The 72,089-nt window shown below is 37.1% G+C and overlaps 3 protein-coding genes and 1 long non-coding RNA gene across 4 annotated transcripts; 2 read left to right on the top strand and 2 right to left on the bottom strand.

The window, feature by feature from the left end:
* Window positions 1-31,777: 31,777 nt before the first annotated feature.
* Window positions 31,778-34,530, bottom strand: LOC104646293 (uncharacterized). The gene is made up of 3 exons (XR_740440.4): window positions 33,835-34,530; window positions 33,348-33,428; window positions 31,778-31,965 (listed from the first exon to the last, which is right to left on the bottom strand). It is a non-coding gene; the product is annotated as an uncharacterized lncRNA (long non-coding RNA).
* Window positions 34,531-40,398: 5,868 nt separating this feature from the next.
* Window positions 40,399-43,059, top strand: LOC101263383 (photosynthetic NDH subunit of subcomplex B 2, chloroplastic). The gene is made up of 3 exons (XM_004234758.5): window positions 40,399-41,843; window positions 42,011-42,451; window positions 42,636-43,059. Exons 1-3 carry the CDS (start codon window positions 41,424-41,426, stop codon window positions 42,828-42,830), a joined length of 1,056 nt encoding a protein of 351 aa, XP_004234806.2. The 5' UTR covers window positions 40,399-41,423; the 3' UTR covers window positions 42,831-43,059.
* Window positions 43,060-43,265: 206 nt separating this feature from the next.
* Window positions 43,266-45,017, top strand: LOC101263088 (protein NDH-DEPENDENT CYCLIC ELECTRON FLOW 5). The gene is made up of 3 exons (XM_004234757.5): window positions 43,266-43,940; window positions 44,034-44,480; window positions 44,574-45,017. Exons 1-3 carry the CDS (start codon window positions 43,425-43,427, stop codon window positions 44,766-44,768), a joined length of 1,158 nt encoding a protein of 385 aa, XP_004234805.1. The 5' UTR covers window positions 43,266-43,424; the 3' UTR covers window positions 44,769-45,017.
* Window positions 45,018-45,061: 44 nt separating this feature from the next.
* On the bottom strand, window positions 45,062-48,666 carry LOC101262788 (protein SINE1). The gene is made up of 3 exons (XM_004234756.5): window positions 48,382-48,666; window positions 46,311-47,640; window positions 45,062-45,796 (listed from the first exon to the last, which is right to left on the bottom strand). Exons 2-3 carry the CDS (start codon window positions 47,625-47,627, stop codon window positions 45,314-45,316), a joined length of 1,800 nt encoding a protein of 599 aa, XP_004234804.1. The 5' UTR covers window positions 47,628-47,640; window positions 48,382-48,666; the 3' UTR covers window positions 45,062-45,313.
* Between the last annotated feature and the right edge of the window lie 23,423 nt (window positions 48,667-72,089).

Genomic DNA, 72,089 nt, shown 5'->3' with positions numbered 1-72,089 from the left:
ACTTCGTTATAGAAAATGCAATAACAAACTCAACTTCCTTATATTATAAAGTAATATAATTTCTGTGGGAGATTTACTAACTGAAAACCACCACTATGAGCCTAAGTGGTGATACAACGTCTACTCCACACTAGCAAAATTGTACTGTACTTTGTCGTCATATAGAATGCTTAACTTAGTGGATCCACTAGCTTAACTTAAGTGATCATCTAAAAAGTATTATCCTTTAATACCCATGATGGCAACATTGTTTATGCAGATTTAAGTTAATATGAAGTCGCATCCCCATATCAGTGCTCAATACTACTTCCAAAAATATACTTAGATCATATGTTTTAGAAACAACTTCTTTCTTTGGTTTGAGATAATTACTCAAAACTTAGCTTAAAAGCTCTATTAGAAATCATAGTTTCCTGTTTACTGAAAAACTAGCTGAAAGGCTCTTTTGAAAATCTCATCTTCCTTTCTTATTTAAATGTGAAAACATTTACTCTTTCGAATGCATAGTCCCGATCTACTCTTTTTGAAGAAATAAAGTGAACGCTTTACTTTTTACTTGTCACTAAACTCGAAACTAAAGTCTTAAAATAAAGTTAAAGCATTTGTAAAAGACCTCTTAGAATAAGGTTCATGCCAAATTATGGACGTGAACACTCAATGCAAGGTTTTCAATGACCATACATAGGACTTAATGCTTGGAACTCAAGGACTTCAATAATACTACTCCTTTCAACAGAACTCAAAGGGTTCATGCAGAATTATAATCATGAAAAACTCAACTCAAAGACTTCATGGATATCATTTCATAATCTCCTGGTTATAAATATAATATCAAATGGGTTAGAAATTCAACATTCATGATTTAGAACTTGAAGATACTACTTCTTTCAAAGGAAATCAACCGACGGAGTTCATGTGGCAGTTATGGGCATGAATGACTCGACTCAATGGTCAAAATATCAATAAGGAACTCCTGTAAACAAATCTTCTCATTCTCTTACCTACTTTCTCAAATCTTAGTTCGGATCAATAGTGATTATGTCAAAGGATTTACGATTTAACTCAAAGGCTTTTCTGAAATCTACTCTTAACTCTCTCTTGAATGTGAATTATGAATTGAAGAGTTATGGTACATGATATGAAAATAAAGGTGATATTTTAGACTCATAAATACATATTCTTTACTCTTATACTCACTTATTCGAGTCTTGAAACAAGTTACTAGAAGTTGTAGAAGACTTCTCAAAAGGACTCGAAAGAACTTTCTTAGAACGCTCGAAAGAATTCTCAAAACTTAATCTTAACTCTACCTTGAATTTGAATTATGAAATCAAGGTTATAATCATGTTAGGAATTATTTCATGTCTTTAGAAGCAGCTCAAATTAGTTAGAATCAAAAAGGTTTGAAGGTACACTTTAAATGAACTCAAAACGGAGCATTAAAGACAAACCCCATTCGGCAGGCCACCCTGGCGCTATGGGTGGCGCAGGGTGACAACCCCTAAATTTCATAGAAGGGTTTGGGGCGCTCTAGCTGGCACATCGTGCCAAGCCCCAACCCTGAAAACTTGACGAAATTCTTTGCTCATTTTCTCACCCTAATTCACCTAGAATCAAACGGTTTCTTCCCCTATCACTTGGAGTCGATTAATGAAATTAATTACACTCTAATCACTGAAAATAACACTCAAATTACTCAATTTCATCTCAAGAAATCATCAAAACTCTAACACAACAAGATTTAGAATGAACTTCAAGAACACCTATCAAGAACTTATCAAAACTCTTTTTTTCAACTTCAAGAATGAAATTCTACTGAAAATAACATGATTGGCGTGTGGGTGAACTATACCAATACTATGGAAGCTAACATAACACTTATGTATAAAACCCATGCGAAAATCCTTGACATCACGCAAGAATCTCGACGATATTTTCTTTTCTTGAACTCTCAACTAAAACCCTAGGCATATATCAGGATTACAAAACTGAACCCAAGAGGATTAGACCCTAAAAACTTTACTAAAAATCAATTAAATCTGATTTGATAAGAAAAATACCAAAATACCCCTTACTATATTCGGCTAACTTTCCTTAACAGGACAGCCTAACTTCAAAAGGTCATATCTCACTCATCCCAAATCGAAACTTAGCAAACTCAGTGGCATGAAAACATAATTTAAATGTATTTCCTAATGTATCTTGTAGAACACCTAATTCATTCTGCGGAAAATGACCTAAAATATCTTCGAAGTATTAGAAATGGTAAAAAAAATACCCTCCATCCACCTATTGGCTCCAAAATGCCCTTCTCATCCATCTATTGACTCCAAAATACCCTTGTCATCCACCTTTGGGTTCAAAATTAACCACTTATTTAACAATTTTAAATTTAAACTATTTAATATTTTTTAAATATTTGGCGCTCAACTATTGGTTATAATTTAATTTGTTAATATCGTTTATAAACAAACTCACTACCCACCCAATTAAAACACCATTTCTAATATAAAATTGCTCTAAACACTACTAAAATACGACGAATTACAGATTCCTGAAAATGACATCAAAAATTTTTGAGTTCAAATTTTAAGCCCCATTTAAATTTAGGTTGAGCAGCTTAATTAGGCGATCACTTTAATTGGGATCCTCTTTCAAGTTTGAATTTGAATTTATGATTAAATGTAAAGAAGTAGTACATCACAAATAATTCATGCACTTTTTTAAATGTAATTTTATAAATATTCATGATTTGTTTTAAATATTAAAAATTTAATATATTATTTTTTAAAAAAAATTGTATGTTAAGTAACATCACATAATTGTGACGAAGAAATAATTAAGATAAACATAATCAGACTTTTAAGATTATCGGTAATATTTATTTAGACACTTCAATTATAATATGTTTTGAATGAGAACTTGAATGTATATATGATAATGTACTTCTATGGACATTTTCGCCTCAAATTTTATAGAAAAACTGATTGCCAGTAACATTCTTGTTGTTGCATTAGTTATGGGGTGGGTTTATTCATTGGTCGGTTTAATTCGTTTCTAAATAATAATAAGTGAAATTATAAAAAAATAGTTGAACGCCGCGTATTTTTAAAAATATTTAAATATTTTAAATTAAAAATCGTTAAATAACTGGTCAATTTTAAACCCAAAGGTGGATGACAAGGGTATTTGGAGCCAAAGGATGGTTAAGAAGGGTATTTTGGAGCCAATATGTGGATGTAGGGTAGTTTTGTACCATTTTTAATACTTCAAGGGTAGTTTAGGCCCTTTTCCGTTCATTTTTCTATGAGAGTTATGATCGTTTAAAGTTGACCTAAAACTCATACTTAAGCATAACTTGTAAAATTTCAGATTCTGCTCTTTCCAAATTATTTATTTTTAGAACTTAAGGAGCTAAATCTAGTCATCTAAATTTAATGCTAAAGAAAATTTTAAAATCCTCGGCAAAAACTTACTCACTGAAGGATAGTTCAAGTCTTGGCTCAAAAAAATTTCGGGTTGTAATAGTTATTAACTGGGGAATAATATTAGGGTGTAGTAAGTCTCAAAAGAAACTCTTTAAGTTACAGATCAACTTAAAAAAAATATTGAGACTATAAATTATGAAAATATTAAATATATTTATATTTTTACAATCAAAGTTTGTTATAAATATTTATGTAAAAGAGTAACATTGTTCCTCTTATTTGTTGCACACAAACATAGGCTTGATGATGGAATTACATGCAAAAGTAAACTATAAGTCTACTGTAAAGATCAATTTCCATGATCGGTTGGTCATTCTGACTAAAATATGATGCAAATATAATTGTGAATTCATGTGGATTATACGATGAAGAAATAAAAGATTCTTCAAGAATTCTCTTGGGTTGCTTGTTCTCTTGATAAAATTATCATGTACCAGCTAAGATTGAGATTGTATTTCCTAAAATTATTTGGAACTTATAAAAAGGTAAATATGGCTCCATTCACCTTCATATGGGTCATTTGCAACTATATGATACATGTATTTATGCGATGGTCACATGTATTTTATTGTCAACTTACAAAATGGCAGTTTGTAAGGTTGTTTGCTCGAATTGTTAAATTAAGAGAACAATTCCAAACTATGAAATTATACTCATACTACTGTTTGTTTTAACAAAAATTGTATGCCTCAAATTATAACTAAACCATTAATTATGAGAAGATATGTCCCAAAAAGAAATTTGATATGAGATAAATTTATTTAACATGTAGCAACGCTTGTACACGTCAAGCCAACAAAGGTCCCCTATCATAATTGGTTCAAGGTTAGGAACCAAATAATTTTCATCTAAAATATTGAATGTGCGATATAATTTTTAATTGCTTCACCACGCACAAAGATGAATTCTTAAATAAGGTTGAGATAAATGTTAGGTTTTCTAACAGTAATGGAGAGATGATTGACAGTTGGAAATTATGTGTGAGGTTAATTATTAATTATCTAGATCAACGTTAAAAGAAAATGTGAACTTAAAGTTCAAGTGATAATTCATTTGCATAATGTTGCAAATCAATTGCCAGATGAATTTACTGACTCTATGATATAATTCGGCTACAAATGCTCCATTAAGAAGTCCTCGAATGAAAGAGTCTATGATATGTCTGAAGTGTAATAGACCAATCGGTTTCAAATGTAAAATTCCTTGAAGAAAGAGAGGAACAAAGGATTAATATGGTCATTGATAATAGGGCAAGTTCTATAAAAGAGCACCACGACATAACATTTTGTAAAATCTCGGAAAGTTATGTCATATTAAAAAATGATGAAAAATAAATAGATCTCGATAAGTTATGTCATATTAAAATTGATATCGAATAATCGTCGGCGGTATCTTTGATATGAAGTAGATTTTCATGATATATATCAAGACGAGGATATTTAATTTAAATTTGTCATATTATATGGACAGATAAATGATTGGCCCAGTAAAATACATAAATCAAGTATATTTTTGTCTCACTTAGAAAAGTGATGTTTTGGAATGTTAGTCCATAAATCAAGGTATAATATCAAGGGTACAAATAAATTATTGTGTGATGATATAGCCATATAATATCAAATACGACTTGTACCTTGGCGCATAAACATTTATCTCAAAAATCTTGATATATTATCAGAGATATTTTCTTCTATGGTGAATGCAATGAGATTTATTTTGATTTAAAAATATATGAAAACTTGAATGCATATAATAAGTAATTATCATGTCTAGCCAGACAATACTAAAAGTTATACGAAAATCCTTGAAGCAATCAAGGTTTCTGAAGCACATAAATGTTTGAAAGAAAATTTTTCACTAACTCTTCAAGAAACCTTATATAGATGAAATAATCAAGGAAGAAAAGAGTACAAAAAGACTGACCCTAATTGTTCTTGCATTTTTTATGATAAAAGGCCAAGATCTAATTTTGTTATCACAACTGTACATGTTGATGACTTGAACATTACTAACACTCTTAAAGAGCTTTCAAAAGATATTAAATAGTTTTGATGCAATTTTATATGAATAAATCACATTCATTGAGTACCTCAATGATTATGAGATCGTTTGACATACATAGAGATTCATTTTGATCTCAAAAGAAGGATGAAGAGTTTCTTGGTGATGAAACTCTAAATCTTAGTGCAATCAGGGTACTAATGCATCTTCCTAACAATATTCAATTATATATTTGTTTTGCAAGATTCAGTTTCTCCCAAATAAAGGACATTAAAATGGTGTTAAGCGCCTACTTGAATATCTTCGAAGGACCATATACATGGGTTTATTCTATTATGAAGAATCCAAGTCATAAATGATTAGCTATGAAGATTGCAGAATATTTATTTGAGCCCCATAAAGCTCGGTATCAAACACACTATTTGTTACATATTGAGGCACAATTATATTTTGGTGATCAATGAAGCAAACGTTTGTAGCCCCCATATTGAAATAATATCCCTCCATGAAAAAAGTTGAGAATGAATCTATTGAGATCAATGACACACCATATTTAGGAAATGCGTGATTTTTCTTTGAAAAAAATATACCAATCACAATGTACGAGTGTTCACAACGAATTATCGATCTTTGAGACGTCGGAAAGCACTTCGTCGTTGAAAGTCGATCTTTGTAAAGAACTCCGTTGATCACTCCTTCGAAGAGTGATGTTGATGTTTTATCTTTCTGCAATTTGCTGAATACATGTTGAAGAGTTTTCTGGATCCCCCTTGAATGTCATGCCTATCCCCTATTCATAGTTGTAGGGAGTGGACAAAGTTGCTTGTGATTGGACAAAGGATGTCATTTTGATACTTGGCGTATTTTGATTTGTTCTTACATTTGACGGGGACTACCACCTCATTTGGACACATGGCATCACTTTGTTGGTCTTGGATGCCTAGTCACTATGACACGTGGCATGGTTTGGGCTTCAAGGTGTAACTGACCTTGAATTTGAATTTAATAAGATGAACTTATTTATTTGTAAAATCTAAATTAATTATTTAACCCAAATAAACATGTATTTAATTTAAAGTTTGTATGAATTTGATTCAATACAATTTATGTGTGTACAAATGCCCCTTACTTCGAGACTTGTCGACATAGAAGCTTGCCGAAGTATGGAGACAAGATTTGAAGTTGTCATGAATGTATTTTCCTTTTTTTTTAGACTTGTCAACATGTAGGCTTGCCAAATTTTGACAATGAAGGTTGAGGTCTTTAAGAGAAATGACCACATAGATATGTTGAAGTCAACCTTTACTAGAGTTTTCATGACAATATTCTCTAATTTGTAAGAGATCATTTGACTTTTGGTTGTTCATCAACTCATTTTCGACTTGAAGTGTTTCAAGCTCTTGAAGACTTATCGCATGACATTTCTTCATATTGTGGTAATTTATTAGGCTCATCAACTACGAAATGGCCACCAATTCAACAAACAAGGATTCCATCCACAAGCTTGACTTGGTGATAGATACATTGTGGTTTCAACGCAAATTCTATGTTTTCACTTGAATAGAAACCAAGGAATCAAATTCTCATCACGCGAGTCTATTCTCCTTCTGGCATACTTTTTCATGTAGTTTTCGAGAAAACTTAACCATAATTTGAATTCTATGGATTTTCCATAATTTGATTCCATGAAAAATTTCCATAATTTAGTTTACATGGAATTTCCATCATTTGATTCTCATGGAGAATTACCATATTTTAATTCTTAAGAAAACTTACCATTATTTGTTTTCTATGGAATTTCCATAATTTGATTCCCATGGAAAATTTCATGATTTAATTCTTAAGAAAACTTACCATAATTTGTTTATAATGGAATTTTCATAATTTGATTCCCATGGAAAATTTCCATAATTTAATTCCTATGAAAACTTACCATAATTTTCATACTTTGTAGGAAATAAACTTTCCATCATTATAATTTTCCATAATTTGTATGAATCAAATTGGTGTCTCCTTGTTTTGATAGCTATATATAACCGTATTCGCGTTGCCGTATCATCAAGATCAACTGAGTCCTCTCAAATTCTTTTCCAACTCTGATTTTCGTCATCCCTTTTTAGCTCAGCGCGACTTTGGTAGAAAATTCATATCTAATTGTAGAAATACTAAAATCACAAGAGGTTTGTGGTGTTTAAAGAAATTCATACCTCGGTGTAGGAACAACGAAATCACAAGAGGTTTGTGGTGTTTGAAAGAAATTTCATAGGACTACATCATATACGAAAACCACGATTAGATCACCTCTGTGCTGATTCTGTTTTCTATTTGAAATCATCCTTTCACCAGTCGCATAAATTTGAGGTTAACCCCTTTACTTTGTACTTGTTCTTAATCTAAATTTTTCCCTTTTGTTTAATGTTATCGCAGATATTTGATAGAGAAATACAACTTCAATCCCGCAACATGATGTACTTCCATGACCGAGATTCGCTGCATCCTCTTCTTGAAATAGTGGGCAACGACCAACAAAATTCAAATGTCAAAGTTCTACTTCTGGAAGTTCAGCCTCCTGCTATCATCGTCTTGTCTCTTGTTAGTGGGGCATATGACAAATCTCTTCTCCTTAAAGAATGGTCAAAAATGGATACTAACGACATTATGAGAAACTTCTCGAGCAAGGCTACTAGCATGAAAGTTCCTTTACTGAAATCAACGATTCATCATGACGCATCATCTTCTAAATCTTCTCATTCTGATGGAAATTTCAACAATTGGCATGTTCCCTCTCATAACTTTGGCAATGTTTGCTGCACACTTCGCTACTGGGAATGGGTAGAGGATTTTCTGCCCCGCCACAAGGATATTTGGATCTCATCAAAGCCTATGACTCTGCATATACTTCTTTGTTAACGTACGACTATGACGACAATGTACTCCATGCCCAAGAATTTCTTTCTTGATTTTCAGAAGAAAAAATTGGGATAGGGATCGAGGAAGGGAAAAACCGAAGATTTCTGTGAACTTTGGCGCCCGTGTAGGAATACGCTTTCTACTTTTATTAGAGAGATGTACGTATCACATTGGGATTTACAAGCCATTGCAGGTCTCCCCGTACAAGGATACTTTTATGACGAAGTCTTTCCCTCGGCGAAAGAATTGACACAAACGGATACTAAAAAAGAATTGCTTGTACACAAAAGTTGTGGATATTTGTTTTTGGCCTTCTACAAATTAGCGAAAGATGATCTCCAAGAGGTGTCCGTCCATGATTGGATGAAGTTTTGGTTTAGAATACCTTATAGATATGTCGGGCCTCGGACAAAGGTTTCAAATTTAGGATTCACAAAGCCAAGATCAAACCACAATCCTTCTGGAAACATTGATTCAAACTTCCTACCGTGAACTAACGAGGAGAATTCCCCCTTTGTCGAGTTAGATGTGGAAGAATCACTTAGAGATGAGACAAACTTGGCACCCTTCTTTGCTTGTTGGCTTTGCAAATTTGTGCTTCCTAATAAGAAAGTCAATAATATGCGCTATTGTTTTTAAGATGGCTCATGAAAAGAAGTTCTCCTTGGCAGTCCTAGTTATGTCTGGCAGCGGTACCGGAACCGGGTGAACCGTTCCGGTAAGTTCCGAAACTGGGACGGAACCGGTACTGTGCGAACCGGTACCGTTCAGGATTCGGGACCGGACCGAACCGGTAAAATTTGTCCTGTTCCATCTCGGTCCGGAAGGAAACCGGTGGTATAACGGACAGGACCGGACAGGTCCAACCAGGACGGATCGATAGTAAAAAAGAATATTTAAAACTTAAAGATTTAATTTTTTTTATTTGAATATAATTTTTATTATAACAATTAAAAAATTAATAATTTGAATTTCAAATTTTAAAAGTTCAAAAAATTTCAAAATTTAAAGTTATAAAATTTAAATTTCAAACTCTTAAAGTTTGAAATTTTTAAATTCAAACTTTAAAGTTTAAATTTAAAATTTTCATACTTTTAAAGTTTCATAAATTTTATAAACTTTAATGTTTGGAAATTTTAAATTCAAACTTTAAAGTTTGAAATTTTAAAATTCAAACTTTTTAAGTTTGAAAAATTAAATTCAAATTTTAAAATTATAAAATTCGAATTTCAAACTCTTAGTTTGAAAATTTTAATTTCAAACTTTTAAAGTTTGAAATTTTTAAATTCAAACTTTTAAAGTTTGAAAATTTTAAATTCAAATTTTAAAGTTATAAAATTTAAATTTCAAACTCTTAAAGTTTGAAATTTTTAAATTCAAAGTTTAAAGTTATAAAATTAAAAATTGACAATATTAAAAATTAAATTTAATTCAACAATATTAAAAAACAATTTAAGGCGAATAGTCTATATTTTTATTAATATTTATCTGATATTACAATTACATTTACAAAAATATTAGTAGAGTATTAAAAGATTTAATCTACAAAGCCGCCTTCTAGGAAGGGTTCTGTTTGAATTAAATCTCGAATTTTTTATACTTTTACTAATAGTTGGTGCCACCATATAAATCCCTTTGTAAATCATTCAACATTTCTTTAGTAACATGTTCGGGAATTGGTTGAATAGAAAGATCTTCCATATCTTCAATCCCGTCGTCACTATAATCCTGCATTATTTCATCAACGTCATCTTGAAATTTGGTCGGAGTGGTTCACGACCCAAATTTCTTCCCTCGACATTAATTCAATCTCGAAATAATACCGATAACTCCAAGCTGTCGGCTGCTAGTGTAACGACCTGTTTAGTCATTTTGAGTAGTAGAGTTTATTTATGGTAATAACTATTTGGGTCGACGGATCCCACGACGGACCGTCATGGGCACGACAGACCGTCGAGGGGGTCTCGTTTCAAAACACTTAGACTCTGGAAATTTGGGTACTGAGATCGACTCTCTGAACTTCGCGACGACATGGCAGGACGGACCGTCACAGAGTCTTTAATGAATTCGACTCTCTGAACTTTGTGACGGCAACAGCAGGACGGACCGTCGCAGGCACGACGGGCCGTCACGGGCTGCGTAACCCTGACTAGGTCGGACTTCTGTTAAAAGTTTTAAGGGGTGTTTTGGACTATTCCTGCTTATGATTTTAAAGTTAGTGGTTTAATGTTAATAATTCAATTACTTGGGGGGTAAAAGAGATAACCTTGAAATTAATAGTGGGTTACTTTCGTCATCTTTTATACTTAATTATATGGTAATTAGGGTAAAAGAAAAAGAGTTGGAATAAGAAAAAGAAGAAGGAGACAGAAAGAGAAAGGGAGAACAAACGAACGAGAGAAGAGAGAACGAAGAGAAAGCAAAAAGCATTGGAGAAATAGATTGCTTGATTCATGATTCTTCGATGGAGGTAGGTTATGGTTTATGCTATTCCGTAGTAAACTCTAAATAGAGATTGATATGTATTGGGTAATTTTGTAAAGTTTTCTATATGCTTAATTGTATGCTTGCATGATGTGATTATGTAATTGTGATGAATTAGCATGATGAGGTTGTTGAATCTTAAACCTTAAAACCTCTTTGTTAATGATGATGCCTTGGTATAAAAGAAGGCTTGATGAACTGAAAGAATGAGATTAGGGGATCGGGTGTCATGAACCGACACGTAGAATTAGGGGATCGGAATGTCACGTTCCGACACCAGGATAGTTGAGGATCGGGTGTCACGTTTCGACACTAGGATAGTAGAGGATCGGGTGTCACGAACCGACACGTAGTAGTAGGGGATCGGAGTGTCACGTTCCGACACCAGGATAGTAGGGAATCGGAGTGTCACGTTTCGACACCAGGATAGTAAGATGAATTAATATTGAGGGGATCGGAGTGTCACGTTCCGACACCAGGATAGTAAAGAGAATGAATCTTGAATTATGCTAATATACTCAGATTTAAAGAACCTATTTCCCAAATGAGTATGGTGTGGAGGCTTGAGTCCTTATAGGTGTGCTTGGTGTTGTTGCCAATGGTTCTTGTACTTGTTGTTGCCACCTGTTGAGTATTGTAGTTGATTTTATGTTATTATCTGATATATATTGCTTTCTATTTTGAGTTGGCTGACGATACCTACTCAGTACTTGTGCCTTGTACTGACCCCTACTTGTAATTTTCTTCTTTGTTATTTGTGGAGTGCAGCAAACGTGCCATCGACTTTGACTCGTCCGCAATTCTAGCCAGTCTTCAGCATATCAGACTTCAGGGTGAGCTATTGTTCCTAGCTCGGACTGGATTCTCTCTCATTCATGTCTTAATGTCCTTGAAGTTCAGACATGGACCATTTGTTTATTTATTTTAGCTTCCTATATACTCTTAGATTAGTAATTTGAGGATAGAATGTTCTTGTGGTGATGACTTCCAGATTTTAGGAATGATAAGTATGGAGTTTTAGAAGTTATTTAATTGATTTTCGTTAATGAGTTTTAAGTCTTCCGCATTATATTTTGTTTATTATGGTTGAAATGTTGGGGTTTAGATTGGTTGGTTCGCTCACATAGTAGGATAAGTGTGGGTGCCACTCGCGGCTCGTTTTGGGTCGTGACAAACTTGGTATCAGAGCATTAGGTTCGTTGGTCTCATCACACAAGAACGAGTCTAGTAGAGTCTTGAGGAACGGTAGGGGGACGCCCTTACTTTTCTTTGAGAGGCTATAGGACTTTAGGAAAATCCCATTCTTTCTTTCTTTCGTGCTAGTACTTGGATCCAATTGGTATCTAGGTGATACAAATTGGTATCTGACCATCTTCACTCTATTTTGCAGATGGTTAGAACTAGAGCAACAACTGCGCCAACACCAACATCGGCAAGACAAGATGCGTCTAAACTAGCCACTGAGGCTGTAGCTCGAAGAGGAGCAGTGGAAAGAGGCCGTGGTAGAGGTCGCGGGAGGACGTCCTCTAGAGGAAGAGGACAAGCATTTGGCCCAGCTAGTACTAGGGTGGTGACTCCTCCACCGACTGAGGAAGTATTAAGAGAGGGTGAGGAAGGAGAGAATGAACAAGTGCAGAGTGAGGAATTACCCCCCCAACCTACCCCGGAGATGATTAATTAGGTTCTTGCTTATCTTAGCGGGTTATCTGATCAAGGCCAGACACCTCCGGTGTTTTCTGCACCAGCACCTGAGGTTCCGGGAGTACAACATGCAGCTGCTGTGGCTCCCCGCATGGATGTCTCATTGGAAATAGGCACATTTCCTCGATTGACTACAGGGCCTATAATGACAAGTGATCAACACGAACTTTTCAGTAAGTTCTTGAAAATGAAGCCTCCAGTCTTAAAGGGTGCTGAATCTGAGGAAGCCTATGATTTTCTGGTTGATTTTCATGAGTTTCTACATAAGATGGGCATAGTGGAACGATTCGGTGTTGAGTTTGTAACCTATCAGTTTCAAGGAAATGTCAAAATGTGGTGGCGATCGTATGTTGAGTGTCAACCAGCACAGGCACCACCTATGACTTGGGCATCATTCTCTAGCTTATTTATGGAGAAGTATATACCCCGGACTTTGAGGGATACGAGGAGAGATGAGTTCCTGAGCCTAGAGCAAGGCAGGATGTCGGTTACTGCGTATGAGGCTAAGTTTCGTGCATTATCCAGGTATGCCACCCAGCTTTGCTTCAGTCCACAAGAGCGGATTCGTCGTTTTGTGAAGGGATTGAGGTCAGATTTGCAGAGTCCAGCCTTACAAGTAGCTACTGCAGCAAAATCCTTTCAGGAGGTGGTAGATTTTGTGATAGAAGTGGAGGGAGTGAAGCCAGACGACTTCACCATAGCATCGAAACCTAATAAGTTTCGTAAGGGAGGTGAATTTGGTGGGTCTTACTCCAGAGGGCAGAGTTCAGGAGGTTACCCAACCCGACCTATTCAGTCTTCACTGCAGGCTGTAGCTGGGGGTCCACCACAGACCGGTCAACACTTCCCTGAGTTTGGGGACTATCCCCAGACTTCGTCGTTCTCACAGAGACCTACGCTTGAATCCAGAGAGTGTTATGGATGTGGAGAGACTGGACATATTAGGAGGTTTTGTCCAAAACAGAGTTACAGACCCCCAATAGTCAGAGGTAGAGGTGGTCATGGAAGAGGCCGCTATTCTGGAGGACGGGGTGGCCAAGGTAATGGAGGTCACCAAATCAACCAGGGTGGCGGGCAAACTGGAACTTCTGCAGCGTAATGGTAAGGGCAACGGGCAGACAGGTGATAGGGCCCATTTTTATGCTTTCCCTGGGAGATTTGAAGCGGATACATCGGATGCTGTCATCACAGGTAATCTTTTGGTTTGTGATTGCATGGCTTCTGTATTGTTTGATCCTGGATCCACATTTTCATATGTATCTTCCTCATTTGCTACTGGTCTTAATTTACATTGTGAATTGCTTGACATAACTATTCGTGTCTCTACTTCGGTGTCGTGAGTCTGTGATAGTTGAAAAGGTGTATAGGTCTTGTCTTGTGACTTTTGTGGGGAGCAATACTCATGTAGACTTGGTTATCCTAGAAATGGTTGACTTCGATGTAATTCTGGGTACGACTCGGTTGTATCCAAATTTTCCGATCTTAGATTGTAATGCTAAAACTGTAACGTTGGCCAAGCCTGGGACAGATCCGTTAGTGTGGGACGGTGACTACACTTCCACTCCAGTTCGTATCATCTCCTTTCTTCGTGCTAAGAGAATGGTTAGTAAAGGTTGTTTAGCTTTCTTGGCACACCTAGGGACGATACTACCCAAGTACCTTCAATTGAGTCGGTTTCGATAGTCCGTGAGTTTTTGGATGTGTTTCCTGCAGACCTTCATGGTATGCCACCAGATAGGGATATTGACTTTTGCATTGATCTGGAGTCGGGTACTCGCCCCATTTCCATACCCCCTTATAGGATGGCTCCCGCTGAGTTAAGAGAGTTAAAGGCCCAACTTCAAGAGTTGTTAAGCAAGGGCTTTATTAGACCAAGCGCTTCCCCTTGGGGTGCTCCTGTTTTGTTTGTGAAGAAGAAGGATGGAAGTTTTCGGATGTGCATAGACTACAAACAACTGAATAAGGTAACTATTAAGAACAAGTACCCTCTTCCTCGCATCGATGATTTGTTCGATCAGTTACAAGGTGCTTGTACCTTCTCAAAAATCGATTTGAGATCTGGTTATCATCAATTGAAAATACGGGCAATGGATGTGCCAAAGACTGTTTTTGGGACCAGGTATGGACATTATGAGTTCTTAGTAATGTCTTTTGAACTTACGAATGCCCCTGCTGCTTTCATGAGCTTAATGAACGGGATATTTAAGCCATATCTGGATCTCTTTGTCATTGTATTCATCGATGATATACTGGTATACTCAAAGAGCAGGAAAGAACATGAGGAGCACTTGAGAATTGTATTGGCAATGTTGAGGGAGAAAAAGCTTTATGCCAAATTCTCTAAGTGTGAGTTTTGGCTAGATTCAGTGTCCTTCTTGGGGCATGTGGTTTCTTAGGATGGAGTGATGGTGGATCCTTCCAAGATTGAAGCAGTGAGGAGTTGGGTAAGACCTACTAATGTTACAGGGGTAAGGAGCTTTGTTGGTTTAGCTAGCTACTACCGTCGATTTGTCAAGGGATTTTCTTCTGTTGGTTCCCAATTGACAAACTTGACTAAGCTGCGTGTTCCATTTGTATGGTCGGACGAGTGTGAAGAAAGTTTTCAGAAACTCAAGACCTTCTTGACTACTGCACCAATTCTTACCCTGCCAGTGGAAGGTAAGAATTTCATTGTTTATTGTGATGCATCTTATTCCGGTTTGGGTGCAGTGCTAATGCAAGAGAAGAATGTAATTGCTTATTCTTCGAGGCAATTAAAGGTGCATGAACGTAATTATCCGACCCACGATTTGGAGTTGGCTGCGGTAGTGTTTTCATTAAAGCAATGGAGACATTATCTATATGGGGTTAAGTGTGAAGTCTTTACAGATCATCGCAGTTTACAGTATGTCTTTACTCAGAAAGATTTGAATTTGAGACAGAGGAGGTGGATGGAACTACTAAAAGACTATGATATCACTATCTTGTATCATCCGGGAAAAGCTAATGTTGTGGCAGATGCTTTAAGTAGAAAGGCAGGAAGCATGGGAAGTCTAACTCACTTGCAGGTTTCTAGACGCCCATTGGCTAGAGAGGTTCATACTCTGGCTAATGACTTTATTAGGCTGGAAGTACTAGAGAAGGGAGGATTTTTGGCCTGTGTGGAGGCAAAGTCTTCTTTTCTTGACAAGATTAAGGGAAAGCAGCTCACTGATGAGAAACTGATCCGGATTCGAGATAAGGTATTGCGAGGAGAGGCTAAAGAAGCAAAGATTGATGAGAAAGGTGTTTTGAGGATTAAGGGAAGGGTATGTGTACCCCGCGTCGATGACTTGATTCACACTATTCTTACAGAGGCTCATAGTTCAAGGTATTCTATACATCCTGGTGCAACCAAGATGTACCGTGACCTAAAGCAATATTTTTGGTGGAGTAGGATGAAGCGTGACATTATTGATTTTGTTGCTCAATGCCCGAATTGTCAGCAGGTAAAGTATGAACACCAGAGGCCTGGAGGGACACTTCAGAGAATGCCCATTCCTGAATGGAAGTGGGAGAGAATTGAAATGGACTTCGTGGTTGGTGTTCCAAAGACAATGGGTAAGTATGACTCTATTTGGGTAATTGTTGATAGGTTAACTAAGTCTGCTCACTTCATTCCAGTTAAGGTGACTTACAATGCAGAGAAGTTAGCCAAGCTTTATATCTCAGAAATTGTCCGATTGCACGAAGTTCCACTTTCCATCATATCAGATAGAGGTACGCAATTTATTTCTAAGTTTTGGAAAACATTACATTCTGAATTAGGTACTAGGTTGGATCTTAGTACTGCATTTCACACTCTGACCGATGTTCAGTCTGAGCAAACGATTCAGGTTTTGGAGGATATGCTTCGTGCATGTGTGATAGAGTTTGGTGGTCATTGGGATAACTTCTTACCCTTAGCAGAGTTCTCATACAACAATAGCTATCACTCAAGTATTGATATGGACCCTTTTGAGGCACTGTATGGGAGAAGATGTAGGTCTCCCATTGGGTGGTTTGATGCATTTGAGGTTAGACCTTGGGGTACTGACCTTCTGAGGGAGTCGTCAGATAAAGTGAAATGCATTCAGGAAAAGCTTCTAGCAGCTCAAAGTAGGCATAAAGAATATGCAGATCGAAAGGTTAGAGACTTGGAGTTCATGAAGGGTGAGAAAGTCTTGCTGAAGGTGTCGCCCATGAAAGGAGTGATGCGGTTTGGTAAGCGAGGTAAGCTTAGTCCGAGATATATTGGTCAATTTCAAGTTCTGAAGCGCGTGGGGGAGGTAGCTTATGAATTAGCCTTGCCCCCAGGACTGTCAGGAGTGCACCCGGTATTTCATGTGTCTATGTTGAAAAGATACCATGGGGATGGAAACTACATCATTCGTTGGGATTCAGTTCTTCTTGATGAAAATTTGTCTTATGAGGAGGATTCTGTTTCCATTTTAGATAGAGAAGGCCGCAAGTTGAGATCAAGGGAGATTGCATCCATCAAGGTTCAATGGAAGAATCGGCCAGTTGAAGAGTCCACTTGGGAGAAGGAGGCTGATATGTAAGAAAGATATCCACACCTTTTCACAGATTCAGGTACTCTTTCTCGCCCTTGTTTTCTTCTGGTGATCGTTCAAGGACGAACGATGGGTAAATTGGTATCTATTGTAACGACTTGTTTAGTCATTTTGAGCAGTAGAGTTTATTTCTGGTAATAATTGTCTGGGTCGACGGATCCCACGATGGACCGTCATGGGCACGATGGACCGTCGAGGGGGTCTCGTTCCAAAAAACTTAGACTCTAGAAATTTGGGTACTGATATCGACTCTCTGAACTTCGCGACGACATGGTAGAACGGACCGTCATAGGCACGACGGACCGTCACAGATTCTTTAATGAATTCGACTCTCTGAACTTTGTGACGGAAACAGCAGGACGGACCGTCGCAGGCAAGAAAAAGAGTTGGAATAAGAAAAAGAAGAAGGAGACAGAAAGAGAAAGGGAGAACAAACGAATGAGAGAAGAGAGAACGAAGAGAAAGCAAAAAGCATTGGAGAAGTAGATTGCTTGATTCACGATTCTTCGGTGGAGGTAGGTTATGGTTTATGCTATTCCGTAGTAAACTCTAAATAGAGATTGATATGTATTGGGTAATTTTGTAAAGTCTTCTATATGCTTAATTGTGTGCTTGCATGATGTGATTATGTAATTGTGATGAATTAGCATGATGAGGCTGTTGAATCTTAAACCTTAAAACCTCTTTGTTAATGATGATGCTTTGGTATAAAAAAAAGGCTTGATAAACTGAAACAATGAGATTAGGGGATCGGGTGTCACGCACCGACACGTAGAATTAGGGGATCGGAGTGTCACGTTCCGACACCAGGATAGTAGAGGATCGAGTGTCACGTTCCGATACCAGGATAGTAGAAAATCGGGTGTCACGAACCGACACGTAGTAGTAGGGGATCAGAGTGTCACGTTCCGACACCAGGATAGTAGGGGATCGGAGTGTCACGTTCCAACACCAGGATAGTAAGATGAATGAATATTGAGGGGATAGGAGTGCCACGTTCCGACACCAGGATAGTAAAGAGAATGAATCTTGAATTATGCTAATATACTAAGATTTAAAGAACCTATTTCCTAAATGAATATGGTGTGGAGGCTTGAGTCCTCATAGGTGTGCTTGGTGTTGTTGCCAATGGTTCTTGTACTTGTTGTTGCCACCTGTTGAGTATTGCAGTTGATTTTATGTTATTATCTGATATATATTGCTTTCTATTTTGAGTTAGCCGACGATACCTACTCGGTACTTGTGCCTTGTACTGACCCCTACTTGTAATTTTCTTCTTTGTTATTTGTGGAGTGCAGCAAACGTTGCATCGAGTTCGACTCGTCCGCAACTCTAGCCAGTCTTCAGCATATCAGATTTCAGGGTGATCTATTGTTCCTAGCTCGGACTGGATTCTCTCTCATTCATGTCTTGATGTCCTTGAAGTTCGGACATGGACCATTTGTTTACTTATTTTAGCTTCCTAGATACTCTTAGATTAGTAATTTGAGGATAGAATGTTCTTGTTGTGATGACTTTCAGATTTTGGAAATGATAAGTATGGAGTTTTAGAATTTATTTAATCGATTTTCGTTAATGAGTTTTAAGTCTTCCGCATTATATTCTGTTTATTATGGTTGAAATGTTGGGGTTTAGATTGGTTGGTTCGCTCACATAGTAGGATAAGTGTGGGTGCCACTCGCGGCTCGTTTTGGATTGTGACAGCTAGTGAATGCTATGTTCTCCAAGTTGAAACCTTGCTGCACTAAAGACGTCTTCCGAAGCTACCGACGATGCTTGCATTGCTAATATATCTCGAGCCATCGGTTGTAGTTTTGGAAATCCTTTGCCATGATTTCTCCACCATGCTAGAATATCTTCAGTAGGTTCTGTATTTTGATTAACATAGGCATCAAAATTAAATCTATTATCGTGAGAAAGTTCAAGATAATCCTGTAAATAATCATCAATATTATTTTCATCAAATCTACTCCTAGAGTTTTGTGGTTCATTTTCACTTAATAAATTTATATTAGCATTATATGAATCATACAATTTTCTAGATTCAATTTTTATGATATCTTTAACTTGATGACACCTAGGAATTTCTTCTAATAGATCATTAATATCTAAGTTAAAATACATTTTTCAACCATTTTTGATGCACCTACATCTTTATACTTAGGGTTTAACAAACATGCAGTTAAATAAATTTGAGGAATAGGAATATAATATTTTTTAAATTTTAGAATCTTTTTTTCAATGGTTTATTGAAATCTTGGTTTATTTTTAAATTTATATAATCTAGAAGAAATATATAAATATCAGGCAAAACAGTACAAATTGAAGAACTATAAAGTACAGATATTCTTTTTGTAGTTAAGTAAAAAACTTTTAGAAATTCTATAAGTTCATTTATATCACGACAATCATTATCATCTAGTCTACATGTCATATCAGAATTATGAGTATTCCAAACCATTTGTAAGGGTATTCGATATTCATAAGCGACTACAAGCATTTAATATAAAGTATTCCATCTAGTAGCCACTGTTTTTGGAATTTTTCTAGGTGGAAGATTATTTTCAAAACAGCGATTTTGAAAATCTTTACGCTTAGACTTAACTTGACATTTAAATATAAAATGACATGCATTTTCAACTTTCGTACATCCATTATCATACATATGTACACCATCTCTAACCATCAAATTATATATATGTGCAGTACACCTAATATGATAATTATCACCATAGAAAGGACAAAGTGTAGGTTTTAAATATTCAACAGCAGTATTATTACTTGAAGCATTATCTAAGGTTATACTACTTATTTTATCACATATTTCATAACTTTGTAAAATAACTAAAATAGTTTGAGGAATATAAATACAAGTTTTTTTGCATTTGACAATATTTATAATCTAAAATTCTTTTTTGCATATACCAAATTTCATCAATCCAATGTGCAGTAACAGTCAAATAATCGTTACCGTTTACACTACGACCCATATCAGAAGTAATAGCTATTTTAAGAGTATTGTAATAAAATAAATAATGAAGATATTGAAAATGTTGTGTATGATAATCAAATACAACCTTTTTTATTGTATTTCTAGCAAAACCTTTAAAATTTGGATTATATGCAATTTGAATATAATGTATAAAACCGGGATTTTCAGCAAAACTAAATGGAAAACCCATAACACATATCACTTTAGCTAGTTCTTCAAGATCTTTTTCTCTACTATATGAAAGTGGTAAACTAGAGACAGAAACATTAGACGGATTTAATTATGTTTGTACCATGTTAGAGCCGCTTACTCCTACATTTTCAGGAAGGGGGGTCCTTTTTCTTAGCTTCCGCTATCGCTTTAGCATGCAAAAATTCATTTCTACAACAAGACATTATATGAATACTCAAATGTTCCGTCCCGCCAGATTTACCAACAATTTTATAATTTAATCTATGTTTACATTTATTACAAATAACTTGTGTTTTATCTTCGTTTTGTGTCATAAATTGTCAAACAACTGATTTTTTTAACACGTTCTACCTTAGGCCTAGGATGTACGGGGGGAACAGGGGCTAAGCAACGAAAGGGAGCGGGACTGAGAGTATTAGTAGTCGTAGGTGGCTCAGTTTCATCATCATCATCATCAAAAGTAGGCGTATGAGTATAATTATCAATATCATTATCACTAGGCAAATCTTCATCAAAATTACCAAAGTGACGTTGTAAATGTTCAAGATAAGGATCTAATCTTGAAAACCTATCAATATTAATAATTGTATCATCAACATGTGTATAATCATCCAGATTTATTCTAATATAGTATATTTTTTAGTTTTTGATTTAGAAGAACTACTGGTTATTGCATTATCGGAGATGTAAAGTTACACATATTTTTTACATGCTCTAATGAACTTTTTTCCCCTTTTTATTTTTAAACAATATTTTTACCAAAATCTATACTTAATATATTAAACGTGAGATTATATATAATACGAAAAATGTAATGCAAATAATAAATCACAAAATAAATAAATAAATAAATATTTAAATATAAATGAAATGTAAAATAAAAGTTGGAACGAATGTACCGAACGTCTACTTAAAAAAAGTAGACGTTTATGACCCCCGAAAGCCGAACGTGGAAAGTTGAAAATTGATATTTGAAGCTCCAAATCTAATTTCCAAAGACCAAATAAGGCAACATCAGAATTTAAGATATTATATATTAGAGAATTAGATATTAGAGAGTAGAGAGTTGAGAGAGTAAAAGTTGAATAGATTATTTAGTGATTTAAAAGAGATTTAGGAGTATTTATAAATAAAAAAATGGGTTAAAGTGTAATTTTTAAAATTTTAGGGTATTAAAAAAGTTTGGGGTGGGGTAGGACTCACATTGGCTGAAATTTGACTCAAATAGTCAGTATGGGGGCCCACTAGCCATTACCCAACGGCTATAAACGAATATATTTAAAAAAATTGATCAGACCGGACCGCTAACGGACTGGACCGGACCGGTAACAGACTGGACCTGACCGGTAACATACCGGTAATTTTTGGAACCGGGAAAGACCGATAATTCTCAATTTCCGTCCCGGTACCGGAAAGAACCGATCTATACCGGGACTAACCGGTACCGAACCGGGAATTACCGGTTCCGTTGCGACCCTTAGTCTCAGTTATTGCAAGCATATGTCGTGTCCTAAGACAAATCTCTACTTCTTCAAACTTGAGTGTGGCAAAACTAATTTTCTCCATACTCATCATCATGCCAATCATTCACATAGATCGATTCCTCTTTGCAATAATTCTGGCAAGAAGATGGCCAACTATTTTGATTTTACTGATGCCCAAAAGTTATTTCAACAGGATGATGCCCGTCGCCTCTATCATTTAGCAATGCAGCAAGGGAGGGATTTGCACTTTACTGATTATGGCAAATTTTCAAATTCGTGGAACGAATATGTCATTAGCCTTCGTTCAGGTTATGTAACTCATAGGCATGATTCAAATTTCATTATGGAATCCAACTGCCTTATCAAATTTAGTCAACAATTTGGTTTTTTTCAAGATGTCCCCGGAGATCTTATGGGCGTCCTTACAATGGTAAACTATTAACATTGTACAACTTTGGAATTCTTATTTTGGACTCAACAACTTTTCTAATGTCATGATTCCAACGTGCCCATTGGAGGGTTCTCCTTTAATGACCTATGAGTAAGTAGACAGGTGGCTATCTCAGAGGATGAATACATCCCAAGAAAATCTCCGCATCATTTTGAAGAAGAGAAAGCAAGACTCATCCACTTCATCTAAAGAGGCTTCTGATTAACCAAAGGAAAAGTCACATTTTTCTTCTAAATCTCAAGCAAAGTCAAATGATACTTTTCAAGTCGGGCCTCATCCAAGTCCAAAACCTTGAAATATGGGGATGTGCCTGCGAAATAAAAATTGAGGCGCCTCACATGAGCCTCAAAGGCGACTTCACTTGGTTCCAAAGTTGGCCATGGTTCTTCTACAACAAATAAACTTCATGTAGCATCAGACAATGATAATGACCAAACGTCAAACCATGATGCCTTGTGATGAAATTTCTCTGAAGTATGCTTCACCGAATGGTGTTGGACGACCCAATGCGTCTTCTAGTCCAACGGATCGTCACTAGAATAGTCCAAAAAGAAAGGCACAAGATCTAGAGGATGATTGTTTGAATTAGCAAAACAAGTAAGACCCTCTTTTTTTTAATCTGGTCATATTTTTATTTCTTATAAAAAAAATTTAGTCAGACCTTCAAGAACTATATGGTGACGACCTTAACGATGGGGTGGTTATAGATTTCATAGTAGATCTTAATGATCTTGATGCATCTACAAAAGACTTCCATTCTTCCATTAATAATGTGATGCTTCATCAGAAGTAGTTCCACCGAGAAAATCCCCTTCTAGTGACATGATGCCTTCAATGCGACGTGGTGCTCCTACTTTTGAGCCACAAGAAACCATTTACCGTGCCAAATCATCATTTGTTTCTGAGATGTGGGGCGCATAATGTGGATGGATAACACAATTTTCCTTAGGCTCTTCAGATGACTTACACCATTGAAGTCAAGTATCGTTTCAACTCTTGAGGAGATTAGAAAGGTAAACATATTGATGTATGTTCTTTGAAGTATCATGTAGAGATTTTCTTCAAGTCGTACGCAGAGTATGATACTTTAAGATCATCAAAAATAACTAAAGAATCACATGAAAAGGCCCTCTTTGATGCACAACGTCACTTTGATGGTGCAAAGCTAGCACATGAAAATTTAGATACATCCATGGAGAAACTTCAAGCAACTCTAGCATATGTGGAGAAAGACTTAAAAGCCTTTACTTTCAAGAAAAATAAGGTTACCGAGCTCATTAATAAATATCAAGAGAAGTTATCCAAAATTCAAGAGAATGTCACCACTATGGAGGGCGAGATTTATACCATCAAATAATGTGATAACTAACGATGAGATTGAGAGACTAGCCAAGCTAGAAGAGGAAATTGAGAAAAGTCACCAAGAAATCATAAGTGTCAAGATTTTCTGTAGTTAAACTTTTTTTATTTATTTGCTTAGGATTTTCTTACTCGCTCATCATGGTGTAGTGGTTCTTTTTTTGTTAAACAACAAAATAATGACAAACTTTCTTCTCTTGAATTTTGAATTTTCATTATTCTTTCCACGAGCCCCCTTTCTTTTTTTGGAAAAAGGACTGCATATGCTAGCGTTTATTTGAGGATTGCAACAAAACGTTACTTTTTCAGCTTTCTTCAGCTTTTCATGCATATGGAACAAAATTCATAGCCTGAAGTAGGAGCATCGAAATAACAAGCTTCTTTTTTCATTGGAAAGGGAACTTAGAGATCTTCAATTACAGATTAGAGTTTGAAGTTGGCTAAAAATCTGCGTGCTTGAATCTTCAACTTTCTTCAACTTTGCGCACATGTGGGAGAAAATGCATAATGTGGCATAGGAGAATCGGAATAATGAAATTCTTTTTTTGTTGGAAAGATAACTTAGAGATATTCTATTTGTATAAAAATCACATTCATGGTATTTGTGGTTTAGTACAAATATGAGTTCAAAGTTGACTCAAAATCTGCATGCTTGACTGTTCAGCTTTGCGCACATGTGGAAGAAAGTTCATAACATGGAGTAGGAGCATCGGAATAATGAGATTCTTTTTTGTTAGAAAGAAAACTTAGAGATATTCAATTTATATAAAAATCACATCAATGGGATTTATGGTTTAGTAAATATTTGAGTTCAAAGTTGGCTCAATATTTACATGCTTGAATCTTTACCCTTGCCCATCTTCGGGAGAAAACCAATAACTCCGCATAGGAACCTCGAAATGATGTGATTCTCGTTCCGTTGGAAGAATAACTCATAGACGTACAACACATATAAAAATTATAACTTGATTTCCATATTAACGCAGATATCTTTTCAAAGTCATCTCAAATTCTGCTTCTTTAAACTCTTCACCTTTGAGCAACTTTGGAAGAAAATCAATAACGCAGCGTAGGAGTCTATAATATTTTTTTTCAAGTTAACTATATGCCCAGAATGTAATTTCCTAAACTTCGTGTGCTCTTTACGACAACAAAAGATTGTCTCTTGAACTTGAAGTGTTCAGATAATGATTTTTATGGCTATATCATTGCAACATAGAGCTTTGATCCGTAAGGTATTCCGATTTGATGTTGTAGGTAAAGATGCCCCTAATTTTGAGTAACTTACTGAAGCATCAGCGAATTATGCCAAATTATCTACACTGTAAGCAAAAACACAAGTAGAATAGCAAGTCACTTCATCCAATGCCAATGAACTCATCAGACTGCCGCATATCAAATACTTAAGTCAAAGTTCCTTTTGAATTGATTAGATTAATACCTGAAGTTGACTCCAAATCTAGCATGTTTGATATGGAACCTTGAGTTATCATAGTTGAAGATCCATGACGCAATGTAGGAGCTTCTGTTAACGAGCTTCTTCTTTTTGTTGCAGATTGGGCTTCAAGAATGTTCTACTTTGCTTGTTTGCGTCGCGTTTGAACTCATTTGCTAGCTACTTGATTTTTACAGAGATAGTGTGATGATCACGCAAGCTGCCAGACCCCTTTTTTAACTCATTTGACTGAACTCAGAGTGATTATTCCAAGCGCCTACGTACCTCGGTGAAGAGGATCAAGTCATGTCGTAGTTCAAGATGATGAATTTTTTTTTACCGTACACAGTTTATACTCTTTTCAACCAAGAGTAACATGTAGTTTACGCTTATACAATAAGGAAAGTAGCCTACCTTCATGGTAAATATTTCTTCAGGAACTTGGCATTTATTGAACAAACTCTTACACCATCTTGGTCGACAATTATAAATGCCACTTGAATATGCCTCCTTCACAACGTAGGGTCCATCCCATTTTGATGTAAACTTGTCAACAATGCGTTTGTTAAATATTATGGGTCTCCGGACTGCTAAGAACAAGTCTCCCACTTGAAATGATCGAGATCGCACTTCTTGTTGAATGATCTTGCAAGACGAGTTTGGTAATACTCCAACCTTTGTTGTGCTTCCAATATCTTTTCATCCAATGCTTCCAACTCTGCTTGACATAGTTGAGTGTTTCTTTCACTTGTAAGTCTCTTTTGTACTGCTATTCGCAATGATAGGATTTGCTTCTCCAATGGAAGGACTACTTCTACTCCATGCACCAACGAAAATGATGTCGCTTGCATAGCCGTTCTAAAGGTAGTACGATATGCCAACAAAACTTCACCAACTCGCTCATGCCAGTCACTTTTATTTTTTGCAACTACCTTATACAATAGGTCACCAAGTATCTTGTTAAAAGCTTCAGCAAGACCATTAGCAGGGGCATTGAACATTGAAGATTTATGTTGTTTAAACTGAACTTCTCGCACAAACTACTCATGAGTTTATTATTGAAGGGTGTTCCAATATCAGTGACTATACATCTTGGTATGCCATATCTAATAATTATGCTTGATTTGATAAAATCAACAACATTTTCCTTCTTTACCTATCATAATGACAGAGCCTCAGCCCATCTGGAGAAATAGTCAGTGGCAGCCAAGATATACATTTTTCCTTTGGACGACTTTAGAAGAGGTCCAACAACATCAAGTCCCCATGCATCGAAGGGCCATGAGGATACAGTCGCATGCAGAGCCTCTGGAGATTTATGGATGTAATTAGCATGAATTCACACGCATGAAACTTCTTGGCATGCAATAAGCAGTCCATCACCATCATTGGCCAATAGTAGTCCATCCTCTTGATGTGAAAATGAAGTTTAGGCCCTGATTGATGTGCTCCACATGTGCTGGAATGTGCCTCTACCATTGTTTTTTGAGCTTCTTCTTTGTCAAGACACCGCAAGAATAGTCCCTCAAAAGAATGACGAAACAGTATTTCGTCATGAAAGATGAATCGTGGTGCCCTTCTATTAATATCTGCTTTCACTCGTGGATTTTCAGGCAGTCTTCCATATTCAATATACTCAATAAGAGGTTTTCTCTAATTTTCTTCTTCAACTACTCTAATAGATATATGACGGATTTCATTTACTTGATGATCAAGACAACTAGGAATAACCCATCGTGACATACACGCACATTTGTTGTCTCATTTTCTCTAAGTGCCATTGTTGTATCCAAGTTAGACAAAGCATCTGCCATGTGATTTTCCTATCTTGGTACATGATTTAAGAATAGTTGATCAAACATTTCAAGTAAAAACGTAGCATATTGGTGATATGACAAAAGATCTTCTTTCTTCACCTCATAACTCCCACAGAGTTGATTGATGATCAATTGTGAGTCACCGTGTATATCCAATTGAAGAATGTTCATATTTGATGCCATTTCAAGGCCCACAATCAAAGATTAGTATTCTGCAGCATTGTTAGGACATGTTTCACAACAAATGAAAATGGTAATATTAGTCATTCTGGAGATATCCACACCACTCCTGCCCCTGCTCCATCTCGGCGTGCAGATACATCAAAGAACAATGTCCATGCTGGCAGCTCTTCAGTATAAAATGCATCTTCATCAGGAAACTCATCTGAAGTTTCCTAGTTTTCCGGAAGAGGGTGATCAGCAAGGAAATTGTCAAGTGCTTGCCTCTTCACAGCTTTTTTGTGTATATGATCTCATATTGATTAAACAATATAGACCACCTTTCTACACGTACTGATAAAACTGATCAAATCATTACGAACTTCAGGGGATCATCCCAATAAATTAGCTTGACAGTGTAGGCTTCAAAATAATGCCTCAATTTTTTTATTGAATAAAGCGATGCTAAGCACATCTTCTCAATAGGCGTATAATTCAACTCATCCCCTATCAAAGTCCGATTCAGATAATACAGTGCTTGTTCCTTCTTAGCTTCATTCTCTTGAGCAAGAAGTGCTTCAAGTGATAGCTCTTGTGATGCAATGTATGGTATCAATGGCTTTCCAGGAGTTGGTGCCCCTAATACAGGTGAATTTAACAAGTAACTTTTGATGATTTCAAAAGCATTTTGACATGATTGGTCCCAGTGGAAAGGAGCATCTTTCTTCATCAAATGGTTGAAAGGTTGACATCATCCAGCAACTTTAGAAATAAACCTCCGGATGAATACCAAATTTCCTTGTAGACTGCGGAGTTCTCTCAAGTTCTTTGGCTCAGACATTTTTAAAATGGCATAACTCTTTGCAGGATCAACTTCAATTCCTCAGTGATGCACAATGAAGCCAAGAAACTTTCATGAGATGACCCTAAATTCACATTTGAGCGGATTCATCTTCAAGTCAAACTTCCTTAACCATACAAAAAAAATTCGAAGGTCTTCAAGATGGTGTTCCCTTTATTTCGTATTTACCACTAAGTCATCGACATAACATTCCCACGTCTTATGAAGCATGTCATAAACTATGTTTTGCATTGTACGTTGAATAGGTGACACCAGCATTTTTTCAGACCAAAAGGCATCACTTTGTAACAATAAATTCTCTTTGGAGTTTGAAAGGTAGTGTATTCTTTATATTTTGGAGATATTCTTATTTGATTGTATATAGAGGATCCATCCATAAGTGACATAACTTCATGCCTATTTGTAGCATCAACCATGAGCTCAATGATCGGCAAAGGGAAACCATATTTTGGACATGCCTTGTTCAAATCTCTAAAATCAATGCATACACGTATTTGACCATTCTTCTTCTTAATAGGTACAATATTTGAGATCCATAATGGGTACTTCACTTCTCGAATAAATCCATCTTTGATGAGATTGTTGACCTCCGCTTCAATTTGTGTTACCAACTCAGGATGAAATAGTTATTCTGATTGCTTTATAGGACGTGTTCCCTTTTCTATCCCGAAATGATGAATATCTATTCTGGGACTAAGGCCCGACATTTCTTTGTATGAACAAGAAAAAACATCCTTGAACTCAACCAATAACTTGAAGTATTTCCTCTCTTCTTCTGTTGTAAGAAGTGCACTAATGAAGATTGGACGTGGATATTTCAGAGTGCCTATTTTTAGTTCCTTGAGGTCGTCTACAGTTGATTATACGCCATCCTCCATTTTAGGGCGGAGCCTCTAGGACATCATCATTCGTATCATCAATGTTTGGACCTTCTCCCACTGTTATGTGATAGAATAATTGTGTCAAATTTGAATCTTCCACCTCACTTCCCACGAAGACTGTGATGGATTTATCTTCCTCCTTCTTGGATTCTTCACGAAATTGGTTGGTGACTACAATTACGCTTCTTTTCACCTTAAAAGAACCATCAGTAGTGATTGATACAACCTTTCTCTTTATACGTGATGGGAAAACAATATGAATCTCCTTATCGTCAATTACATCACAAGAGTCTTAATTTTCATGCTCCAACAACCTCCTTTTGGATAATGACTTTCTTTTGATTCCCAAGCGATGAAATACAGAAGTATTTGAGGTGGTGGCTTATTCGTCCACTTGTTTAGAAGATCCTCTTTCATCCTTGTGGCCCAATCTTTCAAATGCAGAAACACGAATTGTCAGTCTTCCAATATGTTCAAACACCGAAGTTCATCATAATTTTTTATCGATGAAGTTATTTCTTTCCCCTTCTTAGACGAAATTCGAAGAGGCTCCAGCAAGCTGAATCCTAAACCCAACCTTAGGAGAGGAGGCATGATATCCTTGCTTTCTCAATTGCATCTGAGACTTTGTGAGCCCGTGTATCTTTTAAATAGTGACTTCATCCTTGAGTTCTCCTAACTTTGCTGGATTTTGAGAAATCATAGCCTGATTTTTCAAATAATATGCAGACCTTTTGATCAATGTTCCCTTTTATCGTACCAACTTGGATATTGCCTTTGGAGGGCTTTAAAGCAATACACGGAACTTGTGCAACTAGGACAGTCATTTTATCCTTCAAATATTTGAATATTATGTGACTATGTTCATTCCTCAGTGGTTGGACTTGTTGAGTGCATTCCTCTAGTAGCGGATATCCCCTTTTTCGATGTTCACATGGAATATAGCAAAAAATTGGTGTCACGCCCCATTTTTCATTAAAAAAATGGGTTTTATGCACGACCTAACAACTCTTTTGGGATTTTGAGTTTGGAGTCGCCACCTAACGAATTAAGGCGCGTTAGGGCACCTATCTAACCTAACTAAGTCTAGCTAAGGTCAACGATCCAGAGATCAGGGTAAGGGTTCAAATTACCTCGAGGGAAAAGTGTTAGGAATCCCTCGAGGTCCACAAATGTGGGTTCCGATCGTAGCTCATGCAATCTATGTGGGGGTTAAAAGTAGCAAATAAGGTCACTTCATTTATTAGTTTATTTAAGTAGCATGCTTGCTAGGTGATAAGAAATATAAAACAAATGAGACCATTTTATTATTTTTACCAATTAATTAATAAAGGCTAGGTGATAGCAGATATTAACAATTAAAATCATTTTTATTAATCTAACATGTGAGACTAGGTGATATAGAAACAAGTTGAATCAAATAGCTCATTATTATATTAATTAATATTTAAACATGCTAGACTAAATGATAACAATAAAATAGATATACTAAACAATTAATAAAGAGATAAGCGAGAGGATAGAAAAGCGACAAATAAATAGGCAAATAATTTTATTATTTTTATTATAATCTAACCCAAATAAATATAATTTAAAACAAACAAGTAAAGGGATAAAAGGGAAGGGAGACTCTAAGAGACTTTTTGGATCAGCACTCGACTTTACTTTTTATTTTCCAATAAGTTGTCGTATAGGGACAAACAAAACAAAAGTTTGTCTTTCAAGCCTGAGTCGATGTCATCATCTCCATAGGGCCAACTACCCCTACCCAACCACTGCATGCATTTCGTACCTAAAAGGTGCCTAGTCGTCTCACTTTAATGTCAAAGAGGCATTGGACTCTTAAAGGGTGGGTTTAGACAAAATAAAATATAAGTCCCTCCTAGACACCAAGTCAAACAAACAAGGCAAACAAGACCGTCATTTTATCAATACAAGTTTCAATTTAGCCTCTAAAAATCAATTAGACATGCTTGCAAACAATACATAATTGTGAAAGGTTTCATGCTAAGTGTGCGAACATACAAACATACAAAATTATAACAACAATTTAATTATGGCGGGGCAAATATGATAACATAGATGCAAATTTTAGTATTGAACTAATTTTAGGGTGAGCAATGATAAATGGAGTAATAGCTTTTGTTTTATTTCCAAGTAGCAAAGGATATGATCCACATACACATATATTTAAAACAATAGAGAATTTAATTATTAATGCAAAATATAACTTAGGACAACCAAATTTTATCTATTTAGGCAGAAAATTTATTTTAGAAAGAAGTAGTAGCAAAATACTATGAGTACAGAAAATTATTTTAAACAAATGTTTAACATGCAAAAATTAGTTAATTGAGAGCATTTTATAATAGCAAATATATTTATTAATGCAGAAATTATAGTTAAGAGATAGTAAACTTATTAAATGTAATAAATCAATAGGAATTGTTTGTTTTTAAAATGTCAAAAATATGCGCACCGAATTTTATTTTAGTTATTGATATGCTGTAAATTTACAAGCCTATTGACATGATTTCTAGATGTTTAACAAACTAAAATGACAAAGTAAAGAAACAAATAAATTATGAAAATGCTAAAATTAGTTAATACTTCCTATAAACATGATTTCTAGATGATTTAATAATCAACACATTTAAATAAAATCTATAGGCATGATTTCTAACTCCAAATGACATATGAATGCATGATTTATACAATGGATTAATAAAATGCACATAAGTTATTAACATTTTAGCAAATTAATCATAACTCATTACTTAACACGTCAATTTGGATAAAATTAATTTCAAACATTAATTGAGCAAAGTTAAACTAAATGATTGAGCAAAGTTGATTCATTTTATATTTTTTTTTATGGTTAGATCTAAAAATTACTTTACCACATAAAAATTTATCAAAAAATAAATTATGAACCTATAGGCATGCTTTCTAACACAAATAAGTTTGATGAAAATAAGAAAAAGAAGATATTTAACACATAATTCCCCCTCCCTAGGCGATCCCCAAAATTGTTTCATACATAAGAGTTGCTTTAGAGTTATACACATGTTGTAATAAAAATAACAGATAAAAATATACACAACATTAAAACAAACAAAGCTTTGTCCGAAATTTCTTCTAGGCCACTCTTCATCATCTTTAACTTTAAGTCCAAAACCTGCTAGAATAAGTAAGGTAACAAATATACAATGGAAGAATGATTCTAATGTAAAATATTCATAGTAACAAATTACTCGCATATATACATATATAAGCAACACATAAGAAATAAAAAGGACAAAACATAGGCATACTCGCATACATACATATATAAGCAACACATAAGAAATAAAAAGGACAAAACATAGGCATAGACATATCAACACACATAGGGGCAAAAGATAAGAAGTGTTTCCTTTTATTACCAACACACAAAAATAATAATAGATGCAAAATAAAAAATGAAAAAAAATAGAGGGCTGACTAATAGTAAAATGCTAATTAAGAATACTAACCGGTTAAGCAGAAAAGAAATAGTAGCAATGAAAACAAGTTGATCCAACTTTTATTTGAACAAAAACAAAAGAGCAAAGTAGCAAAGAAGAGCACTTGAATGTTTTACCGCAATCTTAATTTATTTATTTTTTAGAGTAGCAAGATACCAATGAGAGAGTGAAGAGTCTAGTTCTTGTTTTGAGAGAGCGAATGAATGAGTTTAGTGTGAGTTTGGAGAATGTGAGTTCTTCTCAAGATGTGAGTGTGTGAGAGAAACTTGTTAGAGAGTCAATGTGAGTGAATCAGTAAATGAGAGGAGGGTCTTGTTTTAATGGCAAAGAGGAGGAAATAACTAAGGAAGAGAAATATATAAAGGAATCAATTAATCACAATTTCCTTATTTTAAAGGAGAGCCAAAAGTAGAAAAAAAATTAATTATTTTTTACCAAATATAAGCAAGTAAGAATAAATTAAGAGAAAGTAATAATATTTTTTCCTTAGATAAAGAAGAGCTAAAATCAAAAAATTTAAGAATATTTTATTACCAAAAATAAGAAAAATTAGGAATAAAAATATATTTTACAAATATATATGAGCAACTAAATATTACAAGGAAAAAAATTAAAGTCATATATAAACAAGTGAAAACTAGTCAAGTCAACTATTAATGGAAAAAGTGATCACTTAATATTATTCTTATTTTAAGAGAGAAAGCAAGTAAGAAATAAAATTTAGAAAGGATAATATAATTTTCTTAGATAAAACATTACCAAATCAATGAAATATTTTACCATAATAATTCACAATTTTACCAAAATAAAGCAAGTAAAAACTATATTTTAATTTATTTGAGATAAGCAAATAAACAATTGAGGATATCCAATTAATGCTATATAAAAGAAAGTAAGGAAAGAAATATTCACATACAAATTATATATATACTTTACCATCATGTTACAAGTAAGAATCTGCTCTTAATTAAAGGTAATATGAATAAAGAAATATTAGTCAAATAAACATGTGAATTAATCAACTTTTTACCAATTATCAAGAATATATTCTTACCATGTAAAATATGCCTATCTTCTTCAAAACTAAGGCAAGAAGGATATATTAGTAATCATCCATAATTTGTAAAGGAGAAATCTGTTCATGAGCAATTATAGAAATCATTAATCAACTTATCCAATTCTTGCAGCAATCCCTTACCATTAACACTTTATTATTAATAGAGAATGTACAAAATTATAAGTAAAAACAAAAAAATAATTAATAGAAAAACTTAGTTAAGGGGTCCTTTCAAAATCATAGGAAACTAGATAATACCCATCTAACAAGAACACAAACATATACATGCATATAATAAAATGATGAAAATATGAGCAAAAATTTGAATCAACCCGAATATGCGATTATAGAGCAAATGTTCATAGGATCTTAATATTCATGCTTAGAAGAAGATTATCAACTATTATTGATGATAATATCATGAAATCATATCCAAAAATAAGCTAATTTTTAGAAGACTACCAATAATTAAACAAAAACAAACCTAGGCGAATTTTTCAAGACCCGGCTTAGTGCAAGTTTCGGGCATTTCGAACCTTGTCAGAGCTGCTCACGGCTATTGCTACCACAGAGCTACTGGTTGCTGAAATCTCCCATCCTCGTGTGGCTGCTGCTTGCTGTTGCAGGCTACCTGGGCCAGATGGGGAAATGGTTTTGCTGGTCGAAGTTGTTGATTCGCCGGTCAGAGTTGTTGGTCGCCTCGCCTGGAAATTAGAGAGGATAAGCGAGTTGCTATCTCGCTAGTTGCTGGCTGAAAAAGGAGAAAAGAAAGAAAGGAGAATAAGAAGGGGAAGACGAAGGGGAAACGGGAGAGGAAAGAGGGGAAGAGGGAGGCGGAGAAAGGGAGAAGAAGAAGAAGAGTGATGGGAGAGGGAAGCGGCTAGTTAGAGTTGCTGCTGGGTCGAGTTGTTCCTGCTCGCTGAAACCTGCTACCTGCAAAAGAAGAAAAGAAAGGAGCAGAGGAAGGGGAAGAGAAGAGACGGGAGGGTACAGAAGGCGATGGGGAGAAAGAGGGAGAAAGGGAACGATGGGAGAGGGGAGAAGGATGGGAGAGAGAAAGAGGGGAAGAAGAATGAGAGGGAGAGGAGGAGAGAAGGAGGGGAGCGGCTGCCGGAAAAGGGAGAGAGAAGAGGAAGGCAGAGAGAGGGTGAGGAGAAGAGAGGTAGAGGAGGAGAGAGGGGGAATTTTTTTAGGTTTTTGGGTCTTTTGGTGTTAAAGACAGAGATAGGAAAAGTTGATCTCAATCGTTAGATTAGATAGAGATGGAGGGTTAGGATTCGATTAGAAATTAATTATTTGAACGAACAGATGAGATTAATGAAATAAGATTGGAAAAGATATGGAGTGGCTAAAATTGCAATAAGATTGGCTAAAATTGAAATGAAAGAGTGGTTATGATTGGAATAAAATTTGAAGTGGAGTGGCTATGATTGAAAGAAATTATAATAGAATAGGCTACAATTTAAATAATTTTAAGGAAAGTGTTACTATTTAATTAAAGTACAACATATATTAAAATATTTTATATAATTGAAAATCATTTAGATTTTAAAACATTTGAAATTCATTAATAATTTTAAAATATGTTAATAATATTTACGATAGTTTTATTAAGTAAATATATTAGAATATATAATTTTTTCAAGTAAAATCGACTAAATTCTAAACTTTAACTAGATTTTAAAATATGTATTTAATCGAATAGTATTCCTAAAAAATGGTTAAAGGTCGGTCAAAATTAGGTGTCAACAATTGGTTGCTCGTCGGCCATATTAGTCTGTAAGTCTCCTTTAGGTAGTGAAAGCTTAATGGAAACCTCTTTTGTTCTCTTCTTGTACATCTTGATAGCGGCCCAATGAACTTTACTATCTTCAAGATCAATTGGGTTGGCTTCTACATGTTCCTCCATATTGCTTTTCCACAATTTAAATAGAATTTCAAATCTGCAAAATATGACTACGTTTTAGTGAAAGGATTGATGTCTGCATCTATTTTGACAACTTCACCATCTTTCATATACTTCATACACTGATGTAAAGTATATGGTACAACCTTATTTTCATGAACCCAAAGACGTTTGAGCAACAAGTTGTATGATGTTTTTGAATCTATGACATGAATCAAGATGTTTGATTTCGCATTGCCAATGGACAATCCTAACCGAATCTTCCCTATTGATCGCTTTCCTCCGTGATTGAAACCTTCAATTGTTAGGTTAATTTTTGACAATTCATCAATGGAGATCCCAAGTTTTTTCAGAATAACTGTTGGCATGATATTAACTGTCGAACCATAATCGATTAGTATGCAATTAAGATGTTGTTCTCGAATAGACCCTACAACAAATAAGGGCCTATTATGTAGCTTATACCCTAACAGCAAGTCCTCATCTGTGAAGGATATTGTAGCACAACATGGGGCAAATTTTTCATCAGTTTGATGTTCTTGTGTTATTATTGGATTATGCTCACCTTCATTTTCCTTTGTTTCGTCTCTACTGGAAATAACATGTGTTGCACCAATTTGACTACCGCAAAAGAATTTTTTAAGAAAGACTTCATGCAATGTAATGGCCTTCGAACCTTTTGCAATGAAGAATCATTTATCTTTAGGCTAGTATAAGGCTTGATGCTTTTTGGTTTTTGTAGTTGATTCACATCACTCCTTGTTGATCTTGTCTTAGGAAGTCGTATCCTAAGAACTGCTTGATGTCACCGCTTCTTACGAGTAACCCAATTCCAACCGTCAACTTCACTTTTTTTGTAGTTTTCTATCTCTAGCGAACCCTCAATAGTTTTCCTTGGAACATTAACTTCAATAGGCACTAAACTTCCGAAACACAAGAAATAAAGCATTTACTTGTCGGGTGGCTAAGGACGTGATGAAACTTGCAATATCTAGGATCACCAACCTTATTGATCTCTTCGGGCCTCTTTGATTCAGGAAGATTAATAACTTTCTTAGTTAGCAATTCCTCAAGGATCATAGGTACATCTGCATCTAGAAATGGGTAAACCTTTGCCTTTAGCTCCTTCAAGGTTGGACGTCGCCTCTCCTCTCTTGGATATTGACTTGGGCTTCCTCCTCTTTTAGTTTACTCTTGGTGGTTTCCTTCACAGAAGTTGCTTTCACCGCCATAGATTCCTTAGTTTGGGTCTTTGAGGTCATACCTTTTCTGAACTCCTTTTTTTCTTTTGTCAAATCAACAAAAGTAGATGCCTTCCCATGACGCCCGATGCTCAACTCCATGTCATGCGCTCATGTAGAAAGTTCCTCAAATGTTCATATTTTTATTCCTTATAGTATGTGTAGAAGTTCCCTATGCATTCCCTAAATGCACATTTCCACAACAGGTATTTTAGAAAGACGATATTTGCTATCCAAAATCAATGATATCCATCGATTGATGTAATCCACCACTGGCTCATCCATTCTTTGCTTATTGCCGGTCAACTATATCATGCTTACGGTTTGGTGAGTAATGTAGAAACAATTGAGAAATTCCTTCTCAAGTTGCTTCAAACTATCAATAGACTCGTGTTCCAGGTCATGTACCAATCGAATGCATTCCCTTTTAGCGAACGAACAAATTGTTTTACCAAAAGGTCACCATGTGTTCCAGCATTGATACAAGTTTCAACAAAGTGGGCGACATGTTGCCTTGGGTTTCCCTTGTCATCAAATTGTTGTAGCTTTGGTGGCTGATATTTTGTTGGCATTAATAGACAATCAATTCATCTAGTATATGGCTTGGAGTAATACGAGGAACTTTGTGGTATTCCACCATATTGAGCCCTGATAGTGTACATTATCATGTCTTGCAGCTGTTGGATAGATAATGCATCAACTTAAGCAGATTGTTTCTCCTTTTGAAATTTGGGCTTTGCTAGAGATTCCTCAACGTCCTTGTTTTGTTGATCAAAAACAGATGGACAAGTGGGAACAGGAATTGACTCTCCAAGTCTATAGGTCACTAACTTGTTCATAAGTTGAGCAATATGAAGATTTTTGTCATCAATAAATTTCTTCAAGGACTCAATGGTTTGCTCCATCATCGCAAAATTCTCGTCCATGTCAGTTGAGTCAGCCATCAAAGCATTGACATTCAATAAAGTTGGAGAATCCATTGAATCTTCGGAATCACCAAAGTTGGATCCTATTTGAGAAGATTCTTCGAAGAATACCGACGTAAGATTGCCAGTAGGTGTTGCACTTCGACCATCGTATGAGAGTTGCTGTTTTTCATCGCCTCCAAATAAGTGAAGTATTCTGATCAATCTGGCCCACTATTTTGGAACTTACACCAAGTAATCATGCCAACATGATGAGACAAGAAAACACGACATCAGTAGACTCCTTGTTCGAAAAATCACAACTCTTTCTGAAGGCCATTACAGTAGTAGCCTTTGTAATCTGATTTGCAAGATAAAGAGATGAAGAGCAGAATCAGTCCCACTAGGAGTACAATTTTTTTGTTCTCTTGATTCTCTCTCTTATGTTTTCTTGCAATTCGAGGGCCTTCAATAGCGTATTTCCCTAATTATTGGATAATGACGACCTCCTTGAGATGTTGTCGATCTGAGGAGAGGCCACCTTGTAGTGGCAAACTTCATGGAGTAGAGTGTAGGAGGGTCTCTAACGCTTGTTACAATTGTAGCAAACCGGGTCACTTGATGAAGGATTGTCCGTATAGGAGAGGTCGAGAAAAAGGATAGGAGAAAGTTCAACCGATTGGTTCAAGTGAAGATTCTCCAAGGAGGAAACGATTCTTCCCACTCAAGTCTAGAGGGGTTAGGGATGCAGATATCCCAAAGACAGCCTTTCGTACCAGTTATGGTCATTATGAGTTTCTAGTTATGTCGTTTGGTCTCACTAATGCACCTGATGCATTAAAAGATCTCATTAACAGAGTCTTCCGTGAATACCTTGACTCTTTATTCATAGTATTCATTGATGACATTCTCATCTACTCTAATACCAAGGAAAAGCATGAACAACATTTTGAGACAAACCTTGCAGGTATTTAGACAACATCAGTTGTATACCAAATTTAGCAAGTGTGAATTCTGGCTTAAATCAGTGACCTTCCTGGGTCATGTTGTGTCCAACAAAGGTGTTGAGGTAGCCCCAGGAAGACTGAGGTTGTTAAGAACTGGCCGAAACCTCTTACTCCCATAGACATTCGTAGCTTCTTGGGATTGGATGGTTACTATCGCAGGTTCGTGGAGGGTTTTTCTTCCATAGCTGCCCACTCACAGCTTTGACGAAGAAGACATTCAAGTTTAAATGGGCGTAGACTTGTGATAAGAGTTTCCAGGAGCTCAAGGACAGACTCACTTTAACCCCGGTGCTTACTTTGCCTAAGTGTGGAGAAAATTACAATGTTTATTATGATGCATCTATGCCGAAAAGGGGTAGAAAATTATTAATAAAATAAGTTCAGGGGGTAATAGGACCTTAGTATAGTATAAGTGTGTCTCTGAGATTTCGCGCATAGGTTGAGGGGTACTTGTGCATTATCCCTATATTTTATAACAATTAGGAGTTATTTTCTAATAATTCCCACTAAATTAAGAGTTTCTTTAGAGTTTTTAGCCTCACACCATCATCAAAAACAAAAATGATTTACTATCACACAAATATACACTTCGTCTGTCCCAAAATATATGACTTAATTTTTTTAAGTTAGTTTCAAAAAGTATGACACATTTTTATATTCAATAATAATTTAACTTTAAAATACTCATTTACCCTTGATGAAATAATTTCTAGCCACACAAATTTCTATGACTTATTTCATGTCAAAGCGTGTCAAGTCAAATTAACTCATATAAATTGAGACAGAAGGAGTATAACTTATCACAATTATTTTTATTAATATTTTTTAAAATTTACAATGTTTATAATATTTGAAAGTATTTATTTTACACTTAATGATATGATTTAATATCATATAGATATATCTATAGAGAAAATGGTCTAAAGTCCCCCCAAACTATACCTGAAATCCCAACTTCACGGATGTCCTATTACCCTCCTGAACTGTTTAAAACTGATAAATTTACTCTCTAAACGCTTATGTGGCACAGTTAGTATACCTCACTCTCTTAAAGAGAGTGAGGACCAAAACAAATAATAAATTTTATTTTTAAAATTTTTTTTTCATAAATATGTGTATTTTTAATTATTCTTTTTTTCTTATTTATTTCCTTTCTTCTTCACAACAACATAAACCAAATCTCTCCATCATTCACCTTCTCTAAGTTTGGATTCACGATGGAATTTCATTATTCTTCTTGATTTTAGAATTTTGTTTATTCAATTTGTGCACAAAATTAGAAAATTTTGAAAATCAGTTCTTTACTAATATTATTAAAATTGATAATCATCATGCCTAACCACATGGCCAAATGGATTAGCAAATTCTTATCTTAATTTTTGGTGCCCTAGTTTAATAATTTAAATTCAAGTTCAGAAAGAATTTTGGGTTGTCAACGAAACTCATATGTGATTTTGAAAATAGAAATGAAAAGGTCCGTTGTTATGTATCCATTACCTCAATTTGAAGAATTCAACAAATTCATTCATGAAAATAACTTGAGTATCAATCAAATAGTAGATGAAACGGTTAGAAATAAAATTCTTACTAAATTTACCTTTCAAATTGATAAACTTTTGATGTTTGCAAGAAGATGAAAATGGTGGAAAGAAGATTATTCAATTGCAAAAAATGAAAGATTATCAAAGATTTATAACTTTACCTTTTAACAATAAAACTTGAAATTTCATAATTGTACGTTCCATAAATGTAAGTTTAAAACTAGCATAAATAAAAAAACTTAGAAATTTTCTCTTCAATGGCAAAAAAAAGAAAAAGAAAAAAAGAAAGAAAAGAAGAAAATGGCTGGAAAGAGAATGAAAAAAATATAAAAGAAAAATAAAACAAAAAAAGATACCATAAATTTTTTATTAAAAATTAATATATATAACGTGGCAGGCGAGTGTATTCACTCTCTAACAAAAATCTGGGTGTGACCTTTTAGGGGGCTATATATTTCATTTTTAAAATCGATAGAGGGTATTAGGACCCCCGCAAAGTATGAGTGTGTAGTGTAGTTGAAAATTGGGTGATAAATTAAAGGAGCATCGGACTATTTTCTCTATATCTATACAACTTATTTTAGATGAATAATTTACTAACACACAAATACATAAAAATTTATATATATATAACTTATTTCAGAAAAAATAATATTATTTAATCAAAACTACTTAAAAGAATGTGTGTGCGTGCGTGCCTGCGTGTGCGTGTGTGTTTTTAAAAATAACTAACATAGTACATCAATTAATTAATATTAAATTTATAAGTTTATGATTTAGTGACTATTTGGTTTGGCTTATTTTTAGTGGCTTTTGATTTTTAAACTATTTTTGGGTTTCGAAAGTATTTGTATAACACAAAAAGTTTAAGCACTTTTTTAAAGCTGAAAAGGTAAAAAAAAATAAAAAGGCAAAAGTCAAAATTTGTGTATTCCCGACTAATAACTTTTGACTTTTGACGTGTAAGTCACTATAAAAAAAGTCAATCCAAACATCCCTTAAAAGTCGTCCTCTTTACTTTTACTCAATCCGTTTAAAAAAGAATGATCTGATTGACTTGACACGAAGTTTAAGAAAATAAAAAAAACTTTTGACTCTTATGGTCCTAAATTAAAACTATGTGAAATGTACAAAACTGCTCCTTAATTTTGTAGTTTTAAATATGCTATGTGAAAAATTGAAATTAAAATGTTATCAAAAAAAGAAAGAGTTCATTCTTTATTAAACAGACTAAAAAAGAAAAGTATATGTTTTGAAAATATGTGTTGACCATATAATTTTTTTTTATTAAAAGTGTTTTGGAGTAAAGGTGAAACTAATATTGTAATTGAATGTGTCTTGGAGAAAGTAAGGACAAGGTGGGGATAGGCTTAGCCAGTCTGTCTGTGTTTGTGGAAGCTAAGCTCCCAAACTCTCACTTTGTTATTTCTTCTTTTCTTCTTCTTTCTTGTTTGTGTTGTTGGTTAAGATTGAATGGCTGCTGCTGCTGTTTTATCTCTTTCTCTACCTAAGCTTAATAATGTAATTAAAGCTTCTTCAGGTAGCAGTAGTAGTACTACTACTTTTGCTCCCGAGAGTCTTGAAGAGAAATTTGGTCGTAAAGGCATCAAGTTCTCGGATGGAGGAACAGTTGAGCTTACTGTTAGAAATGGAAGTTCAGTGAAACTACAAATACCAAATGCACATATCACTTCTTACAAGCCTAAAGTTTATTGGAAAGATGATGGCTTTGAGGAAGTTCTTTACACTCTTCCTAATTCCAGAGGTGGCATTGCTTTGGTAATCAATGAAATCTTGGAGCCTAATCCTAAACTCCCCGTCCCGAAGACAACAACACCTTCTGATCAATGGACTCTCACAGATGTTGATTCTGACTCTATTGATGCTCTACAGGTAAGCACATTTATATATGTTGCTCCGACTCTTCAAAAATGTGCATACATGACTAAATGGGCAGTTTCTTGATCCTTCAAATAGATTTCAATTGCAGCTGAATAGTCATTCTTGATTTTCTTGCCCTTTGCCTCAAAAGGGAATAATTATTGCGTTGTTTTGGGCAGGTTGAATTAAGCTGCAGTCGAGGGAGTCTAGATATTAACTATGTGGTGTCACTCTATCCATTGAGTATTGCAACAGCAGTTATACTGAAGAACAATGGTCGAAAGCCTGTCAAGTTAACCACAGCTATACTAAGCCATTTGATGTCTAAGACAAGAAAGGGAACGGGAATACAAGGACTCCGGAGCTGTACTTATTGCACACATCCTCCGTTGTCTTCTTCCTTTGAAATTTTGTCTCCAGGGGAAGCTATGAAAACTGAGGAACCCGGTATGTTCTCTTTTGGGTGGGAACCAGAGAACAAGCCCGGCATATGGTCTACTCAAGATGTGCCCATTACTGTCCTCAAGCACAAGCTCAGTAGACTTTATTCTGTTCCACCACAAGAAAAAGCAAAGGATTTTTATAATTCAATACCTTCAAAATACGAAACAATTGATCAGGTATCACATTCAAAACAAACACTCTCCTAAATTACATACAAGTAATACTTGTTTTATAACTCATAGTGTAGTGTTCCTTTAGCATCTTAAGAACAAATTTGTCACAACTTCAATTATTCTCTTAAGAGAGCATAAAGTTCAGAAACAGCCGAAAACTTAATGTGTTGTTTTGTTTCGTTTCCAGGGTCGTGAGCTCTTCTTTAGGATAATACGTTTGGGCTTTGAAGATATTTACGTATCGAGTCCAGGTTCATTTTCAGAAAAGTATGGGAAGGATTATTTTATCTGCACAGGCCCTGCTTCAATGTTGGTTCCTCTTGTTATCAATCCTGGTGAAGAGTGGAGAGGAGCACAAGTTATTGAGCATGATAATTTATGATTGTCCTCTAGAACTTCAGAACTGGAGTAACATTTTTTTAAAATGTATATCTTTATTTACAAGCTTTATGTACCTCCTCAATTTATTCATCAAGAAACTGTAATGCCAAATGTACTTGGTTATCCTTTTTTTTTTTAAACTGTTTGTACTCCACCAGAAGAGTAATTGTAGTTAGCAATCTGAGAACTCCAAAATAGAAATGGATTTAATGAATACTTGTTTCTCCGTTTTTCTCTCCGCGTCCAAGCAAATTCACTGAGTTGAGCTAGAAATATGTTCTTTCAACTGCAGGGTCTAAATAATAAGGTTAGACATGTTCATAGAATCCACATGTTACACCCTGAAAAAAGAGAGTGAGCATATTGAGTATTGAGTAGGTACCACCACTCAAAATATCATAACAAGATATGTCAAAATACACAAAAAAAAAAAAAAGGACCATAATCCACAAGCCCTTTCAACCATTAGGTCATAGCCAACCAAAAGTTATCCAAATACAAGTTAAGAAATATCATATGATGCAACAAGTATAACAGAACTTAGTCATCTTGGCATACCATCTGGTGCAATCTATTCTTTCTTCTTCTGTTTGGCATGGCTACCATTAACACTAGTCTCCTCTCACCAAATATAATTCTGGGCTCTCTCATTTCTAGATCCCCGAGCAAAAGCATATCCGCATTTCCTACTCCTCCTCTCTGCAGTCCCCTCCACTACAGTTGCTTAACAAGAAATACTCAATTGCCAGGGGTAGCTTCAATATCATACCCACCCGTTGACATGGAATACTTGGAAAGTGAGTTTAGTGGACATGGAGTCACCTTCACAGAGGTTAATGAGAGTTGTGTTGTGCGCATGGCGTTGGAGAATGGAAGTATAGCTAACTTGATGCTTCCAAGTGGTTTGATCACATCATACAAAGCTCAAATGTGGCATGGAGGCACAATGGAGTTGCTGCATACCACTGTCTCAGAAGGACAGAATGGTTCACCAGTCATTGAAGGAGGAGTTTCACTAGCCTGCAATTGCGAGAACGATCAAGGTTTTTCATGGTCCCCAAGTTCTTGGGCTCTTCATCAAGTTAAAGGAGATCCTCAAGGATCTATTCAGGTGCCTTTTGTACTTGCTATTTATTTATGAATTATGGTTTACAAGTGCCCAGTTTATTGTTGAATTAGATATTTAGACTTGTTGGAGGTGCAGGTAGAATTGATTTGCACAAGTTCAGATGGAAAGATTGAAGCTAAGTATATGGTTACTCTGCAAGAAGATCTTTTAACTTCAGAGATTAAAATCTTTAATTTAGGTATGGCAAGCTTCCGGATGACTGGTTCAGTTCTTAGCCATCTGACAGTAAGCACACCAGAAGCCAGCTATGCAGTAGGACTGCAAGGCTCAGATTTCTTCAGCAACCCTCCATTCTTAGCTAACTTCAGCATTGTTCCGCCTGCCTTTGGGAAGACGAAAAATCAGCCTTCTAAAAAATCTTTTGGGGAAATATTCTCAAGCTGGGGTACAAAAAATCAAAACCCAGAGAAAATTGCAGAAAAAGAGTTGGAGGGTGAAGAAACAGACAACTACAAACATTTGACTGATGAAATGAGCAAAATTTACAGAAGTGCACCTAGGAATTTTACACTCATCGATCGGGTAAACTGTCTTCATGAAATAAAACAGTATTAAGCAATTTCTGAATTCTAGCTGATAATTGATATTGACATGTTGATAATTATTCATGATCAGGGAAGACGAAACTCAGTGGTAGTAGGACGGGACGGGTTCAAAGAAGTGTACTTGCTGAGTCCTGGCTCAAGACATGAAAGTTATGGCAGATACTCATACATATGTGTTGGGCAAGCTGCTTTGCTTCAACCAATAATCATAGAATCTCAGAGTGAATGGAGAGGTAAACAAAGTTTGCATAACCCAAATATGTGAAGTTTTGAACCAGCAAAGCAAGCTGATCAACTTGTTTTCACACATAATAGAGTTTCTCATAGCAAATCAAGAGATGGCAACATCATTACAACACAGAAACCATAATCAAGCAGATACACTTGATTTAGCTTTGAAAGTGAGGTCTGATATAGATAATAAGCTATAAATACTGTTTGGTTGCTTTAAAACATAGGTCTGTTTGTCCTGTTGCCCATGTTTTCCCTGGCTTACAAACATTTATTTTATTCATCTGCTCGTGGAATCGATTTACTCAGCAAGCTATAGACAGCAAATTATTTTAAATGGACAATTAAATAGATGTGTAGAACATAGGCTATTGACAGAGCATGAAAAAGCAATAACTTTTTTCAAAAAAGAAAGACTTTCAATTGGCATCCAAATAATCAATTCTGACAATAGGATACTAGTTCTATAGCAAAGTAGATCAATCCTCAATGAGCAATGAGAAAATTAAGGTACTGAAGGTCCTATTTAGTACCCACTATCTAAGAGTGGGGTCTATTATAGAAGACCAACAACATATTTTAGGTGGGAACAAGGTTGTAGCTTTGGTCTTGATTGCCTATCCACATCGAAAGTAGAAATGCTGCCAAAAGTACAGCGAAGATACCAAAAATCAGTATGTGTGTAGAAGCATAGCCTTTTGGGGGAATGACACCTTGAGATTCTGTTCCATTATGGGCAACATCATTTGAGGATACTGGCACATCTCCATTAGCTTGAGCATCTTCTGTCGAAGATACCGACTCGGAGTTCAGATGGTAGTGTTTCTCATCATTAGATGTCGCCCCTTCTCCATAATCACGCCTTTCACGATGGAAGAGGCCATTTACTTCAGACTTTTCTGGACTTCCTTCACACCTGCACAAGGACGGACTCCTAAACCTTCTGGTTTTCCTCTCGGAAATGTCTGAGTTCACATCATTGGCATCCTGAAGGAGATGAATAAGTTTTCTTGGTGTTGCAAAGATCTTTACACTTTCGACATTAACATGAGAACGTGGGCTCTGAAGCACAAAAAGAGAAATGTCAATCATGATAGGGCATCCATTAAATAGAGATATTAAATAGTACACCATACTAGAAGCACATAAATTCAATATGTCAAGGATTTTACTTAACTGTTCCACTTATATTTTGAAATCCTGAAAGTTATGTCATTTAACTTAAAACAATTACAGAATTTCTCTGTGCACATCCCAGAGAAATCATATAAACAAAGTTTTTTACTTCTAAGAATGTCATTGCTATTTAATTAGGTTTGTGGCAGATGAACTAGAGTAAACCATCTATTTTGTTTATGTCTTTAATCCTCTTTGTAACTCAAAGGACCGAGTTGTATCTTCTGTTCATCAATAATAACACAAGGTACTTTTTTAGCTCCAAAAGACTCCATGCTGTCGGTTGTTCCAACAAACATCTACTAAAATTTAATTTTGACTTTAGAAATAGTAAAGCAACTGAAACTTCCAACATCATCAACTGAGCAAAGAACAAACTACACTCAATAACATGTTTTACCTGAGGACTTGGAGTAGCACTTCGGACAAAACCATTTCGGGCAGATCTTGGCAAAAATCCAGCAAATTCAGCAGCGTTATCTCCAGTACCATTATGAACCTCATTGTGCTCAGAGTTTATGACACCATTTCCATGTGTGAATTCGGAGAAGATGCCATCCTTTAGCGAGACATCAACACCACCATTTGCACTCTTCTTCCAAAGCTTTCGGTTCACACTCCTATCATTACCCAAAACATAAGGGCGCTGATTGATTGAAACAGGGGAGTCCATAAATGGTTCATAGTCAACAAATGAATTAATTGTGCGTGATTCTGGTGATGCAGCTAAAGATGATTGGTCAACAGAGTCCCACAGATTTCTCCTCATGTTTCCTCTACTGTCAAAGTTGGATCCAGTCATTGAATCTACATCTCTCTCAAATTTTAAACCCTTCTCAGAGCATATTCTCTTTGCAGTCTGTAATGCTTCAAATGCAGCCCCTCGGACATAAAGCATCTTGTCAGATTGACATTTTTCCATCTCCTCAATAACCATTCTGAGCTGAGACTGTATGCTTCTTTGATCCAAATACTTCATCAAAGAGTTGACCATATGAATGGCGGACAATCTTTTTTGAGAATTTCCTTCTCCGCTGCTACTACTTAAAATTTGTAATCCAGACTGTATCAACAATCTTGCATAAGCTTCCATAATTAAGCTATTGTGTTTGGCTAATGAAGTGACTAGAGCCATATGAGAATTCGTTTGTGTATGCTTCTCCAAAGCCCCAGCAACTCTTTGACAAACCTCATGAACCATCTCATTTGAAGCAACTCGCCAGTTATCAGAATCCACCAGAGCCTTTAGGCAGAGAGCAGCTCCAGAAGATAAACTCTCCTGTCTCCCCAGAAGACAATCTGAAAGGGGCTTTGAGAGGGAGTGTATAATGTATCGTTTCTTTTCCTCTGGTGTCGTTGGATCCATACTGTACCTCGCAATGGCTGGAACAACTTTTGAACAAGCTTGGTGAAGGGCAAAAGATCCAGCACTGGATGTCAGGGTCTTGATAATAGTGCTCATGATGTTATCAATCTGAGGAACAATTTTAGGTCCATGTACACGGGCCAGTACCTCATAAAGTGAAATTGTGTATTCTCCTGATGATGCATTGGATTCTTTGGTTTCAGAAACCTGAGCAAGAAAGAGAGGGATTGCCTTGGAATCCAGCTCTTTCACATATGCCTTCAATGCTTTCATTGCGCATTTTCTACTCTCAGCATCCTTGTCCAAATTCTCCAGCTCTCTTCTAAGTATTGGGCTCAAACTCCTCCCCATTACTACCACTTACCTGCAACCAATTAAAATGTTAGACAGCTTCAGAAAATGAAGCAAAACCAAACAAATAAAGATCTACAATTCAAAACAAAAAAACCTTCATTTTGGGTATTACACCATGTATTATCTTCAATTAGTACTCAGAACTTATCCCACCAAATCTTAAGACATCTTTAACAAACTGAAACTTCAATATATAGCCAAAACAACAACATACCTGATTTGATCCCACAAGTAGGGTTAGGGAGGGTGCAGAATGCACTCAGACCATAACCCCACCTGTGCCGCAATAAAATTTTCAAGAAATCCAAATATGGGTGTATCCAATTCTTATCAAGATTCGCTTTTCAGAAGAAAAAGTAAAGAAATTGGACAACAAGGTAAACTTGAATTGCAGTGTTTAATCAAGAACTCAAATAAAAACTTGCCATTTCAAAGCAATGAAACAACAATTGCACTGTTTTTAGAAGTAAGAGATAAGCAGTGAGAGGATATGGTGCAAATTGAATTAGGCCACTTTCAGCCAAAGTTTCTAAGAAGAAACAATAACGAGTGCGTCAACATTTCCAAGAAACCCAGATATTAACATACATTCCCAACCAAATTACCCCAAAAGAGCACACAGGAACACAAAATGGCCAGTAAGAACAGAAACACAAACTTGAGTCTGGAAGCTCAACGCAAGTTACAGTGAAAAAGGAGATTACACACAAAAATCTAGCCCAAATTGGAAGTTAACCAACAAAAACTATACCTTCTCTTTAGTCAAAGATGAATCCCTTTCAGATTGTTAGAACAGCAACAACAAATCACAAGATTTCTTCTAAAGCAACAAGAGTTGCCAAGTATGAACAGATAAATTTAGAGAGAGAAGGGGGGATTGCACTCCTAAAGAAAGTAAGAAATTGCACTGCGATTTTAGTGGTTTGCTGTCTGATTTGTTTACCTATTTTGATTGAAGGGTACCCTTACATTTTGAATCTTTCTTCTTAATTCCCCCGCCTCTTCTAATTCAAATTTCAATATCCTACTCCGACTCGTGTGTGCTAATAGGCTAGACTTATACATATATTATTACTTATGAGTTATGAATGAATCCTGTATTTATTATGGACGAATTAGTTATTTTACTTTGTAATGAAAAAAACTATTACTGAAGTTGTTTCAAATTTTTAAAAAGATACTTTAATGTTGCGGACGTTCTATTACCCCACAAAAGTATTGAATATCTTTGTAAAGGACCATTTTGATTTATTTTCTCGCCATGTTTGTGAACACGCACATGACGCGCGTGAAGGTCCACTTTTGCTGTCAAAAATCAATTGAAAAGTGTCACGTTTCAATCATTTTCTTTATTAATTATTTACCTCATCATCTTTCTCAAGATGGGTTACAATTGCCTCAAATATGTTAAACTTAATTAATGGGACATCAAATATCATTAACACCAATTTACCTCATCATCTTCCTCAATGATCTGTAATAATATGAATTAGAGTTTGAGAAAAATTATTATTGACAAATAGAATCGCAAAAAACTATTTATAATAGATGTTTTAACAGAAAATAACTCATTAAATTGACGCATCTTTAAAAAAATTTCAAACTAGTAATATCAAGTTCAGATCTCCGTTGACTAATCAAAAGTGAATTGACGAAAATGACAGTACGTGAAGAATTTGGTTATGAAGAAGAAGAAAGAACAGAGGAGGGTAATGAAGAAGAAGAAGAAGAAGAAGAAGAAGAAGAAAGAGAAGAAAGAAAGAAGAAAATGAAGTTGATAAAATAAGAAAAATTAAAATTAAAATTAATACGTGGCAGATTATAATTGGTGCGTGATTGAACTTCTTTTTTTGTAAGTGAGAATGGTTAAAAAATGGGGTATTTACAACACTTTAAAATTGTTTAATGGGGTAATAGGATGTCCGTTAAGTTAGGTGTCTTTTTAAAAATTCAAAACAACTTCAATGGTGTTTTTATGTCTTTTCTCAAAAAAAATACATAGGATTCACTTTAACTTATACATGTATTAGATATGCGAGTTTCTAAATTGGCAATCGAACGTCATATATTTATACATGAATAACTTAATTTCTTATAAGTTATTAAACATTGTATAAGTTATACAAAAATTGATACATAAGTAAATAATTTTTTATTCAGCTACCGAATAACCCTTTATGGATAAAGATTATGTTTTTTTTAATTTTGAACCAGTATGACAATAATATATGACGCACGAAAAGATTCTTGATTAACGTTTTAACAAGACACTATATTTCTTTATGTAAATGTAATAAAAGATACTAATATGGCAATTTGTTGTGCTTCTTTTTAATTCACTTGCACGTATATTTTAAGGAGAACTCATTGACAGCCTCTTAAAGTTGTCTAATTTTCTTTTAGACACATTAAATAGATTTTGTTCATTTTAAACACTACAAGTAGGGTCGGGCGATATTATTTTAACACTTTTTTGACAAACAACTAAAATTACAAAATATATGCAATACACTTGTTGATGACATGACAAGATGACTAATTAGAAGAAAACATGTATTGGTTTATAAATGCACTTACCGTTTTCTTTAGGTTCAAAAATGCCCTTTGGTTAGCAGAATTATGACAGAAAATTTTAGTAATCAAGTGGCCAATTTTCATTGGTCCACATGATTCGTTGATCAATTAAAAGGACCCAGCCAACCCACGTAATTTTTTTTTTAATCAAATAATTAAAAAGACCCACCCAAACTCAAACCTGTTTCTGATTAATCTAATCCTTTTTTTGTTTTTGTATCTTTTATTCCTTGATTGATCGTGCTTTTTTTCTTCCAAAATTGGAGAACTAAGACTTGTAAATATGGAATGTAAGAGTGAGTGAGGCAAGGGTTGAGAGGATGAAGCAAAAGACAACCGGGGTATCTGTAGGTGCACTAATTGGCCCGGAGTTGAGGAATGATAATGTCGAACTACATTAATGGACCTGTTAATTGCATGTGGTATAGCTACATTATCAGTTATTTTTTTTGTATGAATATTAATTTCTCTTGAATATATTTTTGATGGGCATAAATCATAATGGTCTATTGGTTGTTATCTTCGATAAAGAAAATCAATTAAACAATGTCTTGAGTGATATTTCTCAAAAAATTGATAGGGAACAGTAGCTTCAAGCATTTTCTCAGGCACTAGTTGCAGTTTTTGTAAAAGAATAATTAATGCAGAGTTTCAGCAAAAAGGCAAGTTGCAATCTCTAATTTCAAAAAAAATCAGAAAACGGGTTAGGTTTTGATTGGGTGGATCTTTTTAATTGGTAAATGAATTATGTGGACCAATGAAAATTGACCACTTGTTCAGTAAAATATCATGTCATAGTTCTGTTAACTAAAGGGCATTTTTTAACCTAAAGAAAACGTTAAGGGCATCTCTAAACCAATAGATGAAATGACGATATTTTTGAACCATTGGCAAATAGGTTACGGACATTTTTGAGTCTTTTCCCAATAGGTTTTGTTCATTTTAAACACTACTAGTAGATCTTGCTATGTTATTTTGATACTTTTTTGACAATCAACTAAAATTGTAAAATATATGCAATACACTCGTTGATGACATGACATGATGACTAGTTAGAAGAGAACATGTGTCATTTAGGTGTAAATAATAATTTTAAAATAAATTATACAAAAAATACGAGTATGAACTTCAGCATGAAGTAATTGGGTTCACTCTTTCTAAAGGAAGGGATTCGTTTTAACAAAAATAAATAAATAAAATTACCTATTTTCTACCATGTCACCTTATATCACCCGCACCCAACAGCCTTACTTTCAGTCTTTTCTATCATCGAGTTTGGAACATATTTGAGCCATAAAGAAATATAATTGACACAAACAAACAACAATTTTAGAATGTAACTAAACTAGGCTTAGTGTACTTTTTTCTTTCGTTTTATCAAAAAAGTAAATAGAAGATGTTGATTCATAACGTCTAAATCTTAATACTAAACTGAACTTTAACGTCTAAATTTTAACAATAAACTGATTTTTTTCTTATACTTTATAAAATGAAACTTTTCTTCCACATTATAATTTTCTTACACTTGATAAAGTGGGAGCTTTAATTTGATTTTACAGATAGTAATATTTTTTTTTCTGTTTTACATTATTGATGTCTCTTTATGCAGTTTTTGCAGTGTTTGTCATACAAATATATTGATTTGACATATCATAAAATGGCAAAAATTATTAAATTATGTATTTTTATTATGTTTAATCTTAAAGCTCCTCCAAGCTCTATTTGGGGATACTCAAACATAGCACCTTCAACATTTTTAATCCTCTATTTTCTTTATTTCAATCACGAATAATGTCTTCTTAACAAAAATATAAAGTTTTAATTTATATAGATAGTAAAATTATGCACGAAAAAAATATCGTTCATTATAATAGTCCTCCCTAACATAATGTCTGATATCAAGTTTCTTTCATCAATTTATCAAGAATGAAAACAAATAGTACCAGTTATGATTTGATAATAATCAGAAGACACCTATTTCATTTTTATCACAAGAACAAGTAAATCTTGGAGAGTAAATTATCTATAATGACGAATCATTAATCAACTTTTTGAGGGTTTCAAAATAATTATGTGTATAGTGCTTGAAATTTGTGCAAGGAAGGAGTCCAAACTATTCATTGGAGTTCTTCTGTGTCGCCCGTTATCTATCCTCGAATAGTAAATCGTAATAGCGCTCATGGAATTCCCATAATTCAATTCGATGTATTCCTAATATGAGCCATTATAAATATATTTTTATCGGCCAATATGATTTTGATTTAAACGAAACTATCAATGAAAGTGATTGTAATGATCAATAGTTATACTTTGACTATTATTTGTTGATTTTTGCTTATAATTTGTTAATTTATATGATTTCTTGTTATTATATATTTTGTACCGTTTTATCTTACTATGAGATGAATATTTCTACAAGTTATGGATTAAATAATTATTTTAATCAGCCTCACACATTGAACTGACAGAAAATGTTGAAAGATCCTCAAATTCTCATGTCTCGCCTACTTTTGATGCAAATAACTATTATTGGTACGTTCAATACATGATTTTTTTTATTCAAGTAAACTTATTGTATGAGGTAAATATTTATGCGTTTCGATACATAAATTTTTAAGAAATTTATCAAAACAACAATATTTTAGTTTATATAGTGACTCCATAACAAGATTTTAACTATTTAGTAAAAATGATAATCTTTTAGTTTGTTAACATGAGTTATGTATTTTTATTATTATTTGAGTGAATACATATACTTAATAATAAAAATTAGAGTAAAGCATGGAACTTAAAACATCAAAAAAGGTAAAAACGATACCAATAATTCTTCAGTTACATTTTAAAAGCTAAAATGTTGCCATTATTTGTGTTCGGTGTTTTTTTGCTCTTTTGTTCTTAATAATTCCAATATATATATATATATATATATATATACACACACACAGAGAGAGAGAAAGTTTCGTCTTCATAATTAATAATGTACATGTATATTTTGTTAATTTGCTAGCGTAACTCGTAATTTAGTTGAACTTCAGTATTTGGTTTTTAGTCATACATATAATAATGTCACGACACAAAACGCGTCGTGAGTGGCACCCACACTTACCCTCCTATGTGAGCGAACCAACCAATCTAAACCCCAACGTTTTAACCATAATAAACAGAATACAATGCGGAAGACTTAAAACTCATTAACGAAATCAATAAATAACTTCTAAAACTCATTATTCCCAAAATCTGGAAGTTATCATCACAATAACATCTATCCTCAAATTACTAATCTAAGAGTATCTAAGAAGCTAAAATAAGTAAAAAGCTAGTCCATGTCAGAAGTTCAAGGAATCAAAACATGAAGAAGAAGATCCAGTCCAAGCTAGAAGCTTTAGCTCACCCTGAAATCTGGTGTGACGAAGACTGGCTAGAGTTGCGGTTGAGTTGAAATGACGGTACGTTTGCTGCACTCCACGAATAACAAAGAAAAACAATTACAAGTAGGGGTCAGTACAACCACAAGTACTGAGTAGATATCATCGGCCAACTCAAAGTAGAAAACAGTATATATCAGATAATAACATAAAATCAACCATATTCCTCAACAGGTGAAAGCAACAAGTTCACAAATCATGTGTAACCACATCAAACACACCTATGAGAACTTAAGTCTCCACACCATACTCATTTGGGATATAGGTTCTTTTCATTCGAATTTATTAACGTAATTTCAAGAATCATTATTTTTATTCCTCTTGTGTCGGTACGTGACACTACGATCCCCTAATTCTACGTGTCGGTTCGTGACACCCGATCCCCTAATTCTACGTATCGGTTCGTGACACCCGATCCCTTAATTCTACGTGTCGGTTCGTGACACCCGATCCCCTAATTCTACGTGTCAGTTCGTGACACCCGATCCCCTAATTATACGTGTTGGTTCGTGACACTCGATCCCCTAATTCTACATGTTGGTTCATGACACCCGATTCCCTAATTCTACGTGTCGGTTCGTGACACCCGCTCCACTAATCCCATTCTATTAATTCATCAACCTTCTTTTATACCAAGGCATCATCAATCTCATTACTTTAGTTCATCAAGTCTTCTCTTATACCAAGGCATCATCAATCTCATTACTTTAGTTCATCAAGCCTTCTTTTATACCAAGGCATCATCATTAACAAGGTAAATTTAGGATTAGAGATTCAATAGACTCATCATGCTTATTCATCACAATTATATAATCACATCATGTAAGCACACAATTAAGCATATAGAAGGTTTTATAATACTACCCTACACATATCATTCGCTATTAAGAGTCTACTACGAATAGCATAAAAACCATAACCTACCTCCACCAAAGATTCGTGATCAAGCAAGCAATTTCCCAAAGCTTTGTTTCCTCTTCGTTTCCCTCTTCTCTCGATCGTTCTCTTTTCCTCTCCTTGTGCTTTCTATTTTTCTTATTCAAACCCTCTTTCTTTTACCCTAATTAGCATATAATCAAGTATAAAAGATGGTGAATTAACCCATTAATTAATTCAAGGTTATCTCCTTTAACCCTCAAGTAGTTAAATTATTAACATTAGCCCACTAAATTTATAATTATAGCAGGAATAGTCCAAAACGTCCCTTAAAACATTTAAAGAAATTCGACCCAGCCTGGGATTATGCAGTCTGTGACGGGCTGTCGTGCCTGCGACGGTCCGTCCTGCTGAGTCGTCACAGAGTTCAGAGACTCAATTTTTACTAAAGGATCTGTGACGGCCCGTCATGCTTGTGACGGTCCGTCCTGCCACTTCGTCACGAAGTTCAGAGAGTCGATTTCAGTACCCAAATTTTAGAATTCTAAGTGTTTTGGAACAAGACCCCCTCGACGGTCCGTCGTGCCCATGACGGTCCGTCGTGGGATCCGTCGACCAAGACAGTTTTTCCAGAATAAAATCTGCTGCTCAAAATGACTAAATAGGTCGTTACAATAGATACCAATTTACCCATCGTTCGTCCTCGAACGATCATAAGAAGAAAAGCAAGAGCGAAAAGGAGTACCTGAATCTGTAAACAGGCGTGGGTATCTTTCTTGCATATCTGCCTCCTTCTCCCAAGTGGCTTCTTCGACTGGTCGATTCTTCCATTAAACTTTGATGGATGCAATCTCCCTTAACCTCAGCTTGCGGACTTCTCTATCTAAAATAGCAACAGGCTCCTCCTCATAAGACAAATTCTCATCAATCAGAACTGAATCCCAACGAATAATATAGTTTCCATCCCCATGGTATCTTTTCAACATAGACACATGAAATACTGGATGCACTACTGATAGTCCTGGGGCAAGGCTAATTCATAAGCCACCTCCCCTACCCGCTTAAGTACTTCAAATGGTCCAATATACCTTGGGTTTAACTTACCTTTTTTCCCAAACCGCATCACCCCTTTTATGGGCGAAACCTTCAGCAAGACTTGCTCACCCTCCATGAACTCCAAGTCTCTAACCTTTCGATCTGCATATTCCTTTTGCCTGCTTTGAGCCGCTAAAAGCTTTTCTTGAATAGATTTCACTTTCTCTAATGAATCCCTCAAAAGATCAGTACCCCAAGGTCTAACCTCAAATGCATCAAACCAACCAATGGGAGACCTACATCTCCTCCCATACAATGCTTCGAAAGGAGCCATATCAATACTTGAGTGATAGCTATTATTGTATGAAAACTCCGCTAAATGTAAGAAGTTATCCCAATGACCCCCAAATTCTATCACACATGCACGAAGCATATCTTCCAACACCTGAATTGTTCGCTCAGACTGACCATCGGTCTGAGGGTGAAATGCGGTACTAAGGTCCAACCTAGTACCTAATTCAGCATGCAATGTTCTCCAAAACTTAGAAGTAAACTGCGTACCTCTATCTGATATGATGGAAAGTGGAACTCCATGCAATCGAACAATTTCTGAGATGTAGAGTCTAGCTAACTTCTCTGCATTGTAAGTCACCTTGATCGGGATGAAGTGAGCAGACTTAGTTAATCTGTCCACAATTACCCAAATAGATTCAAACTTCCCCAATGTCTTTGGAAGACCAACCACGAAGTCCATTGCAATTCTCTCCCACTTCCATTCAGGAATGGGCATTCTCTGAAGTGTTCCTCCGGGCCTCTGGTGTTCATACTTTACTTGCTGACAATTTAGACATTTGGCAACAAAATCAACAATGTCGAGCTTCATTCTACTCCACCAAAAGTGTTGCTTTAGGTCACGGTACATCTTGGTTGCACCAGGATTTATAGAATATCCGGAACTATGAGCCTCTGTGAGAATAGTGTGGATCAAATCATCAACACGGGGCACACATACCCTTCCCTTAATTCTCAAAACACCTTCCTCATCGATCGTTGCTTCCTTAGACTCTCCTCGCAACACCTTATCTCGGATCCGGATCAGCTTCTCATCAGTAAACTGCTTTCCCTTAATCTTGTCAAGAAAAGAAGATCTTGCCTCCACATTGGCCAAAAATCCTCCCTTCTCATTTACTTCTAGCCTCATAAAGTTATTAGCCAGAGTCTGAACTTCTCTAGCCAATGGGCGTCTAGAAACTTGCAAGTGAGCTAGACTTCCCATGCTTCCTGCCCTTCTACTTAAGGCGTCTGCCACAACATTAGCCTTTCCCGGATGATACAAGATAGTGATGTCGTAGTCCTTCAGTAGTTCCATCCATCTCCTCTGTCTCAAGTTCAAATCTTTTTGGGTAAAAACATACTGTAGGCTACGATGATCCGTGTAGACTTCACACTTAACCCCATATAAATAATGTCTCCATTGCTTTAATGCAAACACTACCGCAGCCAATTCCAAATCATGGGTCGGATAATTACGTTCATGCACCTTTAATTGCCTTGAAGCATAAGCAATTACGTTCTTCTCTTGCATTAGCACTGCACCCAAACCCGAATAGGATGCATCACAATAGACAATGAAATTCTTACCTTCCACTGGCAGGGTAAGGATTGGTGTAGTAGTCAACAAGGTCTTGAGTTTCTGAAAGTTTTCCTCACATTCGTCCGACCATACACATGGAACATTCTGCTTCGTCAAGTTCGTCAATTGGGAAGCAATGGAAGAGAATCCCTTGACAAATCGACGGTAATAGCTAGCTAAACCAACAAAGCTCCTTATTTCTGACACATTAGTAGGTCTTACCCAATTCTTCACTGTCTCAATCTTAGAAGGATCCACCATCACCCCATCCTTAGAAACCACATGCCCCAAGAAGGACACTGCATCTAGCCAAAATTCACACTTGGAGAATTTGGCATAAAGCTTTTTCTCCCTCAACATTTCCAATACAATTCTCAAGTGCTCCTCATGTTCCTTCTTTCTCTTTGAGTATACCAATATATCATCAATAAATACGATCACAAAGTGATCCAGATATGGCTTAAAAATCCCATTCATCAAGCTCATGAAAGAAGCAGGGGCATTCGTAAGACCAAAAGACATCACTACAAATTTGTAATGCCCATACCTGGTCCAAAAAGCAGTCTTTGGCACATCCGTTGCCCGTATTTTCAATTGATGATAACCGGATCTCAAGTCAATCTTAGAGAAGACACAAGCACCTTGTAACTGATCGAACAAGTAATCAATGTGAGGAATGAGATACTTGTTCTTAATAGTTACCTTGTTCAACTGCCGGTAGTCTATGCACATTCGAAAACTCCCATCCTTCTTCTTCACAAATAACACCGGAGCACCCCAAGGAGATGCACTTGGTCTAATGAAGCCTTTGCTCAACAACTCTTGAAGTTGGGCCTTTAACTCTCTTAACTCCGCGGGAGCCATTCTATAAGGAGGTATAGAAATGGGGCGAGTACCCGGTTCCAGATCGATGCAAAAATCAATATCTCTATCCGGTGGCATACCAGGAAGATCTGCAGGGAACACATCTAGAAATTCACGGACTACCGAAACCGACTCAATTGAAGGTACTTGGGTAGTGTCGTCCCTGAGATGTGCCAAGAAAGCTAAACACCCCTTACTAACCATTCTCTTAGCACGAAGAAAGGAGATGATACGAATCGGAGTGGAAGTGTAGTCGCCCTCCCACAATAACGGATCTGTCCCAGGCTTGGCTAACGTCACAGTTTTAGCATTACAATCCAAGATTGCAAAATTCGGAGAAAGCCAAGTCATACCCAGAATTACATGAAAATCAACCATTTCTAAGATAACCAAATCTACATAAGTATTGCTCCCCACAAAAGTCACCAAACAAGACCTATATACTTTTTCAACTATCACAGACTCACCCACCGGAGTAGACACACGAATAGGTATGTCAAGCAATTCACAATATAAATTAAGACTAGTAGCAAATGAGGAAGATACATATGAAAATGTGGAGCCGGGATCAAATAATACAGAAGTCATACAATCACAAACCAAAAGATTACCTGTGATAACAACATCTGATGTCTCCGCTTCCGACCGCCCAGGAAAAGCATAACAATGGGCCCTATCACCTGTTTGCCCGTTGCCCCTACCATGTTGCGCTGTAGTAGTTTCCATTTGTCCGTCACCTCGGCCGTTTTGATGACCACCATTACCTCGGCCACCACGTCCTCCAGAATAACGGCCTCTACCATGATTGATACGCTCAAACTTACTTCTCAAATGAGAAGTAAAGCGGTCGCGTCAAGTAAATAACCCAACTAGTGAGGTTGGGATCGTTCCCACGAGGAAAATAGTCTAGACTTAACTCCAACTTGTTATTACTATTGTTCGGTTGATGACTTCCTTAAAAAGTAAAAGCATAAAAGGGGGGTTTTGTACTTCCTAATAAAATAAAAAAATAACTAACGAACTTGACAGAGACACTTAACAGCTTTTAATGTTGAGTTTTAATCAAGTAATCAAAGTAACTAGGGTTTACGTGTTCCCCACAGGTTCATAACTTGATAATTCTAGCTATAACAATTCTTTCCTAGTATCTTGCATGCAAAGTGATAAGCTATGTATTTCTAAATCCTTGGTCCGGCATCTAGAAAATCTCACTCCGCACCTTGGTCCGGCTACGTGTGTTGCTTTCCTAACCCTTATCCTTACCTCATATTAAGCATCATATTTGATATTTGACTTAGTTATTACCTCGCACCAATCAATACTAGCCTATTAGATAGTATACACTAAATCTATGTTAATAATTCTTTTCCTATTATCTACCTCCTTGGTCCGGCAAGTAGCATTAAGGCGAGTTCTAATGTTGATCATCCGTTAAAAAGATTTCTAAGCGAAAGAATTATTAATACATGCAAGACACTATTCTAGAATTGTTATTTTAGCTAGGGTTTATCTCATTATTTGCCTATGGTTCCCACAACCCTAGTTATAGAGTTTAGTTCCTCATATCCATAAACACAACATTCAAAAATATTAAACAAGAAGTCATGTACTTACTTTAATGAGAAAGAATAAAGTCTGAAAATTTGCTTGATTAATCAACAAGAGTTACTTGTAAGAATCTCCAACAATCAAAAACTCAGAAAAACAAAGTCTAATAATATAATGTTTAATCTCCAAGAGTCTAACCCCAAAAACGAGATTTTTCGAACTATTTATAAAAAAATAAAAACCTAATTAAACAAGGATTCTAATTACTAGAAATCTGTCAAAACGCGGCTGGGTCGATGGACCACGCGACGGAACATCGTGGTCATGACGGACCGTCGTGGGCTCCGTCACCCCATACTTGGTGCAATTCTTCTGCTGCTTTCTTCATTCCCCTCGACGGCAAGTGTGACGGACCGTCACAGGCATGACGGTCCGTCGAGGGTCTTCGTTACCAAATACTTCAACTCTTGGAATCTGGGTACTGGGATCACTTCTCTGATCTTTGCGACGAACCTGCAGGACGGACCGTCATATCCATGACGGACCGTCACAAGCTTCGTAATCCCATACTTGGTCAGACTTCCCCATCTTCCTTCAGCAGCTTCTCTACACTGCCACCTACGGACTGTCACAAGCACGACGGACCGTCATAAGCTCCGTAGGTGGTCTCTTCTGCATTTTTCGCTCAAAATCTCCGCATTCAGTTTTAGACAGATTTCCTGCAAAACAAAGAAAAACTTATATCAAAATTAGCACAAAAAGGCTTTCGGACACAATAAACTTAAGGAAAAGGTATTAATTATACCGTGAAACCACGGTATATCAACACCCTCAACTTAAATTCGTTGTTTGTCCTCAAGCGACGCACTATGACTCACTACACAATCTTTGTACAATAGTATTCATGTTTTATCCTTTGCAATCATTTGGCTATCAATCCCGACTAATCCCATCAAATCTATGCATGCTATCACTATTAGGCTTGACTTTTGTGGGATTCGAACATGACACAGACTCACCATGCACTAACACCTATCCTCTTCAATTTCTCACCGAGGTGCTAATAATTCCGGTATTGCAACTAGTGTCCTCACTTTAGAACAAAATCCTCATTTTTCACACAATGATTTCAGTTTGAGTATAAGGATTACATTTCAACACTCGCTCTTAGAACAAAGTCACACTCATTCATACCTATTGCCATAAGCTTGCCCTTATTTTCACTACCTTAAGTTCGCTATACAACCCTTAGGATCACGATAGGACTTTTTTAGCTTGTAACGTAGGCTCAGAGTCAGGTAGGGTATATTTAGGTATACTTTAGTGACTATTTGCCCTCCTTGACATATCGGCTAAACCTTCCGCTCTATATCACTTTATCTCGCCCAGTTTCTCCTATTCTTTCACCTTGCTGTTTCCCTTCTTTCTTCATTTGTGTAAGTGACACTTTTCTTTTCTTGTTTGTAATTCTTGAATATTTTTTTTTCAACAAGTTCTTGAGTCACTTTACTTTTGTTCTTTCTCTCTCTTTGTTCTTTCAACCCCACTTTCCAGAGCATTTCTCAAAACAGCCACCCTCAACTCATGGCTTTGCCATGAGTCAAGGTACACAATACCCAAAATTGGGTCAGGGCCATAACAAAGGTTGTTTATACATTAGCCACCCTCAACTTATGCTTTTGGCATAAGCTGAGGTGCACATGTCCAAGGAGGGACCAGGGCTAACATATTGTTCCCAGAAAAGATCAGTTGGGGTGAAAAAGAAAGGTCTAATTTTAAGCTCAAATTATTTGGATCAACGAAGGATAACTTTCATTTGGTTTCTTTTATTTAGGCTAGAAATGGGCTATATTGAATAAGGGCCTATAATCCTTTCCTAATTGTATGTTACAACTTACTTTTAGCAGGACTAACCAGGCAAGTTCTAGCTAAGTATCAGTAGTGGACTATTCAACTTTCCTCACACTCACTTGACATCTCATCACTATACCAGATTATCAGACACCTAGTTCGACTTGAAGGTTTGGGGTAGTGCAATGGTGTAACTCTATTTCATGTTTAGATCCACACAATTATCAGTTACTACGCCTTTTCATGCAACCTTTTCTAGTTTTATTGGGATATCATTTCAGCCATCATGCTTCAGAGTTAAACTATGTACAAAAGATATAATGTGCCGGTTCAACAAAAAAAGTAATCAGTCTTTTGGGGAAAAAGAACACAGGCAAGAAAACCCCAAAAGAGGATAGTGAGTTGGGCTACTCAGACTTCACCCTAACACTCACTTTCCATTTACCCCACCCCCAACAAAAAAGCATGCAATTGTCCCCAATGCATAAAAAAATCTAAAGATTAGAGGGGTAGGTGAAGCAAACCTGTGGCGCATAGCGCCGTCGATCAACAAGCTGGTGGGTCTGGTTTCCCAGAACCCACATCCTCTGCAATCTGGACACCATCAGTGATGTCCTCATCAACAACTGCACCCTCAGTAGTGCCTCCTGCTGTCTCTACAGTGCGGGAGCTAGACGCCCCAGTCGCCATCTGTGATGCTCTGATCTGGTGTGCCTCCGCCTCAGCAAGTGAGGCTCTCCTCGCGGCCTCCATCTCTCGGCGCTCCTTCTTTCTTGCTCGCGCCTCATCCTCTGATCGACCCCTCCGCCTCTTGGCACTCTCTCTCGGGGAAGATGGGGGAATGTCTGGAGTAGGAAACAGAGCTGCCAATACAGTATCCTCAGCAGGCTCGACAGACTCTGACACTCTTGCCGCTAGGATCGTGTCGATGTCTGCACGAAGACTGGCGACTGCAGCCTGGAGATTCAACATATCTACCGGAGGGGCTGGTTGATCTAATACTCTCAATTCAAAGGCATCGAGGCGCTGGTTAACCTCAACAATCTTCCGCTGCATCTGCCTCTCCATACGCGCCTCAGACTCAGCAATAGACTTCTGCATCCACGGCTGGATATGATGCAGAAGAGTGGCCATTTGTGCCTCCAGTTTTTGGACTCGGGCAAGCGGGGCCGGTGTCGGTAGAGGGACTGTGCTGCTACCCCGGATAGACTCGACCGGGGTAGTGTCCGTGGATGCCTGTGTAGCTGTGCGATCCTGGGCCACCGTATCCGCAAGGTCATCAGATAGTGGTGGCAGCTCTGGACGGGGTCCTCGACGTGGGGCTAACTCATTGGCCTCGTCTTTGATGAGGCTGACGTCAACGGTACCCGGCGGGGTCCTCAACTGATCTATGTGCCATATGGGCACACCTGCAGACCTGCAAAGGGCAAAGATCATGCACGGAAAGGGGTAGGTGGTGGTGACCTTGAATGCCCTCTCGTGCATGACTGCCTGGAGAAGCCATGCATAGTCCACCTCGAAGCCGGCTATCATCGCCGCCATCAGCACTGCTCGATCCCAGGTGACTATGTAATCAGCAGCTATGGGGGAAAGGCAGTGACGCACGAGCAGCCACAAGAACTTGGCGACGAACGTGAGGTTGGCCTTCTTGATGGCCCCCTTTGGCTCGGTGACCCAATCTGCACCCTCTCCGTCGATTGATAAGTGTAGGGCCATCCACCGCTTGGTGGTCTCCCTCAGTGCTGGCTCTCGCAGGATTTGTCCATCCTTCACTACCTGCCAGCGGTAGTCAAACTCGGCAGTGATGGGGGTCCGAGTAGCATCTGTACTCTCGCCGTATAGGAACCGGCGGATGGCGGGCAGGGAGATGTCAACCTGCACGCCCCGGACTAGAACCTGCTCCAATGGGGCCTGTTTCGCGGGAGCAGCCCGCCTGTCGATCTGTGATCGGAGAGTCGCTACGTAGGACGCGTAGAACTCTCGGACCATCTCCTCACAGTATCGTCCCAAGGGACGGGCTGTCCACTCTAGGCGATGCCTGGTGAATATGTTGTGGATCTCCGGCATCGAGGGGAGACTCCCTGTAAGTACCCGCCGCTCCAGGGTGAGTGTTCGAGTCATTACTCCTTTATCGGTCAAGAACTTCGCGTCGGAGTAAACCTAAAACTGTCCTTCAACGCACCACCGGTTTGGCTGGTCAGAGGCTGGGGTGGGGACCGGGGCTGGTGCGCCTGTGGAGTCTGAACTGTCAGCCTCATCAGACGAGGCCGACGCTGCAGCAGTGGCGGGTGCGGGAATCTTAGCAGATCCTGAAGCTTCCTCGGACCAGGATGCTCCCAAGGAGCCAGACGTTCCTTCCTCGTTTGTGGCCGACCTAGAGGGTGTGCCGGTTAGTGTGCGCTCCTCATCAGACTGGGAGGCAGTGACTACGCCGGACGCCACCGTCTTGGGTGTGGCTCTGGGGGCACGTGTATTACGGGAAGGAGCGGAGGTGCCTGGGGGCATGTATTCAGGGTCCCGCTCATCATCAGACCTGATGATCAAGCGTGCAGACGGGGCGACAGACTTAGATCGCCCGCGTGCATAAGTTCGGTCTTGCTTGGGTGCCATAGTCGATAGTACCTGTAAAGGGGCAATGTTAGTATGAGTAGTGGCAATCAAATCAGAAAAAGATCATATGACATGAAACTTTAAAAGAAATGTGTTAGTAATATTGAAACTGTACCACACGAAGGGACCTATGACGTCTCGTCGTGACTATGACGGACCGTCATGAGGTCCGTCGTGTTATACTTGGTATATGTATATATAAGGAACCCTGAAGGAGGGGTCGCTGACCATCATGACGGTTAAGCAGGACGGACCGTCGTGGGTATGACGGTCCGTCATAAGGGTCCGTCGTTGGACACTTAGAAAATGATGGGAGACCCTCAGAAGAGGATTCTCTGACTATCATGACGGTCGTGCAGGACGGACCGTCGTGGGTGTGACGGTCTGTCGTAAGTGTACGTCGTTGGACACTTGGAAAATTTTTGGAGGCCCTTATCATAGGGGTCTCTGACCATCATGACGGTCGTGCAGGACGGACCGTCGTGGGTGTGACGGTTCGTTGTAAGTGTTCGTCGTTGGACACTTGGAAAATTTTTTGGAGACTCTTATCAAAGGGGTCTCTGACCATCATGACGTCCGTGCAGGACGGACCGTCGTGAAGACAACGGTCCGTCACAGGCGTCGTTGGGGAGGGTGCTAGGGCTTATGCGACGGACCCTACGACGGTCCGTCGTGAATACGACGGACCGTCATCGGGGTCTCGTTCTGAATATCAGAGACAGAACTGTAGGTACCCTAAGCAACCCCAATGAACACATATGGTCGTGTAGTGTTGTGGACCTCTATGTGTCTATCCCAACTACCTAGGAAACTATTAATGTGAAATCACCTATGTCTGGGGTTATTATCATGGCAAATTCAAACATTTAGAGCCTAGGTCTAGACATAATCATATCAAGGTAACAAGAGACGACTAGGAACAAAATAATAACTAATAAACAAAAATACAAGAGAAATGAGTACAAATTTAGAGACACATACCTTGGAAATGGAGAAAACACAAGTGGGGAATGATTCAGATGGCAAGGTAGATACCAAAAACAGCAGCACCGACAAGTAACTGATAGTAATAAGGTTGGGGAGATTGTGGAAGTAATCATCAGTGGGGGAAGTGTGGAAGTGGAAAAGAGAGGGGAGATGAGAGGAAGTGGAAGTAATGGGGTGGAATATGGAGGGGTGGGGAGTATAAACGGTCAAATTTTGAAAAGGGGTCCAGCCGGGTCGGGTCGGGTTAACTTCATTAATCGCGCGATGGTTCCCCGACGACGTTCCGTCGCACTTGCGACGCCCCGTCGTGGTATCTGTCGTGTGTGCCCTAATTTCAAAAATGACAGAAATACGTACCTGGTGTGACGGTGCATACGACGATCCGTTTTACTCGCGACGGTCCGTCGTTGTATCCGTCACTGGCTACTGCGGAGTAGTTTTCTGCAGAATTTCCTGGTGATGTGCTTGCAAATTTAAAACCCATTTATAGAAAAATGCTACCATTATTAAAAAGATGATAAGTATTGGGTTGCCTCCCAACAAGCGCCAGATTTAACGTCGCGGCACGACTGGGGCCACTTGATTACTCAGACTTCATCAAGATGGTATGCCTGGATCACTTCATTCACCGATTCAGCATGCCCTAGATAGATTTTTATGCGCTGTCCATTCACCTTGAACCGCACACCCTCCTTAGTTTCCAACTCGACTGCTCCATGAGGGAATAGTTGGGTAACCGTGTAAGGACCAGTCCATTTGGACTTGAGTTTGTCTGGAAACAAGCGCAATCTGGAATTGAATAGAAGCACTAAATCCCCGACCATAAACTCTCATTTTTCAATTTTGTTGTCATGATACTTCTTCATCTTTTCTTTATATAGGGCTGAGCTTTCATAGGCTTTTAAGCGAAATTCATCAAGTTCATTCAACCCATTTAACCGTTGCTCTGCAGCTTCGCTCCAATCCAATTTTAACTTCTTCATAGCCCACATGGCTTTATGCTCTAACTCAACCGGAAGATGACAAGCTTTCCCATATACAAGTTGGTCTGGAGACATACCTATGGGAGTCTTATAAGCTGTCCGGTAGGCCCAAAGAGCATCATCAAGCCTCTTTGACCAATCTGTTCTACTAGCATTCACTGTTTTGGACAATATCTGTTTGATCTCCCGATTCGATACCTCAACTTGCCCACTAGTTTGAGGGTGGTAAGGCGTGGCCACATTATGGCGAACACCGTATTTCTCCAATAACCCCTTGAACAATCTGTTGCAGAAGTGGGAACCCCCATCACTAATAATGGCCCTTGGAGTGCCAAAACGGGAGAATATATTCTTTTTCAAGAATGCAGTGACACTCTTCCCTTCATTGTTTGTGAGAGCTATGGCTTCGACCAATTTAGATACATAATCAACTGCTACAAGAATGTACTTCATCCCATGAGAACTCAGGAAAGGGCCCATAAAGTCAATACCCCACACATCAAATAACTCAATCACAAGAATGGGGTTTAGAGGGAGCTCTTGCTTTCTTGAAATACCACCATCTCGTTGGCATTTGTCACATGATTTAGCAAACCCATGAGCATCTTGATGAAGAGTTGGCCAATAGTAGCCACATTGCAATATCTTGTGAGCGGTTCGGATACCACTGTGATGTCCGCCAACAGGTGAAGAATGGCATGCCTCCAATACACTCAACATTTCACATTCGGGCACACAACGCCGAATAAGCCCGTTGGCACAACTCCTATACAAGTATGGTTCATCCCAAAAGAACTTCTTCACATCGTACATGAACTTTTTCCTTTGATGAAAGGACAAGTCTGATGGAACAATATCACTAGCCAGATAGTTCACAAAATCTGCGAACCATGGAATCAAGTCTTGTGAAGCAGCCAATACATGTTCATCGGGGAAAGTATCATCAATGTCAGTCTTATCCCCTAACTCTCTCATAGCTTCATCCTCTAGACGTGACAAATGATCAGCAACTTGATTTTCAGTCCCTTTTCTATCCAGCACTTCAAAGTCAAATTCTTGCAGCAGTAATACCACACGAATCAGCCTTGGTTTTGCATCCTTTTTCGCCATCAAATATCTCAGTGCTGAATGGTCAGTATGCACTATGACTCTAGTACCTAGCAAATAGGAGCGAAATTTCTCAAAAGCAAAGACTACTGCGAGGAGTTCTTGCTCAGTCACTGTGTAGTTTTTCTGGGCTTCATTTAGGGCTTTACTAGCATAGTAAATTGGGTGAAGGATTTTGTTTCTTCTCTGTCCCAATACTACACCAAGAGCCACCCCACTAGCATCGCACATTACCTCAAATGGACTGTTCCAATCCGGAGAAATAATGATAGGTGCAGACACCAACTTCTCTTTTAGCTCACTGAATGCTTTAAGACAGGACTCATCAAAACAAAATTTACATTCTTTCTCCAGTAATTTGCACAATGGGTGTGCAATCTTTGAAAAGTCTTTGATGAATCTCCGATAAAAACCTGCATGCCCAAGAAAGCTTCTCACACCTTTCACAGAGATCGGCGGGGGAAGTCTCTCTATTACATCAACTTTAGCTCGATCAACCTCTATACCCTTTTCTGAAATGGGATGACCCAACACAATACCCTCTTTCACCATGAAATGACACTTTTCCCAGTTTAGTACTAGATTGCAGGCTTCACATCTCTTAAGAACCTCAAATAAATTTTTCAAGCATCGCTCAAATGAATCACCAACCACAGAAAAATCATCCATAAAAACCTCTATAGTATCCTCCACCATGTCAGAAAATATTGACATCATACATCTCTGAAAGGTTGCGGGTGCATTGCACAACCCAAACGGCATTCTTCTGAACGCAAAAGTCCCATATATACAAGTGAAAGTGGTTTTCTCTTGATCTTCAGGTGCGATAGAAATCTGATTATACCCCGAATACCCATCAAGAAAACAATACCACCCTTTTCCGGCAAGTCTATCCAACATCTGATCCATGAAGGGCATAGGAAAATGGTCTTTTTCAGTCCATGAATTCAGTTTACGGTAATCCATGCACACCCTCCATCCAGTAACCGGTCTCATCGGAACAAGTTCATTCTTTTCGTTGGGGACCACAGTCATTCCCCCTTTCTTAGGTACACACTGAACCGGGCATACCCAACTACTATCGGCGATTGGATAGATTACTCCAGCATCCAACCACTTGATAATTTCCTTCTTCACAACCTCTTGCATAGGAGGATTCAAGCGTCTCTGGTGCTCAATACTCGGCTTATGATCAGGCATGAGTTGGATTTTATGAGAGAAAATACCAGGAGAGATCCCAATAATGTCCGCAATGGTCCACCCAATAGCTCTTTTGAACCTTTTAAGTACCTTCACCAAACTCTGAACCTGTTGTTCATCTAGGTCTGATGCAATGATTACCGGCAAAGTGTCACCATTTCCTAAGAATTCATACCTAAGATGAGGTGGGAGAGCTTTTAATTAAACTTTTGGAGCTTCCTCTATAGATGGTTTAGCGGGTGGGGACTCGCAATTCTTCATATCAAGCTCAAATTTCTTCGGTTTAAACCAAACATCACCTCGGTCAAGAGCCGCTACTAATAACTCATACTCTTCAATGCAATCGCTATCAAAGTTCATTATCACTGTCGCTAATGCTTCGACACCTAGACGTTCTTCTATTTGTGTCTCAAAGGTCTCACCCATGTTGTAGGATATAGCAGATGCCGATTGGAGCTCACCACTCTGCCTCATAGACCTACAAATATTATAGGTCACTTCCTCACTGTTCAATCGAAATTTCATCTGCCCCTTTTCCATGTCTACTAAGGCTCTTCCCGTAGCTAGGAATGGCCTCCCAAGGATAATAGGCACTTCAAAATCAACCTCACAATCAAGAATAACAAAATCGGCTGGAAAGATGAATGACTCCACTTTTACTAGCACATCGTGGAGTATTCCTATAGGTCGTTTTACTGTTCGATCAGCCATCAGTAGTCGCATCGCCATGGGCTTTGGGTCACCCAAACCCAACTTCTTGTAAATCGAGAGGGGCATGAGATTTATGCTTGCCCCCAGATCACATAATGCTTTCGCAAAATGTAATAGCCCGATTGTACAAGGAATAGTAAACGCGCCCGGATCTTCTTTCTTTTGGACCAGAGATCTTGTAGCAATAGCACTACAATGCTGCATTCTATCATCATCCTCAAAAGTGACCGATCTTTTCTTTGTAACCAGATCTTTCATAAATTTAGCGTAACCGGGCATTTGTTCTAAAGCTTCTACCAAAGGGACATTGATAGAAAGTTGCTTCAACATTGTTATAAAACGCCGGTATTTACCATCCTCGGTCTTTTTCACTAATCTCTGAGGAAATGGGGGTGGTGGCCTAGGCATAGGAGTTACTTTTTTAGGCACTTCGGCATCTTTTGCAGTGTTATCCTCTAATTCAGAATCAACTTCTACCACTTTTTCAGATTCTGTTGTCACTTTAGTCTCATCAGATGGCATAGGTGGATTAATGGTTTGCTTGCCACCACGAATAGTAATTGCCATACAATGTCCATCATTTTTTGGATTTTGGACAATGTTGCTAGGAAGAGTGCCCGGTTGCCGTGTGTTCACAGTTGCAGATAATTGAGCCAATTGTAACTCAAGTTGCTTAATTGATATTGCATGGGTATCATCTTTTTGCCCAATACTCGCTAGATCATTCCTCAACTCTTTATTTTTCTCATCACTAGCATCGAACCTCCTCATCATTTTATGCAACATATCCTCAACTCGCGACATACTACCTCCACCATCCCTAGGAGTAACTTCACAATTTTGAGGAGGAACATAAGGTCCATTTCTGTCGTTACTGTTACCATAGCTACCCCTGTTGAAGTTGTTGTCGCAATTGTAGTTTCCATCTCGGACATAATGACCCTCACGATTGTAGTTACCATAGTTCCGACCTTGGTTCCCTTGACCTTGGCGCCAATTATCCTGATTTGAGCCTTGGGTGCTTGGTCGGAAACCCCCCATCTGTTTATTTACTGCATAGGAATCCTTCTCATAATAACACTCATCAATTGGAGGTGGTGGTTTAGCCAAGTAGTTGACTGCATTAACCTTTTCTGCACCCCCAGTGACATGTTTTAGTACCAACCCAAGCTCAGTTCTCATCTGAGCCATTTCTTCCCGAATATCATCTGTGGCTGGGTTGTGAGTGGATTGCACTGCGAAGGTGTTTCTCCCTGTATCGGACTTCCTAGTACTCCAAGCTTTGTTGTTATGGGAGATTTTCTCTAATTTCTCAGCAATCTCAGCATAAGGGCATTCTCCATAAGATCCACCTGCTATAGTGTCCAACACCGCTTTATTGTTATCATCCTGTCCCCTATAGAAGTATTCCTTTAGTGACTCATCATCAATACGGTGATTTGAGACACTTCTCAAGAATGAGGTGAATCTATCCCAAGAACTACTAACTGATTCTCCTGGTAGTGCCACAAAGTTATTCACCCTGTCTTTGTGGTTTAATTTCTTGGAGACTGGATAGTAGCGTGCTAAGAAGACATCCCGTAGTTGGTTCCAAGTAAAAATAGAGTTGTATGGGAGCTCAGTAAACCACATAGCAGCCTCTCCCGTTAGTGAGAGAGGAAACACTTTGAGACCTATTACATCTAGATCCAAATCAGGCCTCCCCACACAACTCTTACACACTGCCCTTACCTTAGCTATATGGGCATGTGGATCCTCAGAAGGTAGCCCTGAAAACAAACCTCTGGCAGTGAGCATTTGCATCAGACTACTAGTTACCACAAAAGTGTGGCCTGTAGGTAGAGGAGGCAAAACCAATGGCCCGTCCGAATCTGCTATGTTATCATAGCCTCTGTAGTATGCTTGGGGCCGTGGAGCGGGATTCTGTCCCCTCTGTTGATGTTCACCCGGAGCATCGGGTAACATCTGACCATGAACATCAGCCGGAGCTGGGATGTTCTGGTTTGGATCCTCATCATTGATTCCCAAGTTACGATTCATGTTTCGCAGTGTACGTTCTAGCTCGTGATCGTAGGGGAACAACGGTTCTCTTCCTCTCCGTGTATTTGGCATACAAGGAGGATAATTCTGAAAAGGAATCAAAAACAATAAAACAAAGTAAAATCAAGAAAATATCAACTAAACTATAGTAAGAAGTTCAAGTTAATCTAAAAGCTAATTTCCCCGGCAACGGCGCCAAAATTTGATACGCTCAAACTTACTTCTCAAATGAGAAGCAAAGCGGTCGCGTCAAGTAAATAACCCAACTAGTGAGGTTGGGATCGTTCCCACGAGGAAAATAGTCTAGACTTAACTCCAACTTGTTATTACTATTGTTCGGTTGATGACTTCCTTAAAAAGTAAAAGCATAAAAGGGGGGTTTTGTACTTCCTAATAAAATAAAAAAATAACTAACGAACTTGACAGAGACACTTAACAGCTTTTAATGTTGAGTTTTAATCAAGTAATCAAAGTAACTAGGGTTTACGTGTTCCCCACAGGTTCATAACTTGATAATTCTAGCTATAACAATTCTTTCCTAGTATCTTGCATGCAAAGTGATAAGCTATGTATTTCTAAATCCTTGGTCCGGCATCTAGAAAATCTCACTCCGCACCTTGGTCCGGCTACGTGTGTTGCTTTCCTAACCCTTATCCTTACCTCATATTAAGCATCATATTTGATATTTGACTTAGTTATTACCTCGCACCAATCAATACTAGCCTATTAGATAGTATACACTAAATCTATGTTAATAATTCTTTTCCTATTATCTACCTCCTTGGTCCGGCAAGTAGCATTAAGGCGAGTTCTAACGTTGATCATCCGTTAAAAAGATTTCTAAGCGAAAGAATTATTAATACATGCAAGACACTATTCTAGAATTGTTATTTTAGCTAGGGTTTATCTCATTATTTGCCTATGGTTCCCACAACCCTAGTTATAGAGTTTAGTTCCTCATATCCATAAACACAACATTCAAAAATATTAAACAAGAAGTCATGTACTTACTTTA

The sequence above is a fragment of the Solanum lycopersicum genome, chromosome 3 (genome assembly GCF_036512215.1).
Source record: "Solanum lycopersicum chromosome 3, SLM_r2.1".
NCBI classification, from domain to species: domain Eukaryota; kingdom Viridiplantae; phylum Streptophyta; class Magnoliopsida; order Solanales; family Solanaceae; genus Solanum; species Solanum lycopersicum.
This window is presented reverse-complemented; position numbering and strand designations above follow the sequence as displayed.

Excerpts from the sequence above, each read along its gene's own strand:
- LOC101263383 (XM_004234758.5), top strand. The coding sequence starts at position 41,424 with ATGGCTGCTGCTGCTGTTTTATCTCTTTCTCTACCTAAGCTTAATAAT. Across the intron at positions 41,844-42,010 it reads ACTCTATTGATGCTCTACAG|GTTGAATTAAGCTGCAGTCG; the intron begins GTAAGCACATTT and ends TGTTTTGGGCAG. Across the intron at positions 42,452-42,635 it reads AATACGAAACAATTGATCAG|GGTCGTGAGCTCTTCTTTAG; the intron begins GTATCACATTCA and ends TTTCGTTTCCAG.
- LOC101263088 (XM_004234757.5), top strand. The coding sequence starts at position 43,425 with ATGGCTACCATTAACACTAGTCTCCTCTCACCAAATATAATTCTGGGC. Across the intron at positions 43,941-44,033 it reads ATCCTCAAGGATCTATTCAG|GTAGAATTGATTTGCACAAG; the intron begins GTGCCTTTTGTA and ends TTGGAGGTGCAG. Across the intron at positions 44,481-44,573 it reads ATTTTACACTCATCGATCGG|GGAAGACGAAACTCAGTGGT; the intron begins GTAAACTGTCTT and ends ATTCATGATCAG.
- LOC101262788 (XM_004234756.5), bottom strand. The coding sequence starts at position 47,627 with ATGGGGAGGAGTTTGAGCCCAATACTTAGAAGAGAGCTGGAGAATTTG. Across the intron at positions 45,797-46,310 it reads GTGCTACTCCAAGTCCTCAG|AGCCCACGTTCTCATGTTAA; the intron begins GTAAAACATGTT and ends TTTGTGCTTCAG.